This window comes from Haematobia irritans, chromosome 4 (genome assembly GCF_050003625.1).
Source record: "Haematobia irritans isolate KBUSLIRL chromosome 4, ASM5000362v1, whole genome shotgun sequence".
In the NCBI taxonomy this organism is placed as follows: Eukaryota; Metazoa; Arthropoda; class Insecta; order Diptera; family Muscidae; genus Haematobia; species Haematobia irritans.
This window is the reverse complement of record NC_134400.1, coordinates 225,588,025-225,660,113: the sequence shown is the minus strand read 5'-3', so window position 1 is coordinate 225,660,113 and position 72,089 is coordinate 225,588,025. Positions and strand designations below refer to the sequence as shown.

At 32.7% G+C, this 72,089-nt stretch overlaps 1 protein-coding gene and 1 long non-coding RNA gene across 2 annotated transcripts; both read right to left on the bottom strand.

Moving 5' to 3' along the window:
* Window positions 1-2,303: 2,303 nt before the first annotated feature.
* LOC142233636 (uncharacterized) lies at window positions 2,304-2,496 on the bottom strand. The gene is made up of 2 exons (XR_012721457.1): window positions 2,425-2,496; window positions 2,304-2,359 (listed from the first exon to the last, which is right to left on the bottom strand). It is a non-coding gene; the product is annotated as an uncharacterized LOC142233636 (long non-coding RNA).
* Window positions 2,497-43,656: 41,160 nt separating this feature from the next.
* Window positions 43,657-70,323, bottom strand: LanA (laminin subunit alpha). The gene is made up of 12 exons (XM_075305484.1): window positions 69,905-70,323; window positions 68,725-68,871; window positions 55,914-56,538; window positions 54,863-55,072; window positions 54,524-54,796; window positions 54,315-54,452; window positions 53,690-53,962; window positions 52,766-53,618; window positions 52,435-52,698; window positions 45,887-52,375; window positions 45,611-45,828; window positions 43,657-45,551 (listed from the first exon to the last, which is right to left on the bottom strand). Exons 1-12 carry the CDS (start codon window positions 70,145-70,147, stop codon window positions 44,080-44,082), a joined length of 11,205 nt encoding a protein of 3,734 aa, XP_075161599.1. The 5' UTR covers window positions 70,148-70,323; the 3' UTR covers window positions 43,657-44,079.
* Between the last annotated feature and the right edge of the window lie 1,766 nt (window positions 70,324-72,089).

Sequence of the window (72,089 nt, the reverse complement as noted above, 5' to 3'; positions counted from 1 at the left end):
GAATTAATGAAAATAGCAATTGATCAATTTTATGGGGTTTATTTGGGATTTCAATAAATTAATTTCTATTTCATGGAGTATTTATTTAATCGACTGCATTGAGTTCGTTACTTGAGTCTTTTGTTTTTAGATTCACATGCGACAATGGCGGCGACAACGTGCACTTGGTTAGATAGATTGATAGAAATGAATGAGCGACCATAATATTGATATTTGATAGAGTGTCATTCTCTGGCAGTATGGAATGATAAAACAGTTAGTCAGATATCTTGACATATACCCATTAGACGTTATGTCCTTGGGAATTAAAGTTTTTTTTTTATGAAATACTCTTTGCAAACAAAAAAATTTAATTTATTGAAAAAAGAAAAAGGACAAAAAAGCGAATTCCAGTTGCATTATTTGGAAAATATGAACTTTAAGCATATCGTACGTTAACGTTAACGTTAACTGACTATAAACAAATCAAGATTCAGCTTATCTAAATTTAACCTCCTAAGCCATAACCTTTTTGGTGTAAAATTACTTTTTTTTGTATGTAAAAAAGACAACATACCGATATTAAGGCCTTGAAACTACCTTATGGAAAATATTAAAATACGACGAGTTTTATTGACCAAATTGTCATTCTCTGACAATATAGAATGCAAGCATTCTATAATGAATAGTCATTATGTCTATGCGAATTAAATTTCTTTACGAAAAACTATTTGGAATTTGGAAAATGGTATTCAGTGGAAAAATTAAAAGAGCAGAATCCACAATTTTAAATTAAAATAAAAAATAAGGAAATTTCGAGGACAGGCAAACCATATTTATCATATTAGCCATACCAAATTTGAAATTTTACGGCATGCTGTCGATATTGAGACTTTGAGGATGTCTAATAGAAAATGATCATTGGGTTAATGGCCAGAACATTAGTTTAATGCTTTATATTTTTATAAAATATTCGAAATCAAAATATTCGTAATACTAATGTAAAGATAATTTCATATTCAGATCAGATTGCATCGTCGTCTATTCCCGCCTTTTTTCACTTTTCATGCATCCCATTTATATCTGTAGATCTGTAACTTGTATTCCACAATGGGTCGCAGTTCCCACACTTTGTTCGCGTACAATTCTTTGTAGTAATCAGCTTAAAGATAACATTTCGTATTTGTGATCTTTGCTACTAAATACATTTTTTTAGTACATGTTATTGCTCCATGTTTGCATAAAATTCAACACCCTCTGCAAAACAGTACTCATGCCACTTTAACAATATATGAGGCAAGTCCCCGATAGGAAAACTAAGTTACAACTTTAATTGCAACACCAACATAATTTTCTACAGAAATCTCCTAAGAAGGCAAAGTGCAAATCGAACACAGAACGCTAGGACATACCTCGTATATGTTAGGGTGGACCAAATTAATGCAAAAGATTTGTGGTTCTCTCAAATACAAATGCATATGAATTATACAATGAGGAATCATTCTGATTATTCCATCCACAAAATTTGCTTACGCCTTAATGAACATGAAGCAGGACACGCAAAATATATTTTCCGCACTTTTTTCACATTTTATTTAATTGACATCGATGGTTAGGTTAGGTTACGTATAGTGCCAACCCGCTATTTCAAGCTCACTTATGCCCTGTTCCTGTATATCGAACGAAAGCTTCTTTCGTATTCCAAACGAAAGAAAATTGATTTTGGTTCCTTTATTTCGAAATGCAAGTCACTTCATATTTTGTTGTCGAGTAATAATTCCCTGTAGGAAATTGAGGTGACTTTAAGTTAATAAATTGTTAGTCATAACTGAGTCACAGGTGACTCAAATCCTAACTCATTTCCCATGTAAAATCCTATTCAGTTTTAACACGTGTTGTCATTGGAACGAGTAAGTCCTCACTCAAACCTGCATAAGCTTCATATAACCAAAAGTTAGCTCAAAGTGAGTTAGCTTTAGGCTGATAATATATGAGCATACTATGAGTTAGCTCTTAACTGATTAGTTTATGGTGAGCTCTTTGTGGATAATAAAATATTTTGTTTTTGTTTTATTATTTTTGATTCATTTTATTTTGAATTAATTAAAAAATAATAACAATTCAGATTTTGTAAAATTATTTTACAATAAATAAAATATAACGTAAGTAAAAATTCGGAGTTCATTTTGTCTTGAGTTTGAGTGTTGTGTTACTTTTCTCGTTTAACTCAGAGGGAGTTGTACCTACTTTTGTAATGACGCACACTGAATGGAAGTGGGATTCGTCAGGGAAGTCCAAAAGGCTTAAGTGTATTTCTCAATATCTTCGTCCTCTAACAGCCATTTAACACTTTTATTCGAAGTTTCCATTTATTCCTTCACTGATAATGACGGGAAAGTTTAATTATTAAATTGCGTTTGAATTATGCATTTCTGTGCTACTTACCGCTAACCGTGACAAAAAATTACAAAAGTTCTCTGAAAATAAAAGCTAAATTGAAACAAATATAAAAAGCCAAATCCAAATTGACAGTTATAGAAGTCAATACATATTTTTTGTTTGTTTATTTGAAATGTTTCCATGACTTTACTTCACTTAAATATCCATCAGCTTAGAGTGAGTAACTCAAGGTAACTCATTGCTGATCGAGAAAAAGTGAGTTTGGGCAAAATTCAACTGACTCAAATCAAAGTTGCCTCAAATTAGTTAGTAAAAAGTTAGTTTGATTTTGAGTGAGTTCGAGACATTCCTACATGGTATATACCCTTACAACTAAAATACAGTTTAAATAAATAATTGTTAACTTCAACAAATAAAAATGTAAAGAAATTAAAAAACAATTCACGATTTTTTGGTGTCAATTAAATGTTTGTAAAAATGGGGTTTTGTTGGATTTTCTACTTATATCAGCCGCTTCCATCTTAATATTTGGTGTGCCCACCTCGAGCATCAACTACAGCTTGCAGACGTCTACGCATGGAGCTAATCAACTTTGGCATGTTATATTCCTCTGGTATTTTTGGCCATTCTTCTTTAATAAATCTGATAAGCTAATTTTTATTCTTGGGAGATCTTTGTCCAACCTTTTTCTTTATATGGCTGGAGTATCAATAACTTTGCTGCAATTATATAGTAGCCAGATTCTACACAAATATGATTTGTGTTTGTATTTAAGTTTTTGCGAATTATCTGGGTCAACAAATCCGAATTTTTGGACACTGGCTTTTAGTTCTCCCTTAAAAATATCAAGGTACACTTCTTTGGTCATAATTTCGTCTAAAATTTTTATTTCTCCAACACCTTTGCTAGATATACAGCCCCAAACCATTACCGAGAGCTTGCCAAACTTCACTGTGGGAATAATATTTTTCTTTTCCAAAGCTGAAAGTGGTTTTCGCCAAACTTTTTGTGGTCCATCGTGATAGTACAACATCATTTTCTTCTCTTTACAAAAAAATACGTCATCCCAGTATTCTGTTGGTAGTTTTAGGTGTTCTGTAGCAAATTTAAGCGTTTTTTCCACATTCTGAGCAGAAAGCAATGGTTTTTCGTGGAAACTCGGGACGAGTGCTTGTGCTTTAAAAGCACTTTCCGAACGGTTTCGTGTGAAACATCCACTGTACAATCATTTTTCAACTGTTGGGCTAATCCTCTCGTGTTAGAATGTGGGTTATCGTAAATGGTTTTTAAAATTTTTCTTTCATCACGTCTGCTTAGCTTTTTTGGTCTGCCTGTTGACTGTTTTAACTCAAGTCTTCCCTTCTTTTCAACACGGCTTAAGATGTTATATACCGTTCTAAGCTTTAAGGAAAACATTTCAGCCAATTCTTTTGGTGTTTTCCTTTTATAATAATTAAAATAAACCAATTGAATTATGTCTTCACTAACTCGTTTCCCTGGCATCTTTTAAATTAGCGGGAGCAATCAATCATGCACAAATAAAAGATATTTGAATAATAAATACGCCTATGTACACTATTGCAAACACACCGACGCTAAAAAAGCCAAACACACTTAGCTCTTTACCCAGAAATGTAACGGTTTCCAAAAAAAAAGTGATTTTGCAAAGAATTATTTGACACTATTTAAATTGTGTTGTTGTTTTTGTGGTTTTGTAACAATGTGTGGGCATTTTTCCAAATATTTTCAATGCATTCAAATCGTAGTAACTACACACAAAATTTTTTTTTTGATTTCAATCACGAAAATCGCGGATTCAATCATTTTTTTAATTGAAATGTCTTCAATCACGAAAATGATAGTATCAATCACCCATTTTGATTGAAAACCAATACGATTTTCAATTAAAAATTTAATTGACTTTTGTCACGGAATCAATTAATTGTGTGATTGAATCAATTAAAAACCTGATTGATTTTTAACATAAAACTCAATCACAGTTTTCATTGAATCAATTAAAAATTAATTTCGCTACAAAAATCAGTCAACTAGTTGATTCATTCAATTAAATAATTAATTGAAATTGGCTATAAATTTCAAACAAAAAATTTATATATTGCGACCCCAAAATCGTATTTAGTTTTATTTGAAATAAAACATATTTATTTTATTTTTATTTTATTTGCAAATTATTTTATAAATAAATTTACAAAATATACTTTAAAGGTGCCTGATAACTAGATCATATGCACCTGTCGGTGTTTAAGCATATACTGTTTGTTACAAAAGAAAACTAAACTATTCAGTTGTCGTAAATAAGAAGAAAGAGAAAAAAGAATAGGTAATAAAACGTATTTAATATTTTATTATTTTTTGAATTACGCAATAGACAAATAAACTTGGTTCTTGTCATTTGTGTTCTGTTCTAACATAACTTACACATACAATTACTATCAATAACAACTATAGGGTGAAAAAATAAACTATGTTAATCATTATCTTCTTTATCATAATAACCAAGTCAGCATGTTCCTTCTAATATGTAGATGCGCCTAGATTTCCAATAAATCAGCAGCCTGTAAGCTAAATTAGTTTTTCTGAAAGTAAACAGAATAATTCAAATTTAATTTTGTTCAATTAAAACTTAACAATTCCTTTCCAAAATTTCAACACATTGAAATCGTCTATTAAAATTTGAACCAATCAAAGACAAACATAATGGGAAAGCAATGTAATATTTGGTATTATATTAATGATACTTTGCAAATTCTTCAAAAATATAAATGGAAAAAGATTTTTATTATTTTCGGATATTTTTCATATTTTCTAAAAGAAAGAACTTTTTTACCATTACATAATTCAGATCATTAGTTTATATATCAGATATACTGCTCTCTACTTGGGTTCAAACTGGAAAAGGCAGGAAAACAAAAATGCAATTTAATGTCAACGGTACTTCACAACTTCATGGTGAATCTTCCAACAAACTCATACCGGTTTTAAGAAAACTAGGAGTGAAAAAAATTATAATTTTAAAAGATCAATACTGTACCCACTTTTTGATTGCAAACATATTCTTATATATTTGATAAAAGGATGGAGTTGATGGGATTGATATGTAAATTTCACGAAATAAAATTGGTCACTAAAAGAAATGAATAAAAAATATATTATTTTAGTCCATTTAATGTAAACAGGCTTCAATGGAAAACGGTATTCACATTTCACAATTTCTTACCTTTAATAAACGTAGATTGTTTTCCATTTTTACAATACCACAAAACACAGGTAATTTTTTTTCAAACCTTTACCACGTGGCCATTTGTTGTTGAACACTTTATTTATTTCAAAATATTTATGCACACATTTTGTATGCAGCAGACAGAATGTCGCCAATCATGTTTTTCAATTTACGCGAAAAACAAAAACCCAACCGTTCGTTACGAGTTACTTCCACAGACTGATCTCTCCGTCATACATTGTTGAATAAATACCAATTCTCTTGTTCTCTTTTCGCTCTTTCCATTGCTCAAAATTATTCAATTTCAATCACAAAGGTGATTGGATCAATCACATGTGTAATTGGAACCGGAAAAATTTTCAATCACGTTTGTAATTGAAAATTATTTCCGAATTGATTAACAAATTGATTGAATCAATTAATATTTTAATTGGAAACGTAACAAATATCAATCATTTTTTTAATTGGGTTTTATTCGGATTTGATTAAATAATTAATTGAATCAATTAACATATTAATTGAATCCGTTTCCAAATTCAATTAAGTGTTTAATTGAAAAAATTTTCGTGATAATTTTTTGTGTGTACTATAAGAGAACATTTAAAAATAAAACTTAAAAAACAATAATTTGACGGGTTACTACATTAATATATAAAAAAAATCAAACAATTTTCCTCGTTGCAAACATTTTCTTGACAAACTGTATGTGTCAAGGAAAACGTAAAACCATTGTTAACATTTGAATGAATTCTCAGGCCAAACATTTGAAAATACTCATTTTGGTAGATTTTTTACAGTTTGGTAGATTGGTAGAATTCTTGGTGTTTTGGTAGATTTTACAAAATATTCCCCTCCATATATTTTGTAAAATCTACCAAGAGCTACTTGTATAACTATTCTATAAAATCTATATTAAACAAATTTCAGTACAGGAAAGTGAGGATATAGGCAAATTCCATTTGTATTTATTCTGTAATTTTCGTAATATACATATGGAATAATAACTATGTTCAGAAGGAGATTTCTTGGGGCTACTAATTTTTCATAAAGGTGCTTGTTGAATTATCGAACTATTAAGTCTATATTTTTAAAAAAATCTTAATTTTCGTGATCTAGTGTGAATTTTCCTCTTTTTTCTAGATGTAGTGACTTTCTCTTACTGATGCAAGCGATAATCAACATTTGAAATTTCGACAACAAGGGATATATATATATATATATATATATATATATATATATATATATATATATATATATATATATATATATATATATATATATATATATATATATATATATATATATATATATATATATATATATATATATATATATATATATATATATATATATATATATATATATATATATATATATATATATATATATATATATATATATATATATATATATATATATATATATATATATATATATATATATATATAAATAAAAGAAATATTAGAAACATTTTTGCTTTCCAATTACACCACTGCGGTATATTGCCGTCGGCAAATGATTTAATGGAGTGTGAATGTAATGACATTCTAAAATTTTTCTTTGGAAGAAAAAACTTGTTTCAAAGCAACCAAAAACTTCAAAATGAGATATTTTTAAATTTGGGTTAAAACCCAGTTTCGACCCACGACCCTGTATATGTAAGGCGACCATGCTAACCATTGCACCACGGTGGCACCCAATTGGCACTGATATTCTTATTTGTATTGTGATTACCGTAATTGGAGTAATTTACAATCAGGTATCACAAAAGTGATATATGACATATTGAAGTAGGAAATCTTGTGTATATATTAAGTTTAAATATTTTTAAGTTTCTTCGATATACTCGTATATAGGTGTCTTCCTTCATTGTTATTTTGTTGAGAAATTTGTGGCAGCCTACACGCAAAAAAATAATTCTTTCCTCCCAAACGAAATTTTAGACAAACAAAGTTCGTTTCTCATTTGCTTTTCGTTGAAAGGAAGTGTATTTGGAAGAAAAGTATATACTTTTTGTTATAAACGTTTATTCTTTTCCAGGATGTAAAAACAATTTCATAAAGACTAACTCAAAATAAAATTTTCTGGCTAATTGCATTTTCTCTCACTCTTTCTCACTTCCACAAAGTTTTTTAGTTCTTAGCACCTTTTTCTATAACACAAACAATGTAGAAGAAATTATACGTTTTTAGAAATTTTAAAATGTTTTTTTACCTTTCGCCTGGACGGAGAATCGAACCGCGGACCATGCAAGTTGTAAGCCAACACACTATCCACTGAGCCATGTAGCCGTTATTGTCATCAATAGATAATTACCCATATAAGTTATATTTATATAGCATAGCTTGCGGCGTCCACGAGCCGATTAAACAAAGTTTATTTAACAGAAAAATACATTTAGTTGGGCACCGTGGAGCAGTGGTTGCTACGTTCGACTTGCATGCCAAGGGTCGTGGGTTCGATCCCTGCCTCGACCAAAGTTTTTTTTTTTTTTTTTTTTTTTTGTACATATACTCCAGATATGGTCGGAAGATTCCGAACAAATGTTCAACATTACATTCTACTATATTAAGTTTTTACTATGAACTGTAAAATGTGTCTTATTAAAGACCAAAATTTTGAAAAGAACAGTGTTTGATATAAACGAAACGGACTGTGTTGTTGGTTCAGAAATAACTTTTTTTATTGAAAGAATAAAAATTTTGTCACAAACGAATTTTTTTGGTGATAAAAGTGTATACTTTTCGAAGCAATTAAAAAACCTCTAACAAAAGAAAAACGGTACACGTTTTCCAAACGTTTTTTTTCTTTGCGTGTATGGTAATTTGTGAGTTAAGGAACACCAAAACTCAAAAAAAGTGAACCCCCTATTTCACTAAAGCCAATTTAACTTTATTTTAGTTCATGGAATTATTATGTTTGGGGAAAATTTCCTTTACTCTAATAATTGTTTGCGTACGTTAGTTAAATGAACTAAAAAACAAGAAAAAGTTATACACAAATGAAGCATAAAGATTTACTAAATTCGTACTTCTCACAAAATAGTTAAGTATTTCTTTAAATTTGTAAATTTTACTACAAATGCACCCATCTTGAACTTCGTATAGCACTAATGACATTCTACAAATTTTGAACTCCAATTTATCCCTAAAACTACAAAATTTTCTTTCACAAGTGAAAAAAATTAATTCAGATCAGATTAATATAAATAATTTAAATTTTCTACAATTAACCAAAATGTTTCTTCCTGGTGGGTTCACTGTTAGTGAAGTCCAAGGACAACACTATTTATTTATATTTTAATTGAAATTGGTTGAATCTTGGCTATGAGTATCAGTAGATTTTGATTACAAAACCTTATAGATACAATCAATTACTAAGTTGAATTTTATCTCCTATTTTAATTATTATTATTATTATTATTATTATTATTATTATTATTATTATTATTATTATTATTATTATTATTATTATTATTATTATTATTATTATTATTATTATTATTATTATTATTATTATTATTATTATTATTATTATTATTATTATTATTATTATTATTATTATTATTATTATTATTATTATTATTATTATTATTATTATTATTATTATTATTATTATTATTATTATTATTATTATTATTATTATTATTATTATTATTATTATTATTATTATTATTATTATTATTATTATTATTATTATTATTATTATTATTATTATTATTATTATTATTATTATTATTATTATTATTATTATTATTATTATTATTATTATTATTATTATTATTATTATTATTATTATTATTATTATTATTATTATTATTATTATTATTATTATTATTATTATTATTATTATTATTATTATTATTATTATTATTATTATTATTATTATTATTATTATTATTATTATTATTATTATTATTATTATTATTATTATTATTATTATTATTATTATTATTATTATTATTATTATTATTATTATTATTATTATTATTATTATTATTATTATTATTATTATTATTATTATTATTATTATTATTATTATTATTATTATTATTATTATTATTATTATTATTATTATTATTATTATTATTATTATTATTATTATTATTATTATTATTATTATTATTATTATTATTATTATTATTATTATTATTATTATTATTATTATTATTATTATTATTATTATTATTATTATTATTATTATTATTATTATTATTATTATTATTATTATTATTATTATTATTATTATTATTATTATTATTATTATTATTATTATTATTATTATTATTATTATTATTATTATTATTATTATTATTATTATTATTATTATTATTATTATTATTATTATTATTATTATTATTATTATTATTATTATTATTATTATTATTATTATTATTATTATTATTATTATTATTATTATTATTATTATTATTATTATTATTATTATTATTATTATTATTATTATTATTATTATTATTATTATTATTATTATTATTATTATTATTATTATTATTATTATTATTATTATTATTATTATTATTATTATTATTATTATTATTATTATTATTATTATTATTATTATTATTATTATTATTATTATTATTATTATTATTATTATTATTATTATTATTATTATTATTATTATTATTATTATTATTATTATTATTATTATTATTATTATTATTATTATTATTATTATTATTATTATTATTATTATTATTATTATTATTATTATTATTATTATTATTATTATTATTATTATTATTATTATTATTATTATTATTATTATTATTATTATTATTATTATTATTATTATTATTATTATTATTATTATTATTATTATTATTATTATTATTATTATTATTATTATTATTATTATTATTATTATTATTATTATTATTATTATTATTATTATTATTATTATTATTATTATTATTATTATTATTATTATTATTATTATTATTATTATTATTATTATTATTATTATTATTATTATTATTATTATTATTATTATTATTATTATTATTATTATTATTATTATTATTATTATTATTATTATTATTATTATTATTATTATTATTATTATTATTATTATTATTATTATTATTATTATTATTATTATTATTATTATTATTATTATTATTATTATTATTATTATTATTATTATTATTATTATTATTATTATTATTATTATTATTATTATTATTATTATTATTATTATTATTATTATTATTATTATTATTATTATTATTATTATTATTATTATTATTATTATTATTATTATTATTATTATTATTATTATTATTATTATTATTATTATTATTATTATTATTATTATTATTATTATTATTATTATTATTATTATTATTATTATTATTATTATTATTATTATTATTATTATTATTATTATTATTATTATTATTATTATTATTATTATTATTATTATTATTATTATTATTATTATTATTATTATTATTATTATTATTATTATTATTATTATTATTATTATTATTATTATTATTATTATTATTATTATTATTATTATTATTATTATTATTATTATTATTATTATTATTATTATTATTATTATTATTATTATTATTATTATTATTATTATTATTATTATTATTATTATTATTATTATTATTATTATTGTTTATCAATTAAAAAATTTGTAATTTCTAAGAGAGCCGTTAGCGCTTCCTTAATTATTGCTATGATAATTAAATGTAACATATCATTCCGAATTTAAATTTGTCAACTTTTTCTCAACCTATCCTATTGTATGGATATGTCTTGTTTATTCTCTTCCTCAAAAATTAAAAACAAGCAGACAATCTACCCGCATTTATTACTGGAATAGGAAAACCACGAGATAAGATTTACTATTTCGCCATTTGTAAGTGATTCGTCTGTCTACTCCTTGTCCATGAAAAATATCGGACAGTATAAATTATTAAAGTGTCCACAGAATTTTGCAAATTTTGTTTATTTTTATTATTGGGAATCTATGATAACATTGGTATAGGAAAAGTTTAAAGTATGGTGGATTTAGCAAAAGGTCATGTTCGGTATTGTTGGAGTATTTTACACCGGGCCAAATATTCGCCAGCAGTGTTCACTTCATGCGCTACAAGAATCATTTATCTTTTGCGTCAAATTTTGACATGCAACGCGCATTCAACTGTCAGCAATTACTACTTGTCGTCGCATTGCTACACTCCAGACTTGTGGGGCTTACATTCCAAAAAGCGCCGTTGCAGGCATTATACTAATGCCTGGTATCTCCTTGAGCAGTACAAAATGTTACCTTTTTGCCAAATTCATTGACAACATTAAAACACAAGTCATCTCTTAGGATCGACAAGTAGACTGTCTGAAAACATGAAGACAAGGGGAGTTGGAGTGTGGAGGTTTGACAGCAATTGGTAAATTACCAATATTTTGGTGTTTATTAACTCACCTCCTTAAATGCAATATCCAATGTCTAAGCCAACGATTACAAACACCCCAGTACTCTTACTCTGTAGGTACCTATTCCAATTACCTAAGCTTAATTTTACCATATTCATTTAGTTGTAAAAACGATGTGGTCAAATACAAATAAACAAAAACAAAGGAAACGTATCTCGATGTTTGGAGTTTTATGTAAGCCAAATTTCTATCTTCAGTTCTCCACATCGCCGTTGTAGTTTTTTTTCTTGTATAATTTGCAGGCATTAGGTTAAATTTGTCACGATCTTTTTTCAATGAAAATGAAATGAAACATTCGACTGCAAAAACTTAAGTCATAGTCATATGAACTGAATGCACAGTGAATAGGGTGATTTATCCCTATCTTTAAATTATTGAATATTTTCCACAGCAGAAGCTAAAAAATCAGAGAGGGATGTTCTCCTCCTCCAAATACATAGCAAAGCCTCTTTCCATGGATATTCAGCTTTGATGTTGGGGCATGCCCAGAGTCCCGACATGATTTTTTCCGCTTGGAATTATCATCCCCAATTCTACAAAACACTGCCGAGAATAGATATTATTGGGCAGGTACACTGATCTATCAACTAGATCATTTTCTTGTAGATCATACCATTTTAGGTGATGTTCTTTTAACTGGGAGAAAAACTTTTTTACGAATACCATAACATTTTATATGGAGTCAATTTTCTTTTAATTTAAACAAAATTCTTTTTATGAATTCCATAATATTTTAGATGAGGACCATGGTTTTGTTTTCCTAGCACTATGTTCAGTGCACCAACATGGTGCAGGTGAAAATTTTACATGCTCGCTCCTGCCATACTATTTTCGAATATGATTATGACAATCATGTTTCTCCTCTGAGTGCAATTTGAACTAGTTCTTGGTAATGCTACAGGGAAACAATTGCGTCCAATGACAGTGACCAAGGATGGAGTCAATTGGTATTAGCCATTCTACACGTTTAGAACTACCACCAGTATCTAAGGGGAAGTGTCAACTTTTCATACCTCCATGTATGGTGAAGAGTTTGAATGTGAAAACTCTTCACCATACATGGAGGTATTATCCTTTCCACCAAAATTTGAATTTATGTACACCACGGTGTTACATTATATTCATGTTTGTGTCTGACTACGACTATCTGCTAGTTGTCAGTTAAACTCATGCAGATACTGTGGCAGTTTCGATTTTGAAGAAGCAAAAACAGAAAAAATTTCCACTACCATTTAAAGTATTTTTGTGAGTTTCAGTTACAGCAATTTTAAATAAGAAATAAACCTGTTACCTTGTAATTGGCCCATACATTGAACGGCTACCTGTTGCTCTATACTCCTTTCATTCAATCCTAGTTAAAGTACCCATTCCACTTTGTAGTCTTGCTATTAAGAGTGTCACATTTAACAAACTTCCGAAATTTATTCATTGGGATTTGCTAAGTGGTTCATTGTATTGTTCATTTGTATATTTTCAATAATTATCTTAATTCTTTCACGTATTGCATGAATATTCATTGAGGTCCTGTGTTGAAAATTGGTTTGCAGACTTTACGCGCTTTTTATTGTGGTATAAAACTATAATTTCAGGGCATAATAATATTGATATGCATAAATATGCACCTTCCACAAACATAAGTAATATAGACGCTTCATTTTATTTATCACTGAGTGCTACCCGATTCCATGTTTAGCTCAATGACAAGGGAGCTCCTTTTTTAGCCGAGTTCGAACGGCGTTTCACAACTCTCAGAAATGTCACCAGCATAACTGAGAGGGGATAATCTACCGCTGAAAAACTTTTCGTGTTCCGTCGAAGTAGGTCTTGAACCTACGACCCTTTGTATGCAAGATGGTCATGTTAACCATTGCACCACGGTGCCTTCCCTGGTGTAGGGTATCATACTGAAAATATAAATATCTAAGATCGGTCAGACTGCTCTACATAATGGTTTAATATGTAACGGGCTATGCTTTATCCTTTTTATGTTCCCTTGGGTTTGAACTAGTAGCTGTCCTCTCGGAGTTACAACAATTGAAGAATTGAAAATAAAGTCATAATCGAAATTCACATGAACTCTGCAAATTGTTGAACTAATGTGACATTTAAATATGCCACTTTTCTTTACCATTGAAACTCATGTAGAAGAGGCCAAAAGTTATAACGATAGCCGTTTCTACGTTTGTCATCTGAGCTAACGCTATTGCTGTCATGTCTACGAGTATTGACGACAAAAAAAAAACAGTAACAGCAATTGCTCTAAATGATTTGTCACAGCTGCCAAAAGGCGCTTCTTGATTTACCATAGTAATGCTTTTAAGTTTCACTTGCTCTATCTTGACTTAACTGTCAATTACACTTGAAGAAAAGTGTTAGTTTAAGTGATAATATTTCTACGTCAACGAACATAAGTTAGAAAATAGTTAATACAACTTTTGGTGTGGCGGTGAAAATTTTCTGATTTTTTTTTTTTTTGCAGAAATGGAACTTATCTTAAGTATTTTTGATGGGAATCAAAAACAATGTTTAGGTGATATTTCCTCAAATGGTTATTTTTTCGTGGTTTGGGATATTTTTTTTTTACTTTAGGGATCTGGGGACTTTGCTGAAGATAAAGTCGAGATTTGGGAAATTTTCTGGGGATATATCCGCCTTCAATCACACAGGATAAAGTTTGTATAGAAAGTGTGAAACATCACAGCTTTATATGTTATAGCCAATTTATCATTCATAAAACGACGCTTTCATTCGACTGAAATGCCAAAAATAGATGATTTATTCTCTATAAATTCAGCTGTTTTGTACATCCAACACGGATGAAAAAGACTGTTTTTCATATGTTTGGCTATAAACATTATATGTTTGGAACACAAATTTTTAAACACAATATTTTTGAGTGCAAGCGTATAATGTTCATAAACTAGCATAACATGTTTGGGACATATATGTTAATATGTTAGAACATATTATGTTTGGGACATAAAATGTTTTTAAATATAATATGCTTGGATGCAAACATATATTAATTTAGAAATAGCCTATAAACATATATGTGTTTAGTAGCTTGGAGCGCTATTTAACAGGGAGCGATATTGAATTAAGTTGGTGGTTGTTGCTTGTTATTACAAAATTAACATTTTATTTTTCCTTGGGCAATTGATCAGCTACTTCTTTGATCCTTACAAACTGTGTGGTCCGCTGTTCGAATCCCCGTCCGGCAAAAGGTAAAATTAAAATAAAAAAAATCATACAATTGAATAATTTCTTCTACAATGTTTGTATTACAGAAAAAGGTGCTAAGAACTAAAAAATCTCGTGGAAGTGAGAAAGATGTGGGGGAATATACAATTGGGCAGAAACAAAATTTTGAGCATTCAGGTCGAAAACCTATGTTGTTAGCACCTATATTACCTGTTTATTTTCATAATTCATTATGATTGTAAATATATAAATAAATAAATAAAATTTTGAGCACAATATTGTTTGGGAGAATTTTTTTTGGGTGCAAAATGCTTGGAAGAGATCAAACATATAAATGTTTGGGCAATAGCCAAAAATGTATATGCTTGAAGCAAAATATGTTTGGGAGTATATGTTACAGAAGCGATTTTTTGTGAGCGTGTAGTCGACCGAAAACATTCGTTTCCAATTTCCGTTAGAGAAAGACCTAACTCATATTATTGCTTGGAGTTATATATTTGCCTAAAAATTAACAACAAAAAACTTATTCTGATAATCGATGTACTCTCATACAAACGAAGCGAACTTTCAAAGATAAAAAACCGAAATTGTCATAAAATTTATATACATAAAATTATTTTTTCTTTGGGGATTTTTCGTGGGAAAATATTTCGGAATTTTTCGGGGATATGTGTTTGGTGGGTAAATTCAATAATATTTAGAGTAAAGCATATCCCGCATAGTAAAAACGAATGCACTCATACAAACACAACAAGTAAGGAAAGTCTAAAGTCGGGCGGGGCCGACTATATTATACCCTGCACCACTTTTTAGATCTAAATTTTTGATACCATATCACATCCGTTAAATGTGTTGGATGCTATATATAAAGGTTTGTCGCAAATAAATGGTAATACGGTCAAAATTTGGTCAATATAAACTTGACGTATTTCTTTCAATTTTGCATTTAAAAAATCTGAACACCCCTAATTTTGAAGGTGTGTGTGTGTAGAATGTTGCTTCTATTTTGATTTTGGAATTCACTCTTCAGTTGTCAAAACGCCGTCCAAGCAAGAAGAGCAGCGTATCAACATTTTGCTCGCGCATCGCGAAAATCCGAGCTACTCGCACGCAAAGCTGGCAAAATCGCTAAAAGTTGCCAAATCAACCGTTACAAATGTAATTAAAGTGTTTGGGGAACGTTTGTCGACAGCCAGGAAGTCTGGATCGGGGGGAAATCGAAAACCGGAAGCCGCTGAGGCGACAAAGAGAGTTGCCGGTAGTTTCAAGCGAAACCCTAACCTCTCTCTCCGAGATGCCGCAAATAAGCTGGGTGTATCGTCTACAACCGTGCATCGAGCCAAAAAACGAGCCGGATTATCGACTTACAAGAAGGTAGTCACTCCAAATCGCGATGATAAACAAAATACGACGGCCAAAGCGCGATCCCGGAGGCTGTACACGATGCTGACGAAATTTGACTGCGTGGTAATGGACGACGAAACCTACGTCAAAGCCGACTACAAGCAGCTTCCGGGACAGGAGTTTTATACGGCAAAAGGAAGGGGAAAGGTAGCAGATATTTTCAAGGACATAAAACTGTCAAAGTTCGCAAAGAAATATCTGGTTTGGCAAGTCATCTGTACCTGTGGCTTGTGGCATTTTCATAGCTTCCGGGACTGTCAACCAAGAAATTTACGTGAAAGAGTGTTTGAATAAACGTCTGCTGCCTTTCCTGAAGAAACACGGTTGTTCCGTACTGTTTTGGCCGGATTTGGCATCTTGCCATTACGGTAAAAAGGTAAAAAGAATGACAAAGTTAATATACCCCCATCCTATGTTGGAGAATGTTTAACCCAAAACCTATGATAGAAAATCTATATAAAAACATATCATTCAGTCTTCATACATCTTTTCTATGTAAAACAAGTAAGGAAAGTCTAAAGTCGGGCGGGACCGACTATATTATACCCTGCACCACATTGTAGATCTAAATTTTCGATACCATATCACATCCGTCAATTGTATTGGGGGCTATATAAAGGTTTGTCCCAAATACATACATTTAAATATCACTCGATCTGGACAGAATTTGATAGACTTCTACAAAATCTATAGACTTAAAATTTAAGTCGGCTAATGCACTAGGGTGGAACACAATGTTAGTAAAAAAATATGGGAAACATTTAAATCTGAAGCAATTTTAAGAAAACTTCGCAAAAGATTATTTATGATTTATCGCTCGATATATATATATTAGAAGTTTAGGAAAATTAGAGTCATTTTTACAACTTTTCGACTAAGCAGTGGCGATTTTACACCGAAAATTTTTGTATTTTGACCATTTTTGTCGAAATCAGAAAAACATATATATGGGAGCTATTTCTAAATCTGAACCGATTTCAATAAAATTTGGCATACTTGACTACATTACTAATTGTACTCGTAGTGCAAAATTTCAACCAAATTGGGGTAAAACTCTGGCTTCTGGGACCGTATCGGACAAAAGATATATATGGGAGCTAAATCTAAATCTGAACCGATTTCAATAAAATTTTGCACACTTGACTATTGTGTTAATTGCTCTTCTTGTGCAAAATTTTAAGCAAATTAGGGTAAAACTTCTGGGGCCATATAAGTCCATATCGGGCGAAAGATATATATGGGAGTTATATCTAAATCTAAACCAATTTCTTCCAAAATCAATAGGGTTCTATTCTGAGCCAAAACACATACTTGTGCCAAATTTGAAGTCGATTGGACTAAAACTGTGACCTAGACTTTGATTACAAAAATGTGTTCACGGACAGACGGACATGGCTATATCGACTCAGGAGCCCACACTGAGCATTTTTGCCAAAGACACCATGTGTCTATATCGTCTCCTTCTGGGTGTTGCAAACATATGCAATAACTTATAATACCCTGTTCCACAGTATGGCGCAGGGTATAATTATCCAAAGCAACATATGTCTCTCAATACGTTTCAACCAATAGTCATTTGCTCTCATATATTTCCTGACATCTCTAAACATATAAACACAAAATTTCTAAATTAATATATTGTTGTATGGTCGTATATTATATATATGAAACTTTGATGTCTTAAACATTACTCTATAATGTGTTAAAAAATCTAGTTCCCTTTTCTGTCCGTTTACGGCTGATGTAGTCATCAAACAATATTATGAGATTTTCCTCGAGTGTATTTCGTCAAGCCCATAAAACGTCAAAATCCCATAAAACGAGACGCAACGATTGCTTTTAAACACACAAAATGAAATTAGTACTAAAGCACTACAACCTAAATACGAATAGGCATTTTAACTGCATGGCAACATTGGAGTACGTATACGTACATATCACTTGAAGACTGCATTCAGGCCACAATACAAACACTTGAATCTTTCCGCCGATGGTTCAAACAAAAGGTCCTTCCGTGAATTGTCATTGTCGTGAGTTGCATAATCATAACACGACGTACAAACGACTGTGAAAAATTATTTTATTACAATCGTTACGTGGAAATGAACCTCAACTGAACTCGAATCGGGCCAAATGCAATAGGGCAGAATTGAACAAGTCACTCAACTGGAAACAAATTAACTTCAGCGAAGGGTATAACAATCGTTTGTGTGCCATTAGACACAAATATTCCAAACTTAACTGACACTATGACCGATTACCTACTATGGTGCCAAAATGGCACAAACAAACATCAACACAAATTAAGTTAACAACTTTTTGTTAGAGACGAAATAAATTTCAACACCTCTATTTTTCAGGTCGAATGAGGATGATTGTATATTATCTGCAATTGTTTCAAGGGCTTCCATAGTGATCATATGGAATTAATAACAATACCGTATAATTCGATACAATGACTACGGTGTTAATTTTGCTGATGTTGCTGCTGGAGGTGGTGGTAATTTTGCTATGTAGTCGTTTTAGTGGGAGATTTAATTTTATGTTGGGAAACCTTTAATTTTCAAAATTATGTGAAAATTTGTTCAATATTAAGTAACAATGTTTAGGGCAAATATAATCAAAAGCATGAGAAGTATAAGGAAATTATTTGCAAATAATTTGGAATGATAAAATATTTACAAATTATATATGCTGAGAAACATTTTCCATAGGATATATTTTGCCAAATATTTCCGTTGATTGTGGCAAAATTTTAATTATAATCAAGAATAAATATAAAGGATGAATAATTTGGGAAGTAGAGAGGATAAACATTATCTGAGTAAGAACTCTTCCAAGTATGGGCATACACAGAAAAAAGTCTATTGTAAAACTGATGCTAAAACTAATATTTATTGTAAAAATTTTATTTTGTTTTAGTTTATTTTTAAAATTTTGTAAGAAATTTTCCCCAGCCCAACAATTTGTTCTTTATTCCAAGTATGTTTCAAAAATTTTATGTTTTTTTTCCCATAATGTAGTTTACTTTGTTTTCTGTGTACACGCAAAAAAATAATATACTTTTTGTGATAAACGTTTTTATATGAAGGAGTTGCCAGATTGAAACAAAATTTAACATGTATTCATAACAGAGATGGCAGTTTCAAAAACACTTAACTTTTTTTCTGTTTATACCGCGCTTTTTGTGCTAGGCTAAGAAGTTTCCGAACTGCCCTCGTGTACTTATATAGCATATCCCAGCAAAAAAAAGAGTTTCCAATGAATTTTTTTTTGTGCCTTGGAGTTCATTTGGATGGAGAAATTAAAAAAAAAACTAAAAAACAAAAACTATTGTTATTATTGTTTTTCGTTATACTTTTATTTTCTTATTATGTAATTTTTACAAATTGAAAAACTTTTTCGCTGAACCTGGGTCTGTTGCCACCATAACAGAACGCCTTAGCAGACTCAGAAACAAACGCCATTGAACACGATGCATCAAAACGTCTATTCAAATGTTTGTGACATGAACCTAATATGACACCACGGTAAATACTTCCTGAGATGTTCTTTATTATTATGGATGAAAATATAAAGAACTCTACTTCAAATCTCACCAGCGGAAATTTTTTATTTAATATTTTTATATATTTTTATGTTATACATCGTTTTTATTTTATTATTTTTTTTCGGCATATATTTTTGTATAAATTTATTTTTTCCTTTAAAAATCAACAAAAAATTAAAAATTATTGTAATTTGCAAAACCTTTTCAAAAGAATTTCCATAGAAGTGAAAAAGTCAAATGGTACAGCGTCAAAATCCCAGCGGGGATGAATTATTTATGTTTTTTTATTGTTGTTTTTGATTTCAGCTTAAAACCATGCATTGACTAAACTACAAGTGTAGCTTAACCAACAGAGGAAAAGTATGCTGTTTCGGAATTACCACATTCCTCATCAGCATCCTCTTCTTGCAGCAAAACTATCAACCAATTATCAGAATAAATTTGGGTAATTCACTCAACCCAAAGTGAACTACACTTGAACCTCCCGAAAAAAGGTTTTGATAGTCGGCTACTGCCTAAACAAATTTGCAAGCCTATTTCTTTTTCTTTGCCAAAGTCAAATCATCGATTTGAATGCAGTTGACTGGGTTTGGTTTGTTATTGTTGGTTTACTCTTCACTCAAAAAAAAGTTTACTTGGATCCAAAGATTTTGACCTTCCTTTAAGGATTTTAGTATTGATTCCGAGCCAAAGATGCGGGTTCGTTAAAATAAGGACATTTTTTGCGCCCTATCTTTAGCTTTAAATCTAGGATCTATAAAATTAAAATTAGGATATAGATTTCATTTATCGAATTTTCATTATATTTTTCCGGTATATTAATAAAGCTATTCACGTACAAACAAATGCCAGTTTAAAAATCCAACGTATGACGGATATTTCGAAGTAAAAAATATTTTCTTAATTCCAAAAAACTTTAAACCAAAGATGCTAAATCCTCAAAATAAGTCTTAGTCTATATTTGAAGCTTTTTATCTTAAATCTAAAGATTCAATAATTCAGTTAATTTAAGGACGATTTCTTGAAATCAGAAATGAGTTTCTTTACTTTAACGAAAATTTGCCGGAGTTTAAAGTCATGCAACTTTAACGAAGGGACGCAAATTTTCAAAATGTGTGTCCTAAATTTAATGAAAACAATTTTTGAAGCAACGATTATAAAATTTCTTTTAATTAAAATTTTATTATTTTAAAGAAATTTGTCCTTAATAGTGTGTAATTTACGCATCCCAAAATTGAGGTTGCGTAATCTTTAATATCACGTAAATATTTTTTTTCAATCCTTTCAATTCAATCATTATTGTTGTTTTTGATTTCAACTTAAAACCATGCATTGTTTTTTTTTACTTTTTTATAGATTTTTCTATTCTTATTTGCGCAATTTAATTGTCTAAAACTTAAATTTTCACTAATTCCGTATATTCTAAGACTTATCCAAAAGGATTACATCGGAAGTGAAAGAAAATCGATAGGGGATCCCGGTATACGCTTTGAAAGAAATGTTTGTGGACTTGTCCAAAAGGACTGTATCGGAAGTGGAAAAAACTTGGTGATGGATTCCGGGATGCGCTTTAAAAGAAATATTTGTGGAACAACTTCCAATTTTTTTTTTGCTGGGATAGTTTGCGGCGCCCACGAGCCGATTAAACAAATTTTATTACATTTTTACTATGAAACTGTAAAATGTGTCTTATTAAAGACTTAAAGTCAGAAAAGAATAGTGCTTGATATAAACGAAATGGACTGTGTTTTTGGTTCAAAAATATTTTTTTTTATTGAAAAAATAAAAATTTTGTAACAAACGAATTTTTTTGGTGATAAAAGTTTAAAATTTTCGAAGCAATTCAAAAAAATCTAACAAAAGAAAAACGTTTTCGGTACACGTTTTCCAAACGTTTTTTTTTTCTTTGCGTGCACCATGATGAATGGCATACCAGAAATTTCACTAGAGGCCACGAATTCAATATTATCTAAAATTGACATATATTTCTATACATCCTTTAATAAGAATCATGAGGATTATTAAAAAGTGCGACACACAATAATTTACCAGTGTGGTACAAGTAAATGTAGATTGTCCATTGGATTGGATTGAACGGCATGATGGTTTTATCTTAAAGTTGATAAAATTCCTTCATGGTTTTATTTAAACTGTTCAAACTTTTCTGAGTTCCAGAACTTCGGTAAACTGCTATAAAACTCAAGCAATATATTTCAGTAGGAATCAAAAAGATTGTTTCATTCGCCAAACCGACATTGAATTCGATAATATTAAAACTTAATATTCATTAATCACATTGGCTATATTGTACATAAATGTAGTAAACACATTAAGACCATTTATACTTTTATGAAAAGATCATCTTCTTTGAATGTTGAGAATAAGATATTAATGCTTAAAATAATGATAAGCCGTGATCTTCTATTCTGCTTCAAATACAAAAATACAAATAGTGCAAAATAAAGTCTTGAAAATAAAATTTAACTTACCTATAATGAGTCAACATCCTAGCTTCAGCAAATCACTAACGTTGATCTGATCGAAGCAGAGTAAGCGAAATGATAGAAAAACTTAATGCTACACGGACGAAAAAGACTGTTTTTCATATGTTTCGGTGTAAAAGTGATCTGTTCGTAGCTCAACTTGTATATGTGCAAGCATATAATAATTTATACACTAGCATAACATGTTTCCAACATATATGTTATGTTTGGGACATAATATTCTTTTAAATGGGTGCAAACATATATTAATTTAGAAATAGCCTATAAACATATATGTGTTTAGAAAGAGAGATGGAGAGAGAGTATGCTGCAAGTAAAAAATATAATTAACCAACTGGCGCCGTAAAAATATAAAATTTCATTAAAAGTTTTTTCTACCAGTGTATGTTTTTTATGTTTTTCGGTGAAATATTTTCTATATAAAAAAACTTATCACACCAAACAGAGACACCCTATGTTCTTATCAATTTTTATAATTTCTGCTACAAATGGGTTCAGGATTCAAGGTTTTGTACAATTCGATTCTTTGTAAATGGTAAATGTCGACATAGCGAAACTTAACTTATTTCTGCAATTGTAAGGCAATGCTGTTTCATTTGTATAGCAATTGCAGCAATAACCTGGTTATTCGAATATACAGTAGCGATTTAGTCGATTAAATAGCTGACATTACATTGAACTCTTGCAACAGCATATAGAGTTTCTCTAGATTATCTTTGCGCAAAATTTTAGTAACCAAATAACCTTGACTCGAAGAGTTTTTTTACATTCATTCTGACTGAATGTAATTCATGAGCAGTTGGAATGTCGAAAAATCATAGCGAGGGATTATGGCCCGATACAATGGCACTGAGTTAATACTTAAAAAATACTTACATATATACTCTCGGTAGTATATGGCATCCTATCGTCCTTATTAGTGGTTTCTATACATTGAAAGCCAGCGTTGTGCAATGGTTAGCATGGTCGCCTTGCATCCAAAGGGTCATGGGTTAAATCCCAGTTTCGACCAAACGCCAAAAAGTTTTTGAGGTTTATTCCTTCTTAGTTATGTTCGAAATCTTGTCCCACGCAATAGGAGTTATATCTCATTTGAATGAACCCGTTAAACAGCCGTGTTCAATACTTAACATCGTCATTAACATATGTATTTCAGATACATTTTTGGTTTTTGGAGTTGGATAACGGCTTCAACATTTGTAGACTTGAAGACTATTTAGTGAAGGGATGCCCCAATTTTTTTTTGCCGACCGTAGATTGAGCATCTCAAGAGTAATCGAGTAAAAAGAAGAGAGTGATTCCACTACGGAAGCCTGGCAAAGACTCCAACAAGGGTTAATCGTACAAACAGATTACCTTTTTCTCACCAGTAGCCAAGATACTCGTACATGAGATATCATTCCTCTCAAGCCTTGTGGAGCTTTATGCAGCTGCCAAACATCAACATGGATTCCATAGTGTTCACCGTCCAACAGCAGACAGATTGTGTCATATGTGCACGACTATGCAATCAGAACGTCATACTTGCTTATTGGTGACATCTACGATCCATTAAAACATCTATCTTGGAGATCTTACCAGTCATTTCACTGCAAGAAATGTGAGGATATCCCTCACCAAATCTGGATATCGCAGTAAAATAACATAAAAAACTGTCAGAATGCTACAGTTAAAACTGTGGCAAGTTATACAACCACAACCCAGAAATGTAAAGTTTTGTCATCGCACGGAGAAAGAGGCTTCCCAAGCCAGAGCAGGATAGTTTAGGGCCAACTAAGATCAGGCAAGGTAGCTGACATGTGTCCCATCTGTAATCACGGGACACACAGTAATAGAAAACAATACATTTCAAAATCGTGAACGGACGGCAACAAAATGAAACGGACTTTCACGATTTTATGAACGGCTTTCAGTAGACATTTCTTTTTTTATAAATTGGTAATTTTCTTTTTTATATAAATTGGTTGATTTTCTTTATTATTTTTTTTTTATTGGAAAATATTACGTTTTCAGATCATGAACGCTGGTTGTTGTTTTGACTACGCATGGTGTCATTTTATCGTTCTCAGATTGACACCGTCTGTTCTCCGTTTGGCACAACATGTGTGTTGATTCACTTTCATGAACCTATATACTATACTTACCCAACCCACCAACAGATCACTGTGGACGCATCCCACATTAAGCGCAGAGTTCTGAACACTTGATCAAGTTTTCTGTCAAGTTTTTCTATTCATGTACTGATTTGAAACTAAAACTGTTATTAGCTATTTGGAGGTACGAACTTAATACATGCTTAAAATCCAAGCTATTCAACTCCTATTCCAATACATATATCCAATTAAAGTTGCCTCGTAGCTTCATGAAAAAAAATCCAAGGCTAGCCACCAATGATGTACACCGAAAAAAAGTGAACTGTTTTATAGGAAGAATGAACTACCTCGCACGGAAATTGAACTAAATTTTGCTCCACATTTTGGAATTTCCACAAAGCGTTGTTAAAACCAGGAAATTTTAATGCCCTTTTGTACTTTTTAACTGCAGTTTACGAAATTACATCCTCTCATAGAAGAAAAAATTAACTAAAAGTAAAGAAGAAAATCATTGGCGCCAAATCATGACCATTTTAACCATACAGTAGTTCATTCTTACTATTTTTGGGAATCGTACGAAAATCTTCTTTTGCTTTAGTTCATATTGAACGTATGTGTACGGTCATTGAACTTTATACTCACGTTTAGTTCATAAAATTTTTGAGACATACTTAAAAAAGTAAGATTTCATTAAGCTGTGGAAAATTTCGATAAAAATAATAAAATTTAACTACTAGCAAATAAATTTTTTCCAATAAAAATAAGTTAAATTTAGAGTTAGTTTAACTACGGAAACTTTTTTCTGTGTACAGTTTGAAGCGTTGTGTCAATATATTACTCCAATATGTTTTGTTATACATTTTTCTGATTTGTATTTTTCATCATTTTATATTTTCTCCATATAATGTTCTATACATGTGTCTATTAATTAAACATTGCAAGAAATCTTCCCATTTTAGAGGAATACAAAACTTGAAAATAAAAAAATTTGAAACTTCCTAACCAGCTACAATAATAAGTTGTCTTCACAAAAACCCAAGCAATGACAAAGTCAATGAAAAATGTTTTTTGAAAATTTGTTTGACAAATCACAAAATTAATTGCGAAACACTTTCGGTCCTTTTTGTATTTAATTTTTTAAGAGGCTTCACACCGAGAATATTATCTTTTTAGTTTTCTTCATTCAATGTTGCTCCACCAAAACACAGCACAAATGACTAATGTTCAGTTGCCGTGCCATTATAAGGAACCCCAGAAAGAAACAAACATCACAAACACAAAACTCAACCAAGGACCCCCAAAGAGCATCTCAAGCTGTGTTTAAGATATTATATGTTAGCTGGTTTGTTTTATATTTTATTCATATATTAAAAAAAGAACAAACATAAATAATTTTTCCTGCCAAGGTGTATCGATTAAATTGTAACACCATTACATACAGTGACGTGCAGAAATGAGTACAGAATATGTTGTATTGTTTTGAAATTTCGTGAACTCTAAAATGGACAATAACAAAGAAAATCAAAACAATATTCCATTCGTTTATTCTTTGTTCTATTCTAACTAAAATAACAAAAATTAGAGATATTCAAATATAAAATCACAACAAACATAACTCGTTTTTTCTAATTTTAGATAGGAAGTAGTTGAAGGTATACCAAAACATATTAGGTTAGGTTATGTGGTAGCCCGATGTATCAGGCTCACTTAGACTATTCAGTCCATTGTGATACCACAGTGGTGAACTTCTCTCTTATCACTGCACGCTCACAAAAAATCGCTTCTGTAACATATACTCCCAAACATATTTTGCTTCAAGCATATACATTTTTGGGTATTGCCCAAACATTTATATGTTTGATCGCTTCCAATATATAATATGTTTGAAAGCATATTAGTCTAAACAATATATGTTTGGGTAGTCTAAGTTCCAAACATTTTGTATTTTTGCATCCAAATTCAATAATGTTGTCTTCCAAAAAACAATATCTTATTATGTGAACATATAATATGTTTGGAAGCATTTTGCACCCAAAAATATTATATGCTTAAAAAAAATTCTCCCAAACAATATTGTGCTCAAAATTTTATTTATTTATTTATATATTTACAATCATAACGAATTATGAAAATAAACAGGTAATATAGGTGCTAACAACATAGGTTTTCGACCTGAATGCTCAAAATTTTGTTTCTGCCCAATTGTATATTCCCCCACATCTTTCTCACTTCCACGAGATTTTTTAGTTCTTAGCACCTTTTTCTGTAATACAAACATTGTAGAAGAAATTATTCAATTGTATGATTTTTTTATTTTAATTTTACCTTTTGCCGGACGGGGATTCGAACAGCGGACCACACAGTTTGTAAGGATCAAAGAAGTAGCTGATCAATTGCCCAAGGAAAAATAAAATGTTAATTTTGTAATAACAAGCAACAACCACCAACTTAATTCAATATCGCTCCCTGTTAAATAGCGCTCCAAGCTACTAAACACATATATGTTTATAGGCTATTTCTAAATTAATATATGTTTGCATCCAAGCATATTATATTTACAAACATTTTATGTCCCAAACATAATATGTTCTAACATATTAACATATATGTCCTAAACATATTATGCTAGTTTATGAACATTATATGCTTGTACTTAAAAATATTGTGTTGAAAAATTGGTGTTCCAAACATATAATGTTTATAGCCAAACATATGAAAAACAGCCTTTTTCATCCGTGTGAGTGCTGCCCGATTCCATGTTAAGCTCAATGACAAGGGACCTCCTTTTTATAGCCGAGTCCGAACTAACAATGTTGCTAAAAAATAAAAGGTTATAGACCGAATAGTAAAGAAGTAATCCTCATACAATTTAACCCTCTAATACCCCAACTTTTTTAGCCAGCTGATTAAAATTTCAATGATAAAGACACAAAAGCAGGAAAACTGAACAGGAAAAATGTATACGGTAAAATTCAGTATATGCTGCAAAGCCTCTTGAACAGTTTAAACTAAGTTTTCTTTTTATTTTACCCATTTTTGTTGTCTTAAGGTGTGTTTTACTAAAAGCTTTCGCATTAAATGAAGCCCGCCTAAGGGCGGGATTGGGCATTAAAGGGTTAATTTAAATGTTCAAAATCGGGAGTATTATCGCTTTGCTTTACTATTTTTTTGTTGTTGTTTCTTCAGAATGGAAGAAAGAAAAATTGAAAAATTGCTGCCAATTTTATAGTTCACGAAAGTAAACACAAAAGTTCTGCACGCCACTGTAATACTTGTCTAACTGGCCATTATCACCACTTGTAGTAAATAACTTTCAGAGGATTTTAACTGCAGCTGTATCAAATTGAAAAAGATTCAAAGCGACATTTTTTATCTATTTGTAAAATAAAAAACAATCTCTCACACGTTGTCTTCTGTGACATTCAAAACAAATGTACGACTTTCGTTTATTTGAATCATCTAATTTAGATCGAGCTTGGACAATTGAAGTAAAACAAAAACAATACAACTACATCAATGGCAGAGCAAAATCCCTTTTTTGGTTTGAATGGATGGTGGAAATGTTGTTACCTCAACACTATGCTTGGTTCGACGACTGGAAGGAATACAGTGCAGCAGTATGACCATTAAGTTCGTTGCTTAAGTCTTTTGTTTATGATTATGTCTAAATTACATTTAGTTGCACATGTTTCGCACTCAAACGGTGTGTCTTATATGTGATGCAGTACTGCGTTACGTGCTGTTTGCGTCTATATTACTACTCGTCGTCGTCGATGCAAGCAATTCCGATTGTTGGAATACCGACTTGCATTCATATATGCATTCATTCCTATGCAAAGTTCTGGTTGCCAATGCTCTGTGTTAGTTTATGGCTTAATTTACTATGAACCAAATTTGTACAGTGCATTTCCTCGTTCAGTCTGTGGCAGAGGCTATGACTGTTGTTATTCTCCGGCTGTTAACTCTTGGCTCTTGACTGTAGTATGTTGATTTCAAACACGTGTTGAAGAAAACAACATGAAATTAACATTTAAATCCCCAAAAGAAACGGACCAAAGTGAACAAACAGCATTTGTAACAAAAAACACTCAATATCAGTTGTTCAATGTGAAGAATAAGAAATAAATCCTTTAATGATGTGTTTCTGTTGCAGTACTACTTCCTATCATGAAATCGATTCGATTGCAAAGGATTTCATTTGGTTTGAAATAGGTTGCATTTCATTGAATCATACAAATTATTTTTAATAACCAAACGTATTAATCATTTTGTTAAATTCAATGGCAATCGTTGTGTATGCAAATCCTCATATAACAAATTTCCATAGAATTCACAAATTCCACACGTTTTATATAAGTAGTATGTGTAATGAGTTTCTAATAAAATTAAAAAAAAAAATATATATATAACACTTTATCATAATTAATTTTTAAAAAAATTATGCTCTTAAATATGTATGATAAAGACCTCCCCCACAGAGGAATTCTTATGGCGCGTGCTTAATGTGTGCGAGATTGTAGTCGTCATACGATCTTTGACTCAATCTCAATTTTTTATAATCCCCTTAGCCATTAGCTGATTTGTTGCTTTTGCCAAAACAAAAAATTCAAGGATGAGGTGGAATTTATGTTAAGAATACCACAAACAAAAATCGTATTATATGCGAAAGAGTCATTCATTAATTTACGGCAATTTAAATGCCTTCAGGAATTTTTGCCTAAACATTATGGATTTTAAAGCTTAGTGTATTTATGTGCCACAGTGCTGTGAATTGGAATAAAGCATTATAGCATCATAATACAAATGCTTTGATTTTCTTGAAAATACGTTTATCAATGTGTTCTAAATTAAAAGTTAAAAAATATATACACAGATAAAAACCGCAACGCAAAATTTTATTTTTATTGAAAAAAAAAATATGTTTTTGTAGTTAAATTTTATTAATTTTTTTTTGAAATTTTCCACAGCTTAATGAAATTTTTCTTTTCTTAAGTAAGTCTCATACATTTTAGGAAAAAACGTGGGTATAAAGTTCAATGACCGTACAAAAAAGTTTAATATGAACTAGGGCAAAAGAAAATTTTCGCACGATTCCCAAAAATAGAAATAATGAATGGTTAAAATGGTCTTGGTTTAGCGCCAACGATTTTCTTCTTTACTTTTAGTTAATTTTTCTGCTACGAGAGTATTAAAAAAATAAAATATCGTGCGTGGTTTTGCGTGAGAGTGAGGAAAATATTACCCAGTTACACTCCTCTACTACTCAATAAACTACACTTTACGAAAAATGTCTTTAAGACTGATCTTAAATGACCACTGCGTTGCGCTCAAAGCTAATTTTAACAAGTATATACGGCTGTAAGTTCAGCCAGGCCGAATCTTATGTACCCTCCACCATGGATTGCGTATAAACTTCTACGAAAGACTGTCATCCACAATCGAATTACTTGGGTTGTGGTATCTTAAAACTTCTTAACATCGTTTTCTAAATTGTGAGTTAGTCCATACGTGGTATATATTAGACAAAAAAAGGTATGTATAGGTAAGTTTACAAATAATTACGAATCGATATGGACTTTTGCACGGTACGTAGAGAGCCAGAATTGAAATATGGGGGTCGCTTATATGGGGTCTATATACAATTATGAACTTATATGGGGTCTATATACAATTATGAACTTCATATTGATTTTTAACTTACGGTTTTCAAGAGTGTTTCCTAGAGCCAATAAGGATATCAGCTTAATTAGCATTAAACAGTAAGAATATTCAAAAAAATACCATTACAAGACCTGTTTACCTGCAAGTGAAAATAATAATTTTTAATAAATTTAAATTTTAGTTTTATTAAAAACGGACAAAATACCGTTTATAGAAAACTTACCACATTGAAAAATCCATCCAGTTGGTACATTATTGAAATCATATCCATGGACTAATGGGACGTTTTTGAAATTATTCTCAGAATATATTTGAAATAAAAAATGAAGAAGAAAAATTAGACATAATTTCCAATTGTCAGTATAGCATTTAGTATTTAAGGTGGATATTAAGTTCGAGTTTAGAGGCTAAAATCGCAATTTTCATGATACGTTTTCTTTAATAATCCATTATAAAAAAATAATCTTTATAAAAAACTTGGTTTGGGCTTTTCCATCAAGTTATATTTAAATTTGTATCGGAAGACGTACAATTTTACACTTTTCTTAGTAATTTATTTTTATTTTTAGTGTCTAAACTCGAACTTAGTACTCACCTGTAGGAATTGCTGTAACATAAAAAATATAGATTCAAAAACATGGTTGCATCTCCAACCTGTGATCCAGATGTAGAATAAATATAGATCATCCTATTACCACTCATGTTGTATATTTTTTATGTAAATCAATTAAAAATCCGCACTAATTTTAAACTATTAACAGAAATATACAGTTCCTTAATCTGTTATTTGTTTTTTATCAATAAAAAGCGTTTCTGATTACTCTAACATCACATCATTCACTTCTCAGTTTATAAAATGTTTCGAAATAAATGTATTTTCATTAATAATCACCAATACCTCACGTACAATTTTGCAAAATTAAAACCACGTGTGCACTTCATAAATGCATCAACATAACTGAATGCAACAATAAAACTCAAAGACACAAATATCCATAAAGAAAAACAACTCCGTAAAGAAAAACAACTCCACACACACACACACGATCCCTTTCTGATCTCGCTATTGCAACAAACAACTCTCACCACAAAAGATACCAACAACACACAAGGAACATTCCATTGTCTCTAGAATCAAAACAACCAACAACAGCATAAATGACGCAATAACAAACACAAACAATCATACGATATATACACAAAATGTCTCTTAAAAACTCCCTCACATGATGCACTCACATTTTCCAGTAGCACGTTTATTGATTAGTTTGAATTCTATCTATAAGTTAAGGTAAAATATATACCAAATCTATGAGGAATCTATAAAAAATGATATAACCCGGCAAGGATTATATTAACTACTTTTTATTCTACTTTATCTACAAATTTCAATGTGAGCAAAAACACTCCAACTTATAATAAAAAGGGAAATAATCTGTAGGTAGCCATCATACGAATCGGTAATGTCGTTAATTTTTACTACAAAAATTTTTTTCCATACAAAATTTTTTCTTAGTAAATTGTCTACATTTCGTAGTAAGATTTTTATATTGCCCATGTATTTTTATAATAGAATCAACGATGCATTAACTACTGTGTTGGAAATTTATTTAAGGAAAAATCCTTCCCATTTCGTAGTTAGTGAACTAAAAAACATTTACTGAATTTGTATAAGTTTTCCTTTAGCTAAGTTAATTTTCGTTGTGGTTACGAAAAATGAACTATATTACAGTAAATTTGTTGAACTATGTGGAAGTCAAAATGGTCCTTAAATTTACAAGACACTTTTTTTTCTGTGTCGGATGAATTTTGCTCTTCCAAGGGGCTCCGAAGGACAAATCTGGGGATCGGTTTATATGGGGGCTATATATAATTATGGACCGATGTGGACCAATTTTTGCATGATTGTTAGAGACCATAATCTAACACCATGTACCAAATTTCAACCGGTTCGGATGAAATTTGTTTCTCTTAGAGGCTCCGCAAGCCAAATCGGGGGATCGGTTTATATGGGGGCTACATATAATTATTGACCGATGTGGACCAATTTTTGCATGGTTGTTAGAGACCATATACTAACACCTTGTACCAAATTTCAGCCGGATCGGGTGAAATTTGCTTCTTTTAGAGGATCTGCAAGCCAAATTTGGTTTATATGGGTGCTATACGTAAAAGTGGACCGATATGGCCCATTTGCAATACCATCCGACCTACATCAATAACAACTACTTGTATCAAGTTTCAAGTCGATAGCTTGTTTCGTTCGGAAGTTAGCGTCATTTCAACAGACGGAGGGACGGACACGCTCAAATATACTCAGAATTTCACCACGACCCAAAATATATATACTTTATGGGGTCCTAGAGCAATATTTCGATGTGTTACAAACGGAATGACAAAGTTAATATACCCCATCCTATGGTGGAGGGTATAAAAATGGTTAAACAAAATAACCAAATAGGTATCATTAAAATAAGTAAATGATATATCATTAAAAGTAAATATTTTTAAATAAATTAGAAATTTCATTTTCTATTGTATTTTAAATAAATTCAAATTATTACACACATATATTTTTTTCATCAATAATCGACTTTCAAGGTAATTTCGAGGAGAGCACATTATATGGAGAATCCACAACAGCTGCTTTGCAGTAAAGTTTAAAACAAAATTTTCTTAGCTTTATCCCTCGTACGAAAGACTGTACATCAATATTTGTTTTTACTACTTTTTCATACATCGCTATCCCTATCAGCTTGATTGCACTCGAAGCTTAATGACAATCATAAATGTGTGTATTTAATTTACACCTGAACTACACCAAGCGAGTCTCAAACACCACGTTTCCTTGTCCTTCCGTCTGTCTGAATTTAAGCTTTTTTTGTTAGCTGAAATGAAAGCGGGGAGCAGATTTTGTTTTTGGCAAGATTTTAATGTTCATGACATTGACTTTGTGTTCGTGGCGATTGGCTATCTTCCAGACTGGATTTTGTTTCATTTAAAGCGTCACATTAAATTATGTGCCGGTCTTAATGAACCCTAACCACTTTTCTTCCTTAAAAACCCCAAGCATTTTGGTTAGAGGGTCGAGATGCGCCATAAAATTTTGTCATAAATTAGCATTGATACTTTTGTCTTGTAGCCTTTGGTTTTAATTCATTTGAACGAAATTTATATTTTTTGCGTTCTGATCGTGTATTTTCATGTCTCAAAAACATTTGTTTCCCTTCGTCATGGTGGAGAGCGTTTCGTTTTCATTTGAAAATGAGTAAACAAAAAAACTGAAAGTTTTAAATGTAATCTCCGATTACGTGTTTATTTTATGTTTGGATTTTTGATGCATTTCTTTGGTATGTGTCATATTCATAAACTCAATGTCGGCTAACCCGAAAAAAACATATGGACAAATTAAAGAAAAGAATACTCAATATATTTAGTAAAATTCTAAAGATAGGGTCATACTAGGCAAATATTTGCCCAAAATGAGTGTAAATTTTTTTTTCCTGTAGCACTGCTAAGTAACAAAAATTGTAGAAATGGCCACAATTTAGCTTTTAATATTTCCCATATTTTTAGTTAATCCATTTAACATTAAAGCCTCGAGATTTTGTAGAAGTGTACACGATTTTTTCCAAATCGGTTCAGATTTAAATATATGTGTGTGGGAGTTATATAAACCTTTATATAGCTCCCAACAAATTCGTAGGAATTGAGATGGTATCAAAAATGTTGGTCTACAAAGTGGTGAAAGGTACACTGAAAAAAATATTGTCATGAGGTCAAAGATTTCATGTCTTTAAAATACGAATGCAAATTTTGCTTAGCACGGAAGACGCAATTCTCTACCATAAAGTTTTTTTCCTTGTCCAAAAGTCGATAAACTTTTCAATGAAGTCGTATTATCCTTATAATTAAGTGATTTCACTTAAAAATAGGTATCATAACATGAAAGAAAAAATGTTTGGGCTAAGGTCAACTTGACTTTAATAACTCAGAAAAATTCTTTACATTTAATGAAATTGTCTTTAAATTTGTTGCCTGTTTGCATCTTGACTACAAAGCAAAAAATCGTTCAACTATAGGTCATATTTTTCAACACTTCATTTTAAAGACGTTTATTACTTGAAACATATCATAATTTCTACTGGAAGTCAAGTCTTAATTTGGAAAATAAAGTTGTCGTTAACTCGTTTTTAAAGGACTTTGATAGCATATGAAGAAAAAAAGCTGAAAAAGCGAAAAATTAAAATTTGCTTCCTAGAAGCAAGTACACAAAACCCAAATTTAAAAGAGAATTGTGTCTTAAAAGTATCCTTACTTGTATTCTCCGCTTCTTTGGCTCGAAATCAATACCAATATTTTTAAAGTAAAGACAAAATCTTTGGAACCGGGCATGCTTTTTTTTCAGTGTACAATATAGTCGGTCCCGCCCGACCTTAGACCGACCTTACTTGTTTAACATAGAACTCACATCTAAGCCGATCTTCCGGTTTGGATTCTCGAGCACTTAGGGTGGGTTAAGTTAGTCTGGTTTTGCCAAAGCGGCTACACTCAAAAAATAGGACGCTAATGCCAACTAAACTTTATTTTAGTTCATGAAGATTTGTTGATTTGTGAGCAAATGTTACTTATTTGAATAATTTTTTGCTAATTTCAATGACTAAAATAGGAAAAAAGTTGTATATTTATGATACGCTTTCTACAATAAAGAAAGTCAGATTTATCATTTTATCTCCCATTTTCATGAAGCTCCGTTAGTGCAACGTTAGCTAACGAACTTTTAAACCGTAGTATAGACATATCTGTCATCTTGTTTATATATTCCATATGCCAATTAAGAACTTAACTGCTGAACATTTTTCTTTCTGTTAACTGTCAGTTAGAGCCCATGGGAGCTACATGAAAATGGCCGTATGAGAAATTTTACTAAATTTGAGGAACGGTTTTAGTTCGGTTTTTATTAATTTTTATGAATGTGTTGTTATCAGTGATTAAACATTTCTTGTTCAGTTGTAAATTCTTATACCCCGAGTAGAGATCAGTATTAGTAAAATTCTATTCTATTCTTATAGGCTTATATTTTATAAATATTTTAATATTTTTAAGAAAAAAAAAAACATAAGAAAAGGTACGAAACTTTTCGTTCTTCTTACGAAGAGAATTATTTCGGTCTGATCTCCGATAATAACAGCAATGAGGAGGCAGATATTCAGGTGTGTGCCACATATTTTGGGAACTCTTTCAATAAAAATAAATGGATATTGAAACATCCCTCAACGGTGCGAAATGCATGTACTGAAGAAGAATATTTATATAAAATTGTTTCAATTTTAACATGAATGGGTCCGGTGTATTTGGATGCCCCACATAAGGTTATCTTATGTATAATCTCACGGCACAATATTTTTATTTTTATACCCTCCATCATAGGATGGGGGTATATTAACTTTGTCATTCCATTTGTAACACATCGAAATATTGCTCTAAGACCCCATAAAGTATATATATTCTGGGTCGTGGTGAAATTCTGAGTCGATCTAAGCATGTCCGTCCGTCCGTCCGTCTGTTGAAATCACGCTAACTTCCGAACGAAACAAGCTATCGACTTGAAACTTGGCACAAGTAGTTGTTATCGATGTAGGTCAGATGGTATTGAGATGGGCCATATCGGTCCACTTTTACGTATAGCCCCCATATAAAGGGACCCTCAGATTTGGCTTGTGGAGCCTCTAACAGAAGCATATTTCATCCGATCCGGCTGAAATTTGGTATATGGTGTTGGTATATGGTCTCTAACAACCATGCAAAAATTGGTCCACATCGGTCCATAATTATATATAGCCCCCATATAAACCGATCCCCAGATTTGGCTTGCGGAGCCTAAAAGAGAAGCAAATTTCATCCGATCCGGCTGAAATTTGGTACATGGTTTTGGTATATGGTCTCTAACAACCATGCAAAAATTGGTTCACATCGGTCCATAATTATATATAGCCCCCATATAAACCGATCCCCAGATTTGGCTTGCGGAGCCTCAAAGAGAAGCAAATTTCATCCGATCCGGCTGAAATTTGGTACATGATGTTGGTATATGGTCTCTAACAACCATGCTAAAATTGGTCCACATCGGTCCAAATTATATATTAGACAAATTTCGAAGAAAAGTATATACTTTTTGTGATAAAAGTTTATTCTTTTCCAGGATGTAAAAACAATTTCATAAAGACTAACTCAAAAAAATTTTTTTCTGGCTAATTGTATTTTCCCTCACATCTTTCTCACTTCCACGAAGTCTTTTAGTTCTTTATACCTTTTTCTGTAATACAAACAATGTAGAAAAATTATATGATTTTATAAATTTTTAATTTTTTTTACCTTTCGCCTGGATGGAGAATCGAACCGCGGACCATGCAATTTGTAGGCCAACACACTATCCACTGAGCTATGTAGCCGTTATTGTCATCAATAGACAATTACCCATATAAGTTTATTTATATAGCATAACTTGCGGCGCCCACGAATAAACATAACTTAACTTGCGCCGAATAAACAAAGTTTATTTAACAGAAACAAACATTTAGTTTGGCACCGTGGAGCAGTGCTACGTCCGACTTGCATGCCAAGGGTCGTGGGTTCGATCCCTGCTTCGACCAAAGTTTTTTTTGTTTTTGTTTACATATATTCCAGATATGTTCGGAAGATTCCGAAAAAATGTTCAACATTACATTGTACTATATTAAATTTTGTACTGTAAAATGTGTCTTATTAAAGACCTAAAGTCAGAAAAGAACAGTGTTTGATATAAACGAAATGAACTGTGTTGTTGGTTCAAAACTAACTTTTTTATTGAAAAAATAAAAATTTTGTAACAAACGAATTTTTTTGGTGATAAAAGTTTAAAATTGTTGAAGCAATTCAAAAAACTCTAACAAAAGAAAAACGTTTTCGGTACACGTTTTCCAAACGTTTTTTTTTCTTTGCGTGTATCCCTTGCAGAAAAGAAAGCGTTTTCATCTGTAGTTCTTCATGCAAAATTAAATGGACTCGATCTTTTGAGATACCCATGATATTAACAATTTCACGCACTTTTATTCGTCGATCATTTAATACCATATCATGCAATTTGGCTACAATTTCTGTTGTTGTTGCTGTTTTTGGACGTCCATTACGTGGTTCATCTTCAACGTTTAAATTCAGCAACGCAATTTTTTACTGTATTTGAAGGAGCACTTTCACCTAACACATTCATCACATCATTATGAATTTCTTGTCCCGATAAATCTTTTATGTAAATATATAATGACAGCACGCATTTCTAATTTTTCCATTGTAAAAAATTTGCGGATGCGTCTTCTTGAAGACCTGTTTCTATATGAAGGAGTTGCCAGATCGAAACATAATTTAACATATGTTCATAACAGATATGGAAGTTTTCAAAACACTTAACTTTTTTCTGTTTATACCGCGCTTTTTGTGCTAGGCTAAGAAGTTTCCGAACTGTCCTCGTACTACGGTACGTACTACGGTCAGTGTTACCCTTGGAAATTTAGAAAAAGTCGCATATTCAAAAAAAGGTCGCATATAAAAGTCACTTGCATTTGTGATGTCTTTTGATTACAAAAAATGTTCTATAAAACAACTCAAAAGCAATAAAGGAACAATCCCTTTAACATAAATAGATATTTTACCAACTTATTGTAACATAAAATACAGTAAAACGTAAACTTTGCTAAAATTATCAGAAATGTACCAATTTGCCATCAGCCAATTTAAAGCTTTTAAATCGATTAAAATAATAAATAAATATTTCTTTTTTATACTATTCTAATTGACTCTGTGAAATTTATTGCACGATTTGTTTATGACTAACTCTTGCAAGTTTTTACTGGCAAAAAAATCCCTACCAAAAACTTGCAACTTCTCTTTATTTCTCAAATGTCACATTTGATCTCTCTCTCTCTCTCTGCCTCTCATTTGCTGTCTTTTTTGAGTAAACGGAGCAGTGCTGCCGCTACTACTTCAATCGAAGTATTTTGCTTCATTTTCACAAAATTTACTTCGTCACTCCTTCTTCCAAAAATCTGCTTCACTTTTTGTTCTGCTTCAAATTTTTAAATTTTTCCCAATATTACGTAATTGTTTTTCCTATTCCTTTAATTACGATGAACATAGCGGTTTTAATCATTGAATTATTAACCGATGTGGACCAATTTTTGCATAGTTGTTAGAGACCATATAGTTACACCATGTACCAAATTTCAGCCGGATCGGATGAAATTTGGTTCTCTTAGAGGTTCCGCAAGCCAAATCGGGGGATCGGTTTATATGGGGGCTATATATAATTATTGACCGATGTGGACCAATTTTAGCATAGTTGTTAGAGACCATATACTAATACCATGTACCAAATTTCAGCCGGATCGGATGAAATTTGCTTCTTTTAGAGGCTCCGCAAGCCAAATCGGGGGATCGGTTTATATGGGGGCTATATAATTATTATTGACCGATGTAGACCAATTTTTGCACAGTTGTTAGAGACCATATACTAACACCATGTAACAAATTTCAGCCGGATCGGATGAAATTTTCTTCTCTTAGAGGCTCCGCAAGCCAAATCTGGGGATCGGTTTATATGGGGCCTATATATAATTATGGACCGATGTGGACCAATTTTTGCATGTTTGTTAGAGATCATATGCTGAAGCCATGTACCAACTTTCAGCTGGATCGGATGAAATTTGCTTCTCTTAGAGTCCCCGCAAGCCAAATTTGGGGGTCCGTTTATATGGGGGCTATACGTAAAAGTGGACCGATATGGCCCATTTGCAATACCATCCGACCTACATCAATAACAACTAGTTGTGCCAAGTTTCAAGTCGATAGCTTCTTTCGTTCGGAAGTTAGCGTTTTTCAACAGACGGACGGACATGCTCAGATCGACTCAGAATTTCACCACGACCCAGAATATATATACTTTATGGGGTCTTAGAGCAATATTTCGATGTGTTACAAACGGAATGACAAAGTTAATATACCCCCCATCCTTTGGTGGAGGGTATAATAAAATGAATTCTATTGTTTGTTTTCAAAAATGTATGCTACTTCAATTTTATTCAATCTACTCCACTTTTTTCCAAAATCTACTTCACTCAATTTGTCACTAGCGGCAGCACTGAAACGGAGGATTTTTAGTAAAAATTTGTGATAATTATCAAAAATTATTTGGTGCTAGAACGGATCTAGTGGTTGAAATGGTATGCAATAAAACATCGACTGAACAACCCAGAACAACGTGTAGGTTAGGTATCGTAGGTTAGGTGTCCATTGTTATACGTGCTTTGGTTCTCTTTTATTAATGAGTCCAATTTCCGTAGTTTAATGAGTAAAATTTCCGTAGTTAAACTAACGCTAAATTTAACTTATTTTTATTGTAAAAAATTATTTGCTAGTAGTTAAATTTTATTATATTTCTCGAAATTTTCCACAGCCCAATGAAATTTTTTTTTTTTTTTTAATTACACGCACAGAAAAAAACATGTTTGGACATGGTTGCCGCATTCATTTAATGCTTATCTAGTGTATGTAATTGTCGCGAAAACCATGTATTTTGTCTTTGTAAAAATAATTTTCGAGCGGAGAAAAATATATGCTGGAAATAAGCATTTAAATGGTTCTCAAATGCCGCAAACTGTTCTATTATTTCAATGGTAGAATTTGAGACCATTACATGGTCAGGAAAATTATGTACCTACCATTCAATTTTTTTTTTTACTTTTTTGCAGGGAAAAAAGTATTTTTATAGGTTACGTATAGACATGTCTAGAACCATTATGTTACATGGCCATAAAGACCATTTACATTGTTTTCGTGACCATTTAATTTTTTAAGTTTTTTTAAAAGAATTTTATACAAATATTGAGCAGGTACACACGACTTTCTTTTTGCGCATCAGTAGAAAAACTTTTTGGTGTTCGGTCGTAGCAGGAATCGAACCCACGACCTTGTGTATGCAAGGCGGGCATGCTAACCATTGCACAGTATCTATAAAAAAAATTAAAATTAGGATACAGATCTCATCTATCGAATTTTCATTATATTTTTCCGGTATATTAATAAAACTATTCACGTACAAACAAATGCCAGTTTAAAATCCAAATTATGACCGATACTTCGAAGTAAAAAAATATTTTCTTAATTCCAAAAAAAAACTTTAAACCAAAGATGCTAAATCCTCAAAATAAGTCTTAGCCTATATTTGAAGCGTTTTTATCTTAAATCTAAAGATTTAATTTTTCAGTTCACCTAAGAACAATTTCTTTAAATCAAAAATATGTTTCTTTACTTTAAGGAAAATTTGCCATGGTTTAAAGACATGTAACTTTAACGAAGGGACGCAAATTTTCAAAATGTGTGTCCACAATTTAATGAAAAATTTTTTTCTTTTAATTAAAATTTCATTGTTTTAAAGAAATTTATGTGTATAAATAGCGCATCCTAAAATTGAGGTTACCTAATCTTTAATATCACGTATATTTTTTTCAGTGTATGCACTGAAAAATATTGACCTAAAAGAGAAGTTCACCAATGTGGTATCACAATGGAATGAATAGTCTAAGTGAGCCTTATAGATCGGGCTGCCACCTAACCTAACCTAATATGGAAGAGTATGCAACTTAAATTTTAGGACTCGAAATTTGCGCAATACTAAGGACAAAATTCTTTAAAATAATGACATTTTAATTAAAAGAAAGTTTATAATCCTTGCTTCAAAATTTTTTTTCAATTAATTTAGGACACAAATCATAAAATTTTGCGTCCCTCTGTTGAAGTTGTAGATCTTTGAAGTAAGGCAAATGTTCCTTAAAATAAAGAAAAACATTTTTAATTTAAAGAAATCGTTTTTATCTCAACTGACATATTGAATTTTTAAATTTAAGATAAAAATGCTTCAAATATAGGCTAAGACTTATTTTAAGGATTTTCATCTTTGGTTTAAAGTTATTTTTAGCATTAAGAAAACAGTTTTTACTTTGAAGTTCTTGGCATAATTTGGATTTTGAAACTGGAATTTGTTTGTACATGAATACTTTTATTAATATATTGCAAACAGAGAATAAAAATTCGATGAAAGAGATCTGTATCCAATTTTAATTTTTTCTATCCTAGATTTAAAGCCAGGGAGGTCTCTAAAAAATGACTTTATTTTAAAGAAGCCGCATCTTTGGCTCGGAATCAATACCAAAATCCTTAAAGAAAGGTCAAAATCTTTGGATTCAAGTAAACTTTTTTTTTTAGTGTGTTTGAATCCACGACCAAGGAGGGGCATTGCACAACGGTGGCTCCCACGTAAGGCACACGGCGATGAATTCCCGTTTATAAGAATTGCTTCAAATTGAAGCACTTCCCTCTTGTGAGACTTGAGCCGCATGCGTGCGACTGAAGTCGTACATTTTGCATATTTTAAAAAAAGTCGCATGCCGTCAGAAAGGTTGCAAAATGCGCCTAACGGTAACACTGACTACGGTTAAGTTTAGAAAATTTTTACATTTTCTATATTCTCGGAAAAAAATTAATAAAAACAAGTATATACGGCCATAAGTTCGACTAGGCCGAATGTTATGTACCCTCCACCTTTGATTGTGAAGAAACTTCTACTAAAGACTGTCATCCACAATCGAATTACTTGGGTTGCGGTAACACATGCCGATGACAAGGTATCTTAAAACTTCTTAACGTCCTCTAAATTGTATGTTAGTCCATGCGGGGTATATATTATAAAGGGTGATTTGTTAAGAGCTTGATAACTTTTTTAAAAAAAAAACGCATAAAATTTGCAAAATCTCATCGGTTCTTTATTTGAAACGTTAGATTGGTCCATGACATTTACTTTTTGAAGATAATTTCATTTAAATGTTGACCGCGGCTGCGTCTTAGGTGGTCCATTCGGAAAGTCCAATTTTGGGCAACTTTTTCGAGCATTTCGGCCGGAATAGCCCGAATTTCTTCGGAAATGTTGTCTTCCAAAGCTGGAATAGTTGCTGGCTTATTTCTGTAGACTTTAGACTTGACGTAGCCCCACAAAAAATAGTCTAAAGGCGTCAAATCGCATGATCTTGGTGGCCAACTTACCGGTCCATTTCTTGAGATGAATTGTTCTCCGAAGTTTTCCCTCAAAATGGCCATAGAATCGCGAGCTGTGTGGCATGTAGCGCCATCTTGTTGAAACCACATGTCAACCAAGTTCAGTTCTTCCATTTTTGGCAACAAAAAGTTTGTTAGCATCGAACGATAGCGATCGCCATTCACCGTAACGTTGCGTCCAACAGCATCTTTGAAAAAATACGGTCCAATGATTCCACCAGCGTACAAACCACACCAAACAGTGCATTTTTCGGGATGCATGGGCAGTTCTTGAACGGCTTCTGGTTGCTCTTCACTCCAAATGCGGCAATTTTGCTTATTTACGTAGCCATTCAACCAGAAATGAGCCTCATCGCTGAACAAAATTTGTCGATAAAAAAGCGGATTTTCTGCCACTGATTTTGGTAATAAAATTCAATGATTTGCAAGCGTTGCTCGTTAGTAAGTCTATTCATGATGAAATGTCAAAGCATACTGAGCATCTTTCTCTTTGACACCATGTCTGAAATCCCACGTGATCTGTCAAATACTAATGCATGAAAATCCTAACCTCAAAAGAATCACCCTTTACAAAAAAGGCCGATTAAATACGTATATAATTCAGTTTGACAAAATTTTCTATAGAATTAAAATTTTGATAAAATTTTCTATTGAAATAAAATTGTGATAAAATATCCTATAGAAATAAAATTTTGACAAAATTTTCTTTAGAAATAAAATTTAGACAAAATTGTATATAGAAATAAAATTTTGACACATCTTTCTACAGTAATAAAATTTTGACAAAATTTGGTGTCTTAGAGCAATAATTCGATGTGTTACAAACGGAATGACAAAGTTAATATACCCCCATCCTATGGTGGAGGGTATACAAATTTACAGAGAATTTAAGCAACCCATTTGGGATTAATGTTTAACCCAAAACCTATGATAGAAAATCTACATAAAACCATATCATTCAGTCTTCATACATCTTTTCTATGTAAAAATATTACAAAACAACTATTAATTACCATAAAGCATTTTATTGATATAAAAAGAGCAATACATATATTGGCACATATGGAGAATATGGCTCAAATATCGATTCCACAGAAAATTTAAGCCGACCATCTGGTATTCATAATACTGCCAGGGCTAAACTCATTTGGCAATCTGACCCATCAGTTTCTGTGAAACGGTCGATAGATGATAAAGTGAATTTAAATATCTAAGATAAGTAGTTGGCAGTGGATAAACGCCTGGTAATTAAGCGACCGCTGATAGTAAAACTACACATCTACAGGGAAATAAAGCAAGATATATAGAGATTTTAACCCTTTAAAGGGATGTTTCCAGCGTCAATTCGATTCGTTGTTCTAATTCTCGTAAATCCGTTATTCGTTCTGCATTGATTCAGCATCTTTCTTTTAGGCCTTTATTTTGACCACTTTTAATTCAAGGGGCATACACCCATCCAGATCTCACCATTAATGAGGTTCTGTGTGATTCTAACCGGTCGCTTATTAACATGGACATTGCGTATGCAACCCTTATATGTCTTACGTGTCTTCAAACCGGGAGCCTTATTGAAGGCTTGATGACCTCCCATAAACATGGGACGATTGGTTTTGGTAATGGTGGATCCCTCTTGACCCACACCCGGGGTTGCCGATATCCAATCGACGGAAATTGTGATGACGAATTTCGATTTCACCGCCTGTACATAACGCCATTTACCGTCGCAGAAGCTTCCATTATCGGGAAGAGTGTAGTTGGTGGTTACAATGTTCTTTGTATCGGATTTGACGGTGAACCATAACTGATTATCCACCAATTCTAAGACCAAGTAAGAACTCTTACCATGAACTGAAAATAGAAGGCCGTCTGGTTCCCGAGGTCGGAAATCGAAACTCAAACTGAAATCTGTACCCACAGTGAAACGTTCGAAAAGCTTAACGAAACCGGTGGGTTTATTGAAGAATAGACCATCTTCTACTTGTTGTGAACATGGGACCACAAAGAATGTTTGAGGTTCTTGCTCCAATGGCATGCCATTGAATTTCAAATCTTTCAGACATCCATTAAAGAACTTCGCAATATCTTTGTAGTCAATATTCTTGTGAACCATTTCCTCAATGTGTTTAGGTACACCACCCACATAAAGCGGGAACGCTATATTCATCGCATGTACGGTTTTGTCTTCTAAATCGTAAGCGGGCAACTGTTCCTCATCATCAATGAACAAACTAATCCTGCGCTGTGTTCTAACGAATTGCAGTGTATGCCATTCCCCATCGTTGAATTCTTTAGTGCTATTGACAATGATCTCCTCGGTACCTAGACGAACTGTATGGAATACTCTGCCATCCATCAAGTACGCAGCAACAAAATCGCTGTGATGCTTATCAGATGCGTAGAACAAAACACCATTAAGCTCTGGGGTACGGAAGTTTAAGCTGATATCATAGTGTTTACGCAATCTCATAGACAAACTGGGAATTTCCAAACGTTGTTCTCGTAATGCGAAAAAGCGATAACCAGCCTCAGAAAAGTCCACATCGAAATTGGGGTTTGTGGGTAATGTGCATCGGGAGTCTTCGGGTTTATTAAAAGGTCGATCTTTTTCTGGTCTACGTGTTATGGGAGTATCGATCTCATTCTCTTCTTCATCAATAATATCGGGTTCAATAAAAGGTCTCCTCGTGGTGGTGGTAGTGGTAGTGGTCGTAGTTGTTGTCGTTGTGGTCGTTCTGGCGATGGCTGTTGTTGGTGCCACTGTTGGGGGCTTCGTTGGCGGTAATGTTGTTATCACTGTTGGTGCCTGGGTAGGACGGTCGGCATGTATCACAGTAGCATCGGGTCGTTTAATCACTTGATTCTGATCATTGGGATAGAATATTGGCACTGACGAAGGGTCATAGGCTGAATTTGAAAAAATGCTAATTAAAAACCATTTACGAACACAGATGTCAGTTTCTTACCTAAAATATCTCCTGGGCAACTATTTATGTTGCCATTCTTCTTCTCCACACTATCGGCAAAATTGATAATCTGTCCATTGGCAGTTACATCGCTTATGCATCCAACGAAATAAGCCTCATTTGGTAGGGCATTTCGTACTGGTACAAAGTCCTCGGGTATACCTCCAAAGAATATAGAACCGCCCGATATGAATAAGGCATCCGGCCGGAAACTTGATCTGAAAATAAATAAGTTGCATTATATTGTCCTGCTAGGCATCGGGTATTAAAATTTACCGTTTATCCTCTCTATCGTCGATCGTTAACCGCAATTGGTTGTCATCATGCAAAATGGTCACAACATGTTCTTCCCCATCATTTAATCGCTGCGTATCCGACTTCAATTCACTTCCCATGCTACGCAAAACCAAGAAGCCATCATTCAACGTCAAGCTAATGGTTGAACTTTGATCATGATTTGTACCGTAAAATAGTATGCCATCCTTTTGGCGCGTCTTAAATTTCATATTAATGTTCAAATTGTTATCTGTACTGATGTTATTGGCCTTCAGATAACCATGCTCATAGGGTGGATAGGCTAATACGGTTGAGAATTTCTTTGGACAACCAGGCTTAACACCAACCGCATTGACATGTTGACCCAAATCAACCTTAATACCAGAAATTGTGACGTCGTCAATGCAGCCATCAAAGTTTTGTTCAACAATTACAGTGTTATTCCGTTTGCCTGGGAAACCACCGAAGAACATGCGCTTCAAAGCTGGCAATGTATCATCCACATGGGCAGGAACTTCCTCTTGTACAAGCAGATGATCATCCACCTTAAGGAGACCACGGCGACCATCTCTCTCTGCCACAACGTAATGCACCTCGTTGTCGTTGTATTTGTCTCTACTGCCTGTGGATACGATGTGGTCACCCAATTTATATTGGAAGAATATAGCACCATCCACCATTTCTACTGACATGAACTGATTGTTCCGTCCATAGAAGAAGAGTAAGCCATCCTTCGTATCTTTGGATGCCTTAAAGCTGAATTTTATGCTTGATCGCTGTTTGAAATTGAACGGTGTTGCCTTCAAGGCTACATAACCATTTCCATTGAAACGATAACCAGTCGGTGGAACTTCATCGGTTATCAATTTGTTACGTGGAAATACGCCCTGATTATTTGATTCTCCGTTAACAAAGTTCCACAAGCCAACGTGCTCATCTCCTATACGTAAATCTTCAATGTCACCTACAAAAGAGCTGGTGCGCAAATCTTCAGGTGGGGTGAAATCGGCTGGAGGTGGCAAACCTCCAACAAACAGGCGACTATTGCGATCAACGTTGAAGACATTGTTGGCCCCCAATAGAACTTCCTCTTCAACATGGTTCACTACTGTCTTGTTGTCAAGTTCTTCGCGTATTATCAATTTAACATTGGGGCCCGTACGGTCGACAATGACTTGGTACCACTCATCATCGGCGACATGTTTGGAGCTAGTGATGCGCTCGGGACCATTGCCCAAATCAATTGTTAGTATTGGATAGCCGTTAACAATTTCCAGAGCCATAAAATCATTGTTTTTGGAGACGGAGGGTGTCGCGGATGCGGTTTTGTTATCATTGCCCAAGAAAAGTAGGAATCCGTCGGAGTTATTTGTTTTGAAGTAAGTGGATACTTTGGTTTGCGTAGCCAACAAGGGAAGAGTTTCGGGAGCCTTCAACTCTAATACTGTGCTGGGACCGAACTTAACGCCTACCTTGATTTCGTTTGCCTTTTGACGAGCAGCTTCTATTTGACGTTTCAAATTTTCAATGTCATCACCTACAGCTTGAGACAAGTTTTCGACGTCAGACTGTTGTTTTTCAACATCATCGGCAAGATCAAGCAAAGAAGGAATGGACTCCTCAACACTTTGCAATTGATTTTGAACATGACTGATATCCTTGTTAGTCGAATCGATATCTTTGGAAATATTGCGAGCCTTTTCCAATTCCTTGGGTGTTTGCTTCACCACTGGCTGTAAAATTGTCAGAACTTCTTTCATGATTTCAAGGGCGTCAGTGGCATTTTGATTGGAGTTTTTCCACATATCTCTTTGAGAGTCAGCTGGTAGGGCTTTCATAGATGTATTAATATCAGCTAATCGCTTCTCTGTGTTTTCATTTAACTTCGAAATGGCTTCCACCTTAGCAGCAGACGCATTCAAACGTGGTTCCAACTCACTTTGAACTTTATGCAGTGATCCCCTAGCTCCCTGCAATAGCTCTGCAGAATCTTTATCAGCAAGACCGGCACGGCCCTCTATACCTTCTGTCATTTCGGTAGCGTTGCCAGCTGCATATTTAGCTTCTTTTGTGAATTGTTGAGCAGACATGACAGCGTCGATAATGCCACTATAAGCAGTAGCAGCCTTTATTGCTGGTTCCGAAGAAGCTGTTAATTCGGCATATTGTTCTGATAGGTCTTGAGCTCTCCTCGACAATTCTAGTGCTCTGAATTCGGCATCAACTGTTAAATTTCTTGCTTCCAAGTGTTGTGTTTCCAAATTGGGCAAAGCATCATCGATTTGTTTGTTCAAATCTTTCAAGTTATTGAGCACATCTCCCAGATCATCTATCTTTTCATCGATGTTTGTCAAACTAAACATTCCGTTGATCCTCAAATCGGCAGCATCTTTGATATTTTTCTCTGCCTCTTTCTGCTGATCACTCACTGTATCAAATTTGGAATTCTCAAATTGCTGTTTATTGATATTGTTTAAACGCTCTACTTCAGCGGCCTTTTCAGAGGCATCCTGACTCCAATTATAAAGATCTTCTAGTTTATCACTAAATTCCCCAATGTCATTTTTTAAAGCTTCCAACGATCTATTTTGAGCCTTGATGGGAAGAATTACTACACTAACTTCGCTAAGCAATTCCGTAGCCTTCTTCAAAATCATGTCATTGCGTTCCAAATCAATGGAAGTTTCATTTATCTCCTTCAATAAATCTTGCGCATCACGCAAGGCAGAGTCGATTTTAGTACTGGCTGCGGTCTCAAGATTACGGGACAGCGCATCTACGGCACCAATAGCATCGGAGGCCTCATTTACACTCATCGTTACAAGGTCACTTAGACCGGTAATATTTTTCAAAAGACCACTAGCTTTATCTCGGCTATCTTCGGCATTGTCCAGAGTCATGTTTACCTGTTTTGCATACATTTTAGCTTGATTTTCAATGTCTGCAACTGCTAGCCTAGAAGGTTCCAAATTAACACTGTTGGGATCCAAATTCTGTATTTCAGGAGTAATGGAATCTGTCAAATTTTCAAAATAGCTCAACTTCTGACTTGTGAAGAAGGCTAGTGCAACAGATTGGAACTCGTTTACCAATGGATCTATCTGATAGCGCAAACGGTCTGTGACATCCAATAATGCATGATGACAGTTATCACACTCAAAGCAGCCTTCATCCTTCTTCAAAACCCATCTGTGTGGACAGTTATCACAACGATCACCAATAACTCCAGGCAAACATTCGCATTGGCCGGTGAAGGGGTTACATCCAAATCCTCTAGAATAACCTTGGTTGCAGTTGCACGGAGTGCAGCCATTCTTAGAGTAATTCCAGTGATCTGTTGCGCATCTGTCACACTGTCGTCCGGTCACTCCAGTTTTGCAAGCACATTTGCCAGTATGCTCATCACATTGTGTGGTGTTTGAAGCTATGCCACAGTCACACGAACGGCAGCCCACGCCGGAATCGTAGCCATAGTGATCTGGCTTACATTTGTCGCAACGTTCACCAATCACATTATCGTGACACTTGCAGCTACCTTCAAATGGATCGCATTCCAAAGTTCCAAGTTCTTCACAATCGCAGCTCTGACAGTTCTTCAGTTTAATAGCATCTCCATAGAATCCGGGTGCACAAAGATTGCATGCTGCACCAGAAGTATTATTCAAACATCTTAGACACTCACCGGTTATAGTGTCGCAAGATCCGGGTTCAGAAAGATTAATGTTTCCTGAGCAGTCGCATGGTTTGCAGTAGTCCCCAGTGATTTGAGGGTTACCATAGTATCCATTAGAACAATATTCACACTTAGCTCCAGTATAGCCTGGCTTACATTCACAATGAATCTTGTCACCAGACTCAGAAATCTCGCATCCAGTTGCAAAGTTGTTACTGGGTATGGGAAGGGGGCAAGCGCAAATCATACAATCATGTGGAGAACCATAGGTGGCATTTCCATAATAACCCTCGATACACATTTCACAATGATCACCGGTGGTAGAGTGCTGGCAGTTTTGGCAAATACCTGTGGCGCAATCACATGTATCTGCGTGTCCATTGCACTCACAAGGAATACAGTAACCTCCATAGGGACCCGATGTGTCCCTGTAGTAGCCTGGAGCGCAATCCTCACACGACAAACCAGTATAACCAGGAGGACACTGACATTTTTCGACTGCTAAGAACGAATAACCATCCATTCGACCGTCGTCATCCTCCTCAGCCTCATCGGCCAATGTGAGATATACATCGGACAACTGAGATAGCAATGTTTGTTCCCAATAGTTAGCTCGAATATAAATCATATCGAGATTTCTCAATGTCATCATGAAGTCAGCACGGCTAACAGGTTTCCCGTCCTGGGTCATAAAATTAGATTCTACCATTTCTACACGATTTTTAAAAACATGGTTGCTCGAAGGTTGCTCGTAACTTTGGTGAACCAACACATGCTCTTTGCCGAAAAGTATCACATCTGGTGCAGTCATGGGCTTACCAGATAAGCCAGTAGAGTAGTACAAAGAATACCCCAGCTCCCCACCATAAGCCGATATGTGGCTATTCTGGTTCATCAAGTAGTCCAAAACTCCGAAGTATACAGTAGCATCACTTTCGATTTCATTCAAAGAGAAATCGGCTTGAAGCATAGTTTCGTTGACAAGTAAGTCTTCGGGAGAAATTTCCCAAATTGAAAAATGTATCACTTGGGGCTGGAACTCAGCCGTATTAAGGGACACCTTCTTTAGTAGGCTCACATTGTAGACCTTCAGGTAAGCACTGTCACAGCGAGATGTTTTGCCAAAGCAGAAACAACTTGTGCAGCCCTCTGGGTTCGATTCGCGCAGATTATAGGTGCCTTCCACGCACTGGTCACAGTCACGACCCACAGCATTCTTCTTACAGAAACAAGTACCATCAACTTTATCACAAACCTCCAACTCGGTACCGGCAATGCTACAGCTACATTTTTCGCATTGTGGAAAATCAAAGAAGCCATTCTTGCATTCATCACAAGCTCTGCCCTCGATGTTGGCGCGACATTCACAACTACCATTGAAAGCGTCACATTGAGTTTTGCCATTTGCAATACCCATATAATTGCATTCACAAGGCTCACAACCTATGATCTGATGGAAGCCATATGTATTGGGGGCGCACTTATCACACAACTCTCCCATAACATTTGGTGGACAGACGCATTCTCCCGTATTGGGTTCACACATAGCTGTGCTTGGACAATCGCATGGCTTACAATCTGGAAAACCATAATAGCCAGTTTTGCATGCTCCGCACTGGCGTTCAATTATATTCGGTTTGCATTCGCATTGACCACCGAAAGGATGGCATTCGAAACTTGTAGATCCTGCATAATTGCAATTACAAGGAAGGGCACCACTGTTGTAATCAGCTGTCAAAGAAAATACTGCCTTCTTGCAGAAATCGGAAGCATTATGTGTTATATAGAAATGATCCTGGCCACATTCTTTAATGAACTCCTTTGTTTGATCGAAAGTTTCCTCCTCCAATAGATCATCATTGTATTGATCCACCGGAACAACAATCAAGTAGTCAAGCCATACACCCTGGGGTCTGTTATTCGTAATAGTGAATTTGAATTCATCTTCAATATCAAACCACTCGTCCCCATTTGGTCTAATAACACCGCGGCATCCAGAGCTAGAGGGGCAATGATTGATTTCGAATTTCCCATCGTATTGGTTTTTGCCAGCAGTCATTGTATATAGGACCTTGTATTTGGGATGATCTGGTTGATAGTACTTAACCAACACTACGTAACGTCCGGGTTCAGAAACCTTTGACTCGATCACAATGGTGGACTCTTCTTTATTATCTAGATAGACTAGCTTAACCTTTTCATCCAAAACTGCATAAGGAGGTTTCATCCATGAAATACGATCTTCATGATCGCTTTCGAATTCAATTTTCTTTGAATCAGGAACTGACCTGAATTTGGGAGCTGCACATTGGTGCTTGTTCATCACACAAACAGGACTGGGAGTAATGTAATCGGTAGACCACTGATCCACGGGTATAGCAGTAACCGATATGATGGCGACCTTCTCGTCCTCCTCAAAATCAGCATAGACTACAACCGGCTTATCTTCGTCCTTACTGATATTGAAAACTTTTTCCCGAATTTGATCGTCAATTATGGGTGTTCGGCAGGCCATGGAGTATAAGCAAGGATATACTGTGGTAGAACCATAATTCTCTTCGTCATCACCTATGCGTAACTTGATGAAACCGGGCTCGGCATAACTTCGTTCGCTGACATAGTCAATTACGAAAATGTACTTTCCACTATGAGGTATGTCCAGATTGTAATACAAGTTTGGCTGTGCTGATGTTATCATTGGTATATCACCAACATGATTTATAATAGTCAAGTGATCTGGATCGTTATAGAAGTCAAGGGGATTAGTGGGTTTTCCTTTAGGATTGAGAACGTAGGGTTGTACTGATGGATGGAAACTGAAACAATACACAACTGTTATGGAATCGTGTTCCTGTATACAATATCTACTACTTACTCCTCTACCGATGCATATTTATAGTGTCTGCACAATTCCATGTTGCCAAGTTCGCAGGGGTTCAAAATCTTACGAGTCAAAATAGAAGCTTCGTAATAAGCAGCCGGAAGGAGAACAAAGTAGTCCAACATTACGTTCTTATTGCATTTGGTTGTGAAGGTGTATTTTCCAGGATCAAGGACCACAGCGGATGGTTTTTTACCTTTCTCTCCTGCAACGGTGACAAATTGTGGCGAAGTTGTGGGACGGAGCAATACCTTAACACTGAAATGGGAAAAAGCAAAATCCTTTACTTAGTCTCCTTTTTAACATTTCGATATTACCAACATACTTTTGATCCACTTCCAAGGGATTTTCCGATTGCACCAAAATACTGGCCGTCACATTGAAATCATTAGAGTTCACGTACCGTATTACAATGCGATATACGGACGACTTAAACACTGTCAAGTCGTAGCGTACTTCGTTTTGAATATCATTGAAAACAGCATATCCCTTACTGCTGTAACCCGGAAAAACTTCATCATCGTACTGATAACGAACCTTGGCGCCCGAGGGTTGCGACCCGTCTTCATATTCATATTGGAATTGATGTAAGGTCGGGAAGAAATGGGTAGTCAAGGGCTGAGTGCAATCGCGACCCGTTACACGTGGATGACATTTACATTGGCCAGTAGTTTTGTCGCATTCCGTTTTCCATGAGCCACCAACATCGCAATTGCAATCCTTGCAGCCAAACAGAGAGGATCCATCCAAATCATAAGTACCATCTTTACAATCCTTACAGGTACGACCATCTGTATGAGGTTTGCAGGTACATTGACCGGTCTTCGAGTCACAAGTATCCAAAGTGCCTATAGTACCATCGGACCAACAATCGCATACTTCACAACCATCAGGATTGGATATATTCAAATTCCAGTATAGCGGCATGCATTCATTGCAAATGCGACCAGTAACTCGCACTTTACACTCGCACAACTCTCCCTTAGGGACTGAACCACAACCGGTAAATTTGTCAATAAGACCAGCTGGATCGCAGTTACAATCTTCACAACTAGGGAAATTGTAAAAGCCTTCTTTGCAACTATCACATAGTTTTCCATCAAAATTGGCATGACATAAACATTGACCATCGGAGTTACAAGTGACACCCACCGAGCCATGAACATCACAATTACAGGCTATCACCATGAATGCGAAATTTTATTAGGTTACATATGATCGAATTCTAGTGGTTCGAAGTAATACTCACGGAGACACTCAGGATAGTTGAAATAACCAGCACTACACTGCATACATTGTTTTCCGGCAAAGTTCGAGAGACAGTTACACTTGCCAGAGTTATCACAAGTAATTGCTGTACTTCCCGTTGCTGAACAATTGCATGGTTTACAATCAGGATAGTTGTAATAGCCTGGCAAGCATTGATCACAGCGTGCTCCACCGAATCCTTCGCGGCAAATACATTGACCATTCTCCTTGTTACAAACTTCTTCTTCCGTACCCTGGACATCACAATCGCAATCTATTCAAAGGCAATAAGACATTGGAACAAGATGTATCTATTATTTAATTCCGAAGCTTTGATGAGGGAATTTAGAAACTCTTCAATTCTAATACAACCAACCTTCCCAATATTTAAAAAAAAACATCCCACTTTTTCATATTTTAAAAAATTGAAATTTTGGAAACCTCATTAAAAATTCTTAAATTCTGCATTCCAATTTATCCACTGTTTATGTGGTTAATTTGTGCGATGGATTTTCATTTTGATTACAAAATTATTAAATGAATTTAAATTTTAACAGAATATTTCTTATTTCAACTATTGGTAATGTGTTACCCCACACACTCTAAATATAAAGAATATCACTTACATTGACACTTGGGATAGTTGAAATATCCATGTTTACAGCGTTCACAACGTTCACCGCCAAAACTGCTCAAACATTTACATTGGCCACTGACCAAATCGCAATCATTGCTAATGGATCCAATTTTATTACATTCACATGCTGCAAGAAAATAGGAAAAGTTCTTTGATGAATTTTATTCCCATCAGATTAAAATCACCATGTATATCAACCTTTGCATTCTGGAAAAGCATAATAGCCATCAGCACATTGTTTGCAGTAGTGGCCAGCGAAATTTATCTTACAAGGACATTCTCCATTAACTGCTTCGCAATGATAACCATCGGTACCATTTAAGTTGCACTCGCACTCACGACAATTTGGATATCCGTAGTAGCCATACGCGCAAGATTTGCAATCAGGTGGCTGGAAGGCTTTGCGACATTCACACCTTCCAGTTTCTTCTTCACAATGGCCGGTGGAGAAGAAATAGTCACACTGACAAGCTGAATAAATACAAGTTATCAAATAAGCGAATCATTCATAAGGTTGGTCAATTGCGTAATACATACGATGACAAACGTCAGTCTCATTCCAGAACTTTCCAGAAGGTCTGTAATATTTTGCTTTGCATTTGTTGCAATTAATACCTTCCGTATTATGCTGACAATTCAAACAACGACCACCTCCTTCATATCGCCCATGGATATCCAAAGAAAGGCTCTTGCGGTCAATATCTTCATCGTAGACGCACTCGTTGGTATGTCCGTGGCAATTACAAGCTGTGGAATAAACCAATTCAAATTTTTATTATAGATATAAAAAGAGGTAAAGTCAACTCAAAAAGAGACTTCAGATATATGTGGATAGTGTAAAACAAAGGAAGAAGTTCAATGTTGAAGAAAATTTATTTTTTTTTCTTGTTTTACTTGTACTAACAGCATGTAGAAAAAATGTAATTTTTTCTACTTGCCGTTGAAAATGGCTAAGAAGATTCCCAACCGCTCTCGTATTTAGATTAAAGACTCTACTTTAAAATAACATCGAGAAATAAATCGAAACTAAATAGGAAAATATAGATTATTGTCGTTTCCTAAGTGGACATCTGATATTATTTCGAATTTTAAGAATACTGGTTAAAAATGAGTGCGACCATATTTGTTAAAAATCGGATATACGTATAAAGGTTATATATGGAAGCTATAACGAAAATTGGTATTTTTTCCTAAAATAGGAAAACTTGTCGACAAAGAGATGGGAAAAACAACAATGGTTAAGTTACATCGGCATTTTTTGAGAAGCTTTGGAATATCATCGGCATTATATTTGCTGTTGGATCGCAACTGATATTAAATAGTCTTCTGTGTCGATCACCACATACATATATAATTTGAAGACAGATCTGCGATCACAATATTACAAAAACATCTTCCGCGTACATCTAACTTTTTAAATTGGGTGAGAGTTAGCCCACAAAGACAAACAACATTTACTATTCTTGGATATAATTTTGAACAATAAGCTGCAATAAAGTATTTTTAATACTTTATTACAGCTTTTTGTTCTTTCGGCATGGGTGTAGGGTACCAAAAACATGACAATTAAATTTAAGGATTTTCTTACGTTCACACTCAAAAGGACGTGCATTCGTGTTTTGTCTCCATTTCTTTTGCTCGAATCCTGGACAACATTCGTTACATTGAATACCGCAGGTTCTGTGCTGACAACGACAAGCCAAAATGCGCACAGGACTTTTAGGATCCTTAACGTCACAAGTATCTGCATGACCATTGCACATACAACGGCCACCAATCGATATATCCTTGATGGAATAGAAGTAACGGCGTGTAACGGTAGGATCCTGACGTGCCACAGACATCAAATGGCCAAGCAAATTCTTGGTACGCAATAAGCGAATTCGAACATTAGTTGCTCGTGTCCATTCTTGTAAAACCGAAGAATTGAAGTAATTTGTGGAGGAGGGACGTTCGTTCAATAGCATAACAGGGATTTCACCATTCTCGAGTGGTACAATTTTCGAATATTCTGTCGTGCAAATTACATCGTCATCTTTAGTGATGGGTTTGTAGGTGTCCTTGCCAAAATAGGTTTCACAATCGGCAGGTGTATCGGAGAAATGCTGCCATGGGGTCCAAGTTTTTCCATAATCACTTGATTTCTCTAACGTCCACAAACCGGGGCGGGGAGAATTACCCATACGTATGAACAGATATGCAACATGAAACTCCTGAAATAGTAATAAAAAGTAATTAGCATAGTAGAGAAAATTTCAGGCCTTTTTTGCAACAAATATCAAAGTTAAAAGTAAACCCCTTTGGAAATCAATACCTCATGATTTAGGGATTCTTAGATTTTACGACAAAGGAAGCATTTCTAAAATATATATACACATCTTAAAATCTCGAAGGCGATAGAGAGGTTTTAAGTGTGGTAAATAGAATTTATGTACCCCGATGGTCGATCAAGATAGAATGTTATTTTATATTTTGTACAGTATGTTATGTTATATTTTGTACAGTACAAAATTTCAATAGACGCCTAAAAGTATGCTTTCTTTATAAAATATTTAAACGGTTACAGATCAACAAATAAACGCTGACATTGGAGAATTTTTTCAATTCAAGGCACTTTCAAAACAAAATCATTTTAAATGGTGGACAGTGTAGAAAGGTTTATGTATCGGAATTTTAGGTTGATGTATCGAAGAGAACATATAATTCACAGTGCAGTTGTTCGTCTGTACACTGAAGAGATTGCGGTTTTCTTCTGTAAAACTGACGCCGTTGTGTCACAATCAACACTAGGGCTGTTTTCTTTTTGCACTGGATACAACATCCAGAACATCGTTGCACTGGTGTTCAAGTTCATGTTTCAAGTTGACCTTAGCCCAAACATTTTTTCTTTCATGTATCATGAAAGTATCATACCATTTTTAAGTGAAATACGACTTAATTGAAAAGTTTATCGACTTTTGGACAAGGAAACAAACTTTATATTGGAGAAATTCGTTTTCTATGCTAAGCTAAATTTGCATTCGTATTTTAAAGACATGAAATCTTTGATCTCACGACAATATTTTTTTCAGTGTATGTATTTCAATTCACTTTCAATGTAGTTTAATCGTGTACCGATCGGTACACATCAGTTGACAAGAACTGGCCTTTGGAAACTAGACTGTAGTTATAGTTCCCACATTCTATAATGTTACTCTCATTGATAAACCGAGCGATCACCCCGTGATTCGGAATAAATTTAATACGAATCGATAAGTCGAAAAGAGTCTTGGTGGCCCCTCTCTGACCAATTAATCAAAAAAAGTTATAGCCATTAAGGATTGGGTGCAACGACTGTAACCACTCCTATCATACGGTATACTCTATTTGTATATCGATTCAGTAAAGTGGTATAGAAAAAAACCCTTCTCTTCTAATATCAACTAAGGCAATGCCCAATTTTTATCGCAGAACCAAATTCTATGTTCCCAGAAAATCTTAAGTAAGCCAAAAATATATCTTAATTTTCCCTTAACAAATAAGGCAAGAAGCATTATTGTAAAACGCACCTAAAGGCAAAAATATGGGTACAATAAAAACAAACCCTTTTTCTTGTTTTTGATCCATAAACGTTGAATATTTTATAAGCTGGTATACGTGATACCAATACCCCATAGAATATTCCATTTAATTTCTTCTTCAACTATAAAACACTGTGGCATACAACTACTGATTTTCGTTCGCCTAAAACTATGCTCTATTTTTTTTATTATGAAACTACTGAGATTTCGATTTGGCGTACAGAAAGGTGAAAATTTGGCGTACAAGGTGAAAATACAAGTCGCGCCGATCTTGCCAGATTGTGTTTTGATAAAGTGACGCTTCATCGATTCACAATAGCACTTTATTGTGACTAATTTATCGAAAAACATGTAATTCAAAGTAGTGTCATAAATAATCGCAGCAGTAAATATTTATTACTAATTGGAGCATTTCATACATTAAAAATGCAAGATTTCACTTCTTTTCTGTGATTGTTTTTAAACAGCTGATGACAGTGTTGCATATTTTTGGAGATGTCCTGGATAAACGAGTACTCTGTTTTCTTTTAGTCCTTCACGGCTTAGGGTATCCAGTGCTAAAAGAAAACAGCCCTACTCTTGATCGGCTTTGTTACGCCGTCATTATTTACTCCGGTAGAATAGCCGGTCCATAAAAGCGCTCCAATCACACAACTTAGTTATTAGTTTATTAAATAACACATTTATTTCTTCGACGAGTTTTTACACTTTAGCAACGACGCATATTTTTCTATACTGCAATTTTATTTTTTATAGTATATTTCTTCAAATATCCCGGAAACCCGCTCAAAGAAAATTTTGTTTGCTAATTAACAATTTCATAAGACCTGGTACTAAACGATAATTTGTGGATAGGATCCCCAATTTATGTTCCACTAACAAAAGGTTTTGTAGTGAAACAAAAGATATACGCGTTCTATCAATATATTTCAAAGATCAATGCAAGCACATAGATCTAAAATCTACGATTATATAAACCGGACGAGGTTACTATTAATACAGAGTGACATGCTTGTACCAAATTCAAATAATAGAATAAATTTAAAAGAAATCTAAATCTAATTAACCCCCATTTTCATGAAGCTCTGTTAGTGCTACGTTAGCTAACGAACTTTTAAACCGTGATGTCTACATATCTGTGATCTTGCGTATATATTCCATATGCCAGTTAGAAACTTAACTGCTGAAAATTTTTCAGTTAAAGTTAACCGCAGAAAAGATATTTCCATTATTCTTTCTGTTAACTGGCAGTTAAAGCCTAACGAAGCTACATGAAAATGGCCGTAAGTCTACATAGCAAGAACTCTCATTACCCGGTAATCTTGTAGGTAAGCCTATTTAAAAATTAATAACCACTTATTAATTGCCATCGTAGGAAAGTATTTCTCCCCGGGCATACCTTTGGCCATGAAATAAGTAGTGGTTTTAAAGCATACACACTGTTAGAAAAATATGTTTTTCATATGTTACGATGTAAACAAAATGTGTTTCGGGCACAATTTTTAAACACAATATATTTAAGTGCAAACATGTAATGTTCCTAAACTGTTTTATGATAAATGCATTTAAAATGGTGTTAAATGCTAGTAAAAAACTATTCACGCCTCAATAAAATTATTTATGTATGTTTATACTCGACTTTTGTTAGAGTTTTTGAATTCCTTCCAACATTGCAAACTGTTATACCAAAAACAGTTTTTTTGTTACAAAATTGTTGTTTTTGTAATACAAAAGTAATATTTGATCCAAAAGCTCAGTCCATTTCGTTTATATCAAGCACTGTTTCTGACTGTAAATCTTTAATAACCCACATTTCGAAGTTTCATTATAAAAATTTAATATAGTATAAATCTAAAAGTGTAAATTAAAAAAACACCCACGACCCTTTGCATGCTAACCATTGCTCCACGTGACAAACAAATGTAAGTTTCTGTTAAATAATGTTTTGTTTGCATCGGCTCGTGGGCGCCGCAGACTATGCTATATAAATTTAACTTATAACGATAATTCTCTATTCAGGACCATAACAGCTACGTAGCCAAGTGGATAGTTTGTTGACTTACAAACTGTATGGTCCTCGGGTCGATTCTCCGTCCAGGCGAAAGGTAAAATTTAAAAAATTTTAAAAATAATTTCTTCAGCATTATTTGTATTACAGAAAAAGGTGCCAAGAACTAAAAAAAATCGTGGGAGTGAAAATTATGTGAGCGAAAGGTAAAATTTAAAAAATTTTAAAATTGAATAATTTCTTCAGCATTATTTGTATTACAGAAAAAGGTGCCAAGAACTAAAAAAATTCGTGGAAGTGAAAATTATGTGAGGGAATAAGCACAATCTTCTTTGGCGAAAATTCTTCCAAGCATATAATATTTTTGTGCTCAAAATGCTTCCAAACATATAATATGTGCACATAAAACAAACATATTAATGTTTCGGCAGTATCCAATAATATATGCGCTTCCTGCAAAATATGTTTGGAACATATGTTAGAGAAGCGATTTTTTGAGGGTGTAATCACCTAATATGTAATCACTTATTCGTAGATACACAAAAGTTTGCAAAATAGGAACTTATTGACTCAGGCAACAAAATCTCGAAAATATTGACTTCTCTAGCCGATTACAATGGATCAAAATATGGCTAGTAATGCTGTAATATGAGCACTACTTGAATAGAAACGAATATTGTAGAAATAAACAAAAATGTAACAAATCATCTAAATAAGATTACGCAAATTAATTTCACACTTAAAATAGAAATAAAGGTAGGTTGTTTAAGGGAGTTTTATTCGTGTTATACATTAGGTTCGAAATCTACTAAAAGTGGATTTTAAATCCCTTTTTTTATAAGGCAAATCTAGTTAAAGTCGATTTTGAAAGTGTAATACAGCATTTATTTAAGACATAACATGGTAATGTCATTAATTTAAAACACAATTATTATGAAATATTCGCGAATATTCATTATCGGAAAACTCTTCAGAATTACTGTTAGATTACATATTCTTTTTGGTTTTTTTTTTTAAGTGAATGCTAAATTATGTAATTATACCTAATGGTACCATCTATTTTATTTAGTCATTGGTAGCCAAATGCATTACATTTTGAGAATAACAATTCGAAAATTACCGAGAAGTATTGCCATTACAAGTTAGTCATTATAACTCACCGCAATGTGTAATGACAGCTTTACTCTGAGCTGTGGTTACCTAGTTTTTTCTGGGTAATCAGATCTCAATATTGGCCTAAATCGAATGCCTTAGATATAATTATGTATAGGCCTATATGTAGATAGATCTGATGTTAGATCATATATGGGATTATATCTAATTACATCAAATTATATCTCATCATATCTGGTTAGATCCAAAGGGGCCAATTTTGAGATCATGTCTAATGAGATCCACCAATGTTTTACACGGGGTAAAATTATTACGTCGAAATTTTGGAAAATATTATGAAAAAATTTCCCGAGAAACACCGTAAAATCCCGTGTTCCCGTTCCCGGAAAAAATCCTAACGGCAATTCTCTGCGATCATAGAATTACAGAGCAACAATATTTGGCGCAATTTCCAATATGAGCGATTAATAAAAATTGGAACAAAATAATTGTCATTAGTTTCCTTTAAATCTGAAACATATAAGCCATTTTCCCTAGTGGATGTAATGTTGATAAGTCCGGTGACCCCTATATATGGTAGTTACATTTAAATATATTCTTACATATACATATGTAATGTAAGGAGTAATCCGTTTTGCAAAAATTTAAAATATCAAATTTTAGTCCAGGAATATGAACGTATTTGAATGACTTCATTTCCAATATTCTTTCGAAAAGTCTTTACGAAGACCATTTATAAATTTGTATTATAGTCTCCATTTGCTTAATATATCGCGACAGTCTGTTATCTCAAAGAAGATGGTGCGAAGCCTGAAAATTGTGCCTGCAAAATTTTTTCTCGTTCGTTGGCCACAAATGAAATCAAAATGATGACATAGAAACGTTTAATGTGTTGTGATGAATGCATCTTTGGCTTTCATTTACATGACATCCGGTTTTTTTTAAATAGTTTTAATTGTTAAACTGATGAAAAGATGCTAGCTACTTGGGAAGAATCATACATTGAAAACTGTATTGAGGGAGGCTAACTATTGCAGAATAGTTTCTGGCAATGCACTGGCCTGTTTGTGCTTCATTTGTGTTTATGTTTGCTGATTACTACATTAAAATTTAAATGTATTTTGGAATTCAATACTATGTCCAGAATATGATCTCATCTCCGCAAAATGAAAAATGTATATTCACAACGCACACCCAGAGAAAAAAATTTGCTAATGTCTAAATTTTTTACATTTAAAGAAGCCATATGTGATGGTTTCTGAGAAAAATTTTCGTGATCATGCGTTTACCGCCGACATTCTCCGCGGAAAGAACACGTTTATGCCATACCTCGGTTATAACCAGAGATGGTCTGTCGTAAACTATAAGGTATTCGACATACATTTACGACGTATTTTGCCATACGTTTTTGACAAAATAAGAATTTGAATATTATACGTTTTTAGAATAATTTATTCCATAACACAAATATTGAAGTTTCTCCTGAAACTTCAATACACTTAGTCCAACACTTTTCTAGCAATTCTATCCCTTGATTAAAATAGTTTTCCTCAAGGTCTTCAAAATAGTGATTTACAACTGTAATTGCGTCTTCATATTAGCTAAAACGCTTGCCAGCAAGAAGAGATTTGGAAACAAGTAAAAGTCCCTGGGAAATAAATCAGGAGAATAAGGTGGGTGGTCAAGCAACTCGTACTTTAATTCATTGATTTTAGCCATTGTTAAAACACTCTTGTGCGCTGGTGCGTTGCCTTGATGAAAAAATATTTTTTTTTGTGTTATAATCCAGGACTTTTTTCTCGAATTTGTACATTTACTTGATCCAAAAGATTGCAATAGTACTCTGAATTTATTGTTTTACCCTTTTGCAGATAGTCCATCAATAAAATACCTTTGAGGTCCCAAAAAACCGTTGCCACAATCTTACCAGCCGATTGAATTGTTTTTGCCTTCTTTGGGGCACTTCCTCCAGCTTCAGTCCATTGTTTGGAATGTTCTTTTGTCTCTGGAGTATAGTGGTGGAACCATGTCTCATCAACAGTTATGATACGACGCTTAAGTGTGTAAATATAACCATAGCGATAGGCGGTAGGCGAACACTTATTTACGTGTATTTCTTATGGGAAGCCCAAAATCCGCGACGGAATACCGTGACGGCTAGCGGCGTGTCGCTAAATTAAAACTTATTCTAACTCCTTGCCGAAAACTGGTATAGTGTTGCCATCGCTTATCAATTTTTTTAACTCACCACTAGGAATTGCTGTTGCCTGGACACGTGTAGATTATTTTTTCTTGAAATAACTCAACAAATAACAAGCCATTGTATGTTTTTATTCAACTTCATTGTTTAATACTGTCAAAGCATGCTGTATTGACAACAAAAACGCTAGGAAACGTGAAAAAGGGAATTATTCGCCGTCAAGCTTATTGTATTTGCCGTTGCGGCAAAAATGTTTCGCCTATCGCTATGGTTATATTTACACACTAAAATCTATTTTATTTCGCTTAAAACGATCCAAACAAGCTTGAGAAATGTTCATTCTTATACGTGTTTGATCGACTGTTAACAAGTTCTTCATGCAAAATTAAATGCACGCTCACAAACAATCGCTTCTGTAACATATACTCCCAAACATATTTTGCTTCAAGCATATATATTTTTGGCTATTGTCCAAACATTTATATGTTTGATCTCTTCCAATATATAATATGTTTGAAAGCATATTGGTCTAAACAATATATGTTTGGGTAGTCAATTTCTAAACATTTTGTATTTTTGCATCCAAATTCAATAATGTTGTCTTCAAAAAAAAAAACAATATGTTATTATGTGAACATATAATATGTTTGGAAGCATTTTGCACCCAAAAATATTATATGCTTAAAAAAATTCTCCCAAGCAATATTGTGCTCAAAATTGTATTTATTTATTTATATATTTACAATCATAATGAATTATGAAAATAAACAGGTAATATAGGTGCTAACAACATAGGTTTTCGACCTGAATGCTCAAAATTTTGTTTCTGCCCAAAATAAACAGGTAATATAGGTGCTAACAACATAGGTTTTCGACCTGAATGCTCAAAATTTTGTTTCTGCCCAATTGTATATTCCCCCACATCTTTCTCACTTCCACGAGATTTTTTAGTTCTTAGCACCTTTTTCTGTAATACAAACATTGTAGAAGAAATTATTCAATTTTATGATTTTTTTTATTTTAATTTTACCTTTTGCCGGACGGGGATACGAACAGCGGACCACACAGTTTGTAAGGATCAAAGAAGTAGCTGATCAATTACCCAAGGAAAAATAAAATGTTAATTCAATATCGCTCCCTGTTAAATAGCGCTCCAAGCTACTAAACACATATATGTTTATATGCTATTTCTAAATTAATATATGTTTGCATCCAAGCATATTATATTTAAAAACATTTTATGTCCCAAACATAATATGTTCTAACATATTAACATATATGTCCCAAACATGTTATGCTAGTTTATGAACATTATATGCTTGCACTCAAAAATATTGTGTTTAAAAATTTGTTTTCCAAACATATAATGTTTATAGCCAAACATATGAAAAACAGTCTTTTTCATCCGTGTGGACTCGATTATTTGAGATGCCCATGATATTAGCAATTTCACGCACTTTTATTCGTCGATCATTTAATAACATATCATGCACTTTGGCTACAATTTCTGTTGTTGTTGCCGTTTAAATTCAGCAACCAAATTTTTTACTGTTGCATATGAAGGAGCACTTTCGCCTAACACATTCACTATATCATTATGAATTTATTGTCCCGATAAAACCTAAATATTTACATAAAATATTTAATGACAGCACGCATTTCTAATTTTTCCACTGTAAAAAAAATTGCGGATGCGTCTGTTTTGAACACCTGTTTCTATATGAAGGTGTTGCCGTTTTTCAAATGCCGGGTTCTTTGAAAAAAAAAAAAATACTTTTGGATTAAAAACTTCAAAATATTATAAAAAATTCTTTATTATGGCGTTTGCATACTAAGGAAACAAAAATAGTTTGAAATCAAATCTAAGTATTTTTGATGTTTACTACGTTTTTTACTTTTTATGTTATACTGGTATACACCGAAAACACCGTGAACCGACCTTGAAATGTAGTTTTTTTTTTTAGAAAATATTAACTTAACTAGTTTTCTAATTGTAGCGTGTTACAAATAATTTAATATTTTTTGCAAATTGAAGAAAATAATAATTTTTTTCTGTTGTTTAAAAAACATTCATGTGTTGAAGAAAAAAAATGGATTTGAAATTTGTTAAAATGTCTTTAACGCTGTACGAAGTTCAAAACAGGTACAATTTTAGTAAAATTTACTAATTTGAGAGACTTATGAACTCAATTTAAGCTAACTTCTCCCATTGTAGGAAAATATGAGCTATTTTTTTTTAGTAAAATTGTGCACAATATTTGTATACAAATTTTTCTCTTATTTTTAGTTCACGTCATTAAAATTAGCAAAAAAAATATTCAAATAAGGAACATTTGAAATTGAACTAAAATATTTCTACAAATATAGATCAGAAAAATAAAAGGGATTGGCTTTCAATTTCGACTAAAGGTGAGTATTAAGTTTGAGTTTAGCCGCTAAAATCACCATTTTTCACAATTACTTTTCTTTAATAATACTTTTTACTTAATAGAAACTTTATGAAAACTTTCTTTGGGCTATTCCCCATCAAGTTATAATAATATCTGCAACAAATATGTATAATTTTATGCCTTTTTTACTGTTTTAGTTTTCACTTTAGTGAAAAAAAACTCGAACTTAATACCCACCTTAAAGTATAAATTAGAGTGATCCTTCCCAAACCTTGAAACTCTGAAAAGCGGACACCCCTCACATTAAGTTTAAACACTAATAAGTGAACACCTCCCAAATGTGGACAAAGTTCAGGCGACCGTAGTAACGACATAAAAAATTACATTGAAATATATATGGAATATAGAATGTAAATTTCAATTTCAAATATATGGAATATAGAATGTAAATTTCAAGAAAATCTGAGAAAAACTTTGGCCTCTGTGGTCATAAGATATGCGAGCATGGCGATCTAGATGACATATTTCCAAATTCAGAGAACGATAGCAAATCTCATCCAAAGATCGGATTAAAATACTAAACCCATTACCAATCAATAGCAATATATGGATTTTGTCATTCATAAAAAATGTATTCGTTAAAGGATGTATGTTTTGTGATGTATGTTGTTCAACATGCGACATATAAATGTATTTGTTGAAAGTAAAAAATAAGGAAACCTTATATATGACCACTTAGTCTGCTTTTGAAATAGGATTGGAGCAATTACGTTTCTTCTATATTCATACAACCACTTTGAGTCGAAACTCCAATTATGGCATAACGCATTGTTTATGAACTAATGCCACTAATAGTGCTGAAGACTTTCAATTTTAAATGTCCTGTAAAAATTATTACGATAACTGATCTCTGCTAATTGTCGAAGTGAGTTTATTTTATGCTTATTCTCAAATATGCTTATTACGAAAATAAGCATTCTCAAATATGCTTATTTTCAAGATTTACTTTAACAAATATGAATATGAGATCATTTGTCACTGAAAAAAAGACAACACCAACACACTAAAAGTTATAAGGCAATTCATATAACCAACACAATACCATTAAAATTTTTATTTTGTTTATCAATCATATTTCAATATTATTGTACACAAAATGATTGCTTTAATGAATTTGCAAGTCCACACGAAGGCGCATACCCATAGTTTCCATACGATGGAGCCATGAATGAATTTGTTTAGATTTTCAATTTGGTGTGTAGATCATTGCTGTACAACCGATCCACAGACACATGGCTTTTCGAAGAGAACATATACATATTTCTGTTATTCTTCAAATTGAACGGATAAATAGAGAACACTGACAAAAAAAGAACAATTTCACACGAAGCACAAAATTTTCTGAGGCCAATGATTTCTCGCCCTTAAAATACAAACGCGAGTATTTTTTGGGTTGAAGACGCATTTCTGTGATAATATTTGTTCCTTGTCCGAAAATCGAATTTTCCCTATAGTAATTGCGAAAATTCTTGAAAATTAAATAATATGTCTTTAAATTTGTTGACTTTTTTCCATCTTGACTAAAAAGCGTTAAAAAATTACAACACTATATTTTACAAGCGTTTTTACATGAAATATAATTTCTACTTGAGTCTAGTCTAAATTTCAGTTGGCGTTAAAACGTTTTGAAAGGAGTGTCCTGGTACATGAAAAAAATGCTGAAAAACGAATAAATTAAATTTTGTCTCCTACTATCCAGTATTCAAAACTCAATTTTTACAGAAATTCTTCTCTTAAATGTGTTTTTACTTCAATTCTCCGATTCTTTGGCTCGGAATCGTTACTAAACCCCATACAACATTATTTCACACTCTTATTGTAGTTTATAAGAGGAAATGCTGATAAGGTTCCTTGATTCGATAATAATAGCAATAACTTTTTACTCTTTTTCTCTCCTAACAAATCCCAGTTTTGAAAGATAAGCATGCTATTGTTCGATGTTCTTATTTCGGGGTTCTTATCATCAGTTTCCTGTATACACGCTAGCTGTAGCAGTCAACGAATACAGCCCACAACACATCATCACTATAATTCTTAGTTCTTAGCGTGAATGAAATCATTGTTCAAAGACTTGGAACAATCAACTAAACTGATAAGACCAGCGACCACATAAAAGATTGTATGTGTGCCACAAGAGATGCATGCTTCTCTACAACTAGCGTTGACTGGTAAATATTTTCATATTTCATTCCATTGGAAATACAGCTCTTGAAAACCGATACTTGTACGGTTTCCAATTTCCTTCGAGTAAGATTGAAAGAAAGAAGGGAAAGCCTTCGAGAAAATAAGGGCAAGTAAGATGTTCATGCATAGTAATAGGGTCATGAATATTGTATGTATCCATAACAAAATAAAGGCATATTAAGAGAGAACTCTTCTGATAGCAAAGTCAAATCATTTCATATTAGCTTTTGAAATGATTTTCAACTTGCAACATCATCGATTTATCTTCTTTTCTTCATATATTGATGAGTTTCTCATGTTTTTCAGAGAGACATGAGTTTCTGCACATACGTGGTTCCTTCGTTTTTTATTTGTGTTTCTTCCCATTCTCGCCAAAGTCATAAACCTAAAAATGTGGATATTATAACAGCCAAAGATCTCTTGAGGAGTTCATCAACTTCAATTTGATGACTTTGGAAGGAAGTTCTTCTAAAAATACACTTAAAGAAATTGTCGTATTCAGAAATATAGTATAATACGATATAGAGTGTTTTGGGTGATATAGGGTACTTGCATAATACTAAATTGTCAAAAGGACTTGGTCATTTGTAGTTTTTGTTTGTCATAGAAGAAAAATCGTTTGAGATTTAACAGCAGTGCACTTTTTTCGGCCTATACATTTTTACAAAGTGTATTCTATATTACCATTTTTTCAAAACAGGTTGTAACATTGACTGTTGACGCTTTATGTTTTTCCCCTTTTGACAAACATAATGCGGTTGAGAAACAACACCTCTAAGTTGACAAGATTTTTTTATTTTGATACGAACGGTTTAAGGTTTTTAATTTTTTGTTTATTATTTTCTTTTTCGTTTTGGACTTGTTTACTAAAGAAAAATGCTTACCTGGCCAAAATCGATGGTTAAATTAACTTCATTAAATTTCATGCCACGAGAAAGTGGAGGACTTTGCCACCATTGTTCAGTGCCATCAATAGCATGTTCAGGCGAATGATTTTTTTCGGGTATGCTGGGATCACAATAATCACAAACCTAAAGGCAAGGAAGAGAAAAAAGAAATAAATATACACATTTTTTTCTGAATTTAGAAGAACAAAAACACATGAATGGTTTCAAAACATAATGGAATGAGGGACCCACACACATGCTTTGGGCGGTTTCCAAATAATTTTTAAACTCAAAATTGTGTTCCGATGAAAACGATCACCAACAGACGGAATTGAATAGAAGTGCTAGCTAACCAAATACACAAAAATCATTAGTCTGAAGCCTCACACTCAAAAAAAGTGGTGGACAATTTTGCTGGGATTAGAAATTTTTAATATTTATCACTCGTAGGTAAAATGTAGACAAAAAACATATAATTTTTTCTATCAACAAATTAATTATTTTGAAAAATCTCTAAAGGTTCAAAAGTGGTGCAACTTTATTTTCAATCAGAAAAATAATTCGAACTTTCAGTTTTATAAATATAGTACATTATGGAAATTGTTAAACAATTTTAAAATATTATTTAAAAGCCTCGCCATATATCGAGACTTTTCACTTTGATCTTTCTTCCAGGTATACATAAAATGTTTAACGACTTCTGACTGCGTATTAATAAAATATTATTAAAAAGTGTAATAATGTAATTTCTCACAGAAATGTATTAAAACATGAATTTGTTTAAAAAGATTTATAAACAAAGTATTTTATTTTCATTTAATAATTTCTAAGCATTTCTAAAGCAGATTTCATTTCTGAAACGGATATAGAAAATAATATAACAATGCACTTCTTTTTATTTCTCGATATGTTTGTGAACAAAAAATCATTTCAATTTTTTCCCCGTATTTTAGTAATGGTACCGCATTGAAAATTCCTAGAAAATAAAACACTTGGTAAACTTAACAAGACATTGTGTAACTACATTTTATTGGTTTAAATTTAAACAATGTCATACTCCTATATTTGATTTAATTCTTTATGAATGAAAATTGATTTGTTTAATTCAGTTACACAATTCCATTGAGCAAATAACACAAATATCCAAATTAGGTCAGGAATTGACGAAATATCTTACCTGACCCTGAATAACCGAATAATCAAATGGATCGTTTTCTGTATTAGCACCGACTAATTTACAGTACAACTCAGGACCATCGGTATCACTACCACATGTAGCGGTTGCATAGATTTTACGGCCTGTAGCCAAATTAAAATATGGTGGCGTTAGTTCAGCATTTGATGGAGCAATAGAGATCACTACTATCAGCAACACGCCGGCTAGCCACACAAACAGTGGGCCTATGCGACTAGACCCCATTGCGGTCACCGTGTGGGTTAAGTAATTAGGGGCAAACTAACCCAAGAACACAAACACTTTAATCGTTTAAAGTCCTTTTAAGAGTCCTTATTCTTCTGTTTTTGTACTTAATCACTTTCACTTTTCGTTATGTTTTCTTTTTTATTAGAAGTCCATCCCAACCGCACTGGATGGCTCTTCGCGAGCAACTGACTTTAAAAATGTAAAATGAATTTCGTTAATGCCTTCTGTTGTAGGCTCGGGCAATTTCTTATCAGCCAATGTAAAAACAATTCATTCCATACACGATGCTTTACTGTGGACCTTCCTGATGTATTTCATCGTACGTATGTAGAACATATCTCTCCTTGTTTATTCTCTTTACAAATATTTCAAGATCACTTTTCCATGTTTCCGCTCTTTGCATACGATACTCAATCGCCGGCTAACAGAGATGGGAAAGTCAGTTCTACAGTTGAATGTACAACTGTAAGTTTAAAACCTCTTACAACTGGAAGAAGAAACAAACTGCAGATTCTAATTCCGAATAATATCGGCATTTAAGCCTATTGAGACTATATAAATAATATCAATCGAATGCCACAATTGTACACGAAGATGTTACAATTGAATGTCTTTGTATACACCTTCAAAAAAAATCGCTTCTGTAACATATGCCTATGCATATGATCCAAACAAAATATTGTTTGTATTGTTTCACGTCAGGCATACACTGGGTGAAAAAAATTTTAATGAAATTTTCTTTGTGTATATATTTTTAAGTCGCAAATTGGTTACTTCCATTATTTAACTTGCAGCATACTCTCTAGGTCTCTCTTTCTTAACACATATAGTTTATAGGCTATTTCTAAACTAATATATATGTTTGCAACCAAGCATATTATATTTACAAACATTTTATATCCCAAACATAATATGTTCTAACATATTAACATATATGTCGCAAACATGTTATGCTAGTTTATAAACATTATATGCTTGCACTTAAAAATATTGTGTTAAAAAATTTGAGTTCCAGACATACAATTTTAACACCCAAACATATGAAAAACAGTCTTTTTCGTCCGTGTAGACATGGTGTCGGCTTTATAATCTACCGTTCCGATTTCTGTTTACCTAAATGCTATTTTTATACCCTTCATCATAGGATGGGGGTATATTAACTTTGTCATTCCGTTTGTAACACATCGAAATATTGCTCTAAGACCCCATAAAGTATATATATTCTGGTTCGTGGTGAAATTCTGAGTCGATCTAAGCATGTCCGTCCGTCCGTCTGTTGAAATCACGCTAACTTCCGAACGAAACAAGCTATCGACTTGAAACTTGGCACAAGTAGTTGTTATCGATGTAGGTCGGATGGTATTGAAAATGGGCCATATCGGTCCACTTTTACGTATAGCCCCCATATAAACCGATCCCCAGATTTGGCTTGTGGAGCCTCTAAAAGAAGCAAATTTCATCCGATCCGGCTGAAATTTGGTATATGATGTTGGTATATGGTCTCTACCAACCATGCAAAAATTGGTCCACATCGGTCCATAATTATATATAGCCCCCATATAAACCGATCCCCAGATTTGGCTTGCGGAGCCTCAAAGAGAAGCAAATTTCATCCGATCCGGCTGAAATTTGGTACATAATGTTGGTATATGGTCTCTAACAACTATGCAAAAATTGGTCCACATCAGTCCATAATTATATCTAGACCCCATGTAAACCGATCTCCAAATTTGGCTTGCGAAGCCTCAAAGAGAAGCAAATTGCATCCGATCCGGCTGAAATTTGGTACATGGTATTGGTATATGGTCTCTAACAACCGTGCAAAAATTGGTTCACATCGGTCCATAATTATATATAGCGCCCATATAAACCGATCCCCAGGTTTGGGTTGCGGAGTCTCAAAGAGAAGCAAATTTCATCCGATCCGCCTGAAATTTGG

Bases quoted from the DNA above. Each gene is read 5' to 3' on its own strand.
- LanA (XM_075305484.1), bottom strand. From the start codon at position 70,147: ATGGGGTCTAGTCGCATAGGCCCACTGTTTGTGTGGCTAGCCGGCGTG. The intron at 53,963-54,314 runs GTAAGTGATATT...GCCTTTGAATAG, and splicing joins CAACTATCCCAAGTGTCAAT to ATTGCGATTGTGATGTCCAG. The intron at 52,376-52,434 runs GTAAGTAGTAGA...GTATTGTTTCAG, and splicing joins AAATATGCATCGGTAGAGGA to TTTCCATCCATCAGTACAAC.